The sequence below is a fragment of the Coturnix japonica genome, chromosome 17 (genome assembly GCF_054131305.1).
Source record: "Coturnix japonica strain WE chromosome 17, WE-NBRP24, whole genome shotgun sequence".
In the NCBI taxonomy this organism is placed as follows: Eukaryota; Metazoa; Chordata; class Aves; order Galliformes; family Phasianidae; genus Coturnix; species Coturnix japonica.
Window position 1 is genome coordinate 3,998,498 of NC_140679.1, and position 72,089 is coordinate 4,070,586.

A 72,089-nucleotide genomic window follows, 5' to 3' on the forward strand; every position below is an offset into this window, starting at 1 on the left:
ATTACTCATTTGATAGTCACATTACAGTGCAAAGCACATGGAAAAGTCCATCAGCTAATTCAATTAATTCTGGGGGCAGACTTGCCATTATGAAATATTATGCTAACATGACTGAGAGAAGAAAAGCAAAATTAAGACTAGCTGACAAGCCTTGGCAGGAAGTTTTGCTCTCCATCAATTTAGTCCCATTATTCAATTCTGTTGGGAGCTGTCTCCATGTCTCTCTGGAGTTTGTTCTTTGAGAAGAGGCAATTAAGTAAGCTCTCCAATGCCGAAGTGCATACACTACTCTAGGGCTTTGTTGTTTCTCCATGGACCAACAAGGGTGACAAGACAGCAGAAGATGATGAAGAGCCTCATGCATACTCAGTGTAAAAAAAAAAAGGCAAGGCAATTGTTGCTGGGAAGAAGGTGCATTTGCATTTGTGTCATCTGCAGAGGGTACTGCAGAAATGGAAAGTCTTCCACTGGAGCAAACAAAGGGCTCTCATTTATTGCAATCAAGGCCCAGCGTGTGGATCTCAGAGATCAGACCTACACCCTGCAGCAAAACAGAGACCTGCGTGGGAAAGTTCAGTTTCTCTCTACATCAGTGTCAGAAAAAGCCCACCATGGAATGACAGCTAAGTAAACATCCCTGTGACTCTTCACAGGTCTCTTCTACATTTGGGATCACTGCTACAAAAAGAGCTGTTGACATCATCTCTCGTGGCCACCCTGAGAGAAGAGCAGGAAGGCTGGGATGCTCTTTTTCCTATCTTTCCCTTGACTTCCTCTATATCTTAGGGACGAATCACAGGACAGAACACAGAAATCAAATGGCTCTACAAAGCAGATTGGCCAGTTCAAGTCAAAACAGCCACTGAAAACACCCCAGATGCTGTCTGACAACAGCTGGACTGTCGGGGAGTCAGGTGAATGCAGTCTGCTGGCCCTGGGCCGGAAGAGCACAGCCCAGACTGTCACATACCTTTCACTGAAAGCTGATAGAGCATTTTATCCCCCTCACAGATGCACTGATAACTTGCAGCATCATCCATAGAGACGCTGTGAATTTTCAGGGTGTGTTTCTTCCCCACAATGTGCAGTTCATATTTTTCATTGGCCTTGAGCTCCTTCTCATCCTTCATCCACTCCACAGTAGCACCTGTGTCTGAAAGCTCAGCCTGAAGTTTGGCTTCCTCACGCAGCCGAGCGCAGATCTTTTCTACATCTTTGCTCTTCTTGGTAAATTTCACTGCAGCACCTGTCAGGAGCAAAGGCCTCGTTATTTCAATTTATATCAGGCTAACGTGGTCAATGTTTGCTGCAAGATCTCTGAAAAAGTATCACCTTCTGTTCCTGCACTCATCATTGTGTCACTGCTGAGCAATTCAAGATATTTCATTTGGTATTCTTGCCAGATTTACTAAGTAAAAATCAACCAAACATCTCCTTCTACTGATTAAGAATGCTCTAAACATGCTTCTGCAGAGGTTTCCACCCAATGACAAACAAGTCCTCCCATAATGAATGTTTATTTGTAATATTTTGTCATGCAAAGCTGATTGATAAAGATATTATTGGAATGATTGCTCCCCTACTTCTAAACTATTCCAGTGCAATCAGAAAGGCTGTCTGAACGTGGAGCTGAAAGTACTGCTCTATGGTGATGCAGTGGTAAACCTGGTGACTGAATGCACTGGCCAATAGCTGTGAACTGCAGACATTCATCAGCTGGCATGAAGCAATCTGGTTCAGATACCAAGCAGCTGGGTAGATTGGCTTACCCTACACTCAGTGCTATCATGTTTAGGTCACTTACCCTGGACTAAATATCTCTGTGCATTCCAACCCCACCACAATGGCAAGTCAACAGACATGATGAACAGGGTGAAGGAAGGGCAGGAGCCACATTTCAGCCACATTTCAGCATGCAAAGGACAGCTGCATTTTACAACATTTTTTTTTTTCCAACAGCAGCGCCAGGGCTCAGTCTGATAATTTCATTTAAACTTCTGCATAGAAAAACATCATTTATATACATGAACTTACCACTAATGTAACAACTGCTGTTTTCACCATAAAACACCCATTAAATGAAGTAAGATTTTAATCTCCAAAGCAAACACAGGAGGCCACCCTAACACTGAAAAAAAGGACTTCGCAGGGCCCATTACCCAACTGTTAGTCCTACCCTATGTCCAGAGTAAAGGGATAATGAAGACCAGGAAAGGAGATATGAGAGAAAGGGGGAACAACCCACAAGCAGCTGGGACTGCTACACTTTCACAGCTTTATCAGACTGCTACCTGACACAAAGCTGCTTCTCTGACTGCTTCAAAGTCCTCATTGGGAACATAGAACATAATCAGACTTCAGATACAAGGAGCTCCTTCAATATCAGCCTAAAAGGAGAATGCAAAACTCTCTTGGATTGACTAAGAAGGTAAAAACTGCAGTGAAATCTATGATGTTTCCATACGAGAACGACAATTGTTCCCCTTAAACTTAAAGAAATCTTAACAAAAGGGTTTTTTTTTCTTGCAAACTTCCAAGAAAAGCTCTATTCCAAGTGAAGCTGCCAGAATGCAGAATTACTGGCGTGAAGATTTGTGGGAGGAGGGGAAGAAGCAATCTTCAAACAAAGGAAAATAACTTACAGACACAAAGACAGCCCAAATACACAGCCATTAACTCAAGCTGTTGGGTAAGAATTACTGCTGTAGGTGCATATTTCAGTCACAGTGTATCCCAAATTCCATGCCATTTTCTAAAGGTCAAACATCCAAGTTCGGAAAAAAAGAGTGAATCTAAACGCTTCTAGAAGCCTAATGGAGCTGTCTTTGCTTCAGAGAAAACAACAGTCCCAACAAATTTTACCTAGCAGATCTGCTCCTTCATCAACATCTCCGATCACCTCGGATCCTGCTGTGGAAAGTTCATGATAGAGGGAGTCTGTGTTGATGCCAAACGCTTTGTTCACAATCCCCTGGGTTGGGCTGTGGTTGGAAGAAAGAAAGGCAAGGATTCTTCTTACTTGGTGATGTTTAAGCCAGAACATAACTCTGAAATACTGAGCATCACAGACCAGTACAGTCAAAACTCTGAGAGTGGATTCTGCCACGGGTTGACTGAGGGAATTCAGAAAGTAAAGGAAAAAGAATGTTTTATTCCCCATACCATGTACCAATACCTACCTTGCATGACCTCAGCCTTGCCTCGCTGATGCCTTTTCAAATAGCTGATAACTACTCAAAAATTCATAGAAAACCTTCCACTGGCAGTCCTAAGGATGTGCAGTGATGCCTACACTCCCACCAACTTCAACAGCAACCCTCACAGCAGTAAGATCAGATAAGGACTCAAATGCTGTGAACAGCCCTGGATTTCTTTTTTCCTGTCTCAGAGCAGCCTGGGCCACTCACACAGATCCTTCCATATTACTGATATGTGCCTTCCCTGGAGATCTCAAAGGCTGCCAGCACCTCATTTTTGCATTAGGCAGAATTTATGCATTTTCTGAAACAGCTGCATCTTGAGCTCTGGACCACAATATCCACCCTTCACAAAAACAAGACAGAGGGCCAAGAGCAGAAAATCACAACCAATACCTGTTACCAGGGCGCTCCAGGCGGGGATCCTGACACATATCCAGCTCAGGAGTAGAGTCTATGATGTCCTGAACATCGGACCACTCGTCACTGCTTCCCATACCTACGTAAGACAACACATGATCTATGGCAACAGTGCTCCTTAAAGGCATTTCTGCAGCTGCAAATAGCACAGCTTGACAATGTCATGGTGCTGCATATAGTTAAAATTTCACTTTGAAACTGCACAGTTCAGTGCATGAAATCTAACCTGGTTTCTGTATAATCTGTAGCCTAAGACCAATATTTGAGGAAGAAAATAAGGGACTCCCCCTTTTGCCAACTTACATAGAAACCAACATACTTAGAAACCAAAACATTTGAAAGCTGAGGCAAGCAACATAAACACAATGTCTGTTTGCATAGAGAATTACCGAAGGATTAAGGATGTCACCTGTGTACTACATTAGCCCCTTTAATGTGTTAGAGGTGACATTTTTGTCCTTTCCAAGCTGCCCCAGAAGTAAAATCTACAAAGCCCATGAGAACAAGAGCGTTCATTGCTTGGTTGAGGCTGGCACTGTGGGCAAGCAATAATAAAATACAGAACTGGACTCAGCTGTGAGTCTTTTTATTCAAATGCTACACTAGAGGATGTTGCACGTTGTTTTATAGTCTCAACCTGTTAGGAAACAGCTGGTGAACGTTAGCACAGGAATTTCCTCTGTATTACACAGAAAAGGTTCTGGTTCTGATGCTAACCTCAGAAACCTGTATTCATAAACATGCTCCAGCTCCCATACCTATGCTGACATTCCTCATCTCCTGCGTGACCTGGACTTCCATGTTCCGGCTGTTCCGCTTTTCTTGTGTCCTCTTGTTGCTCTTGGTTGTGCCATTGTATTCGCTGATGGGTTGGATGCTCTCATTCAGGGGTGTGACAGCAGCAGAGGGCATAGATGATGTGGGAGTGTTGGACTTGGTTCCAGTGGTACTCGGCGTGGCAGCTGCTGAGGACTGCCCAGATTCAGACATTTCATCTTGGGGACATTATGGCAATTCCAGGGTAGGGAAAGAATAAAAAGGGAAAAGCAGAGCTATATATTTCAGTTAATCTCCGGTTTGTTGGTATATGGCTGCCTTAAAGCATTAAGCAAAATGAGCCTTGCTCACTGCACTGACTAAATGCCCAGCGTTCACTGGAGACACGTGGCACTGCAACCAGAATGCAGCAGTGAGTTCCCATGCTGAACTCAGCAAGCAAATCCTACCTGTGAAAGGATTGACATCCTTCTTCTCTTACTATGAAGAGTTATCTTCACAAGCCACATCATTATGCGACCTCTTCATCATGCACCTCAAGGAAGAAGGTCTTTTCATAAGTGAAAAGCACCTCCAATTGCCACTGACTACAGCAGAAGCTGAAGGGCTTTGGCACTCGCAGTAAGCCAGGACAGCATTTCCCAAGACTGGAAGGTAACACGGACATTGCTTGGGAAAGATGCGAGCTCTTAGAGGATCCAGAAGCTGCCATTACAGTAAGCCACTGACATAACAAGAATGAGAATCCCCTGCGTTGAGAGAACAGCAGCGTATTTCTTACACCAAGCTGCAGAAGCAAAGCAGATAACAAACTGATGGTCCGATTTTGCTAGTGGGGGAAGCCCTATGTCCCCGCATGATGTTACACAGAAGCTTGCCAAGCATGGGTCTGGCTTGACAGCACAGAAGAAACAGGTGTGGTCTCCCCAAATTGATAAGGCAAGACCCAGAAACTCAAAAATAAGAAGCTGACAAATTAACGAAGGCAACAGACTTCCATTGTGAAATGTGCATGAGTGAGTCTCAGCTTTACAGACATTACAGCCCCATTTCTTGTATTAACACCTCTTGAAAAACATGGGAGACTTGTAAGGCTTTGTGAGGATTTTACACTGCAGCCCTTGTTTGTCAATTAAAGCAGCGCTGCTTCAAAGTCAGCCAATTAATGTCTTGACCGATGCAGTAATCATCCCCAGTACCAAATGAGATCTCTCCTTTCTTCACGGCAGCCCACTCTAATTGCTGCCAGCAGGGAGATGGCAAAATGAATTTGGAGAGTTCTATGTGCTGATGACTTGCAATTGGGTGAAGTGACGCTCAGCAGCCGCACACCCAGACTCAGCTATAATTGTTACTGCTTGCCTCTCCCCTCCTGTGCAACTGCTGCAGAGGCTCAGACTGCTCAGCAGCTGCTTCAGGCCTCCCATCCTCGGAGCTGTGATGCTGGTTCACTAATTTCTAAGTCTTGCTCTACTGTTCTAACATTAACTGCACAACATAACAAAGCAATTCAAAATGCGATGAGAGAAATACTGAAATATATTAACCCTTTGCAGCCTTTTTTTTTTTTTTTTTAATCTGGAATCTTATTAACACCTTCCCTTAATTAGACCGGCCACTATGCTTATCTTAAAACACCCTGCAGTGCATTGCATGGCACAAGTCAAAAGGTTCTATATTACATCTGTGCATTTATATAGAAAGGTTTATTTTTAATATTTGACCATTCAGAAAAATTGATGTCTTGTTTGGTTTCTGCACATTCAGTCCAAGCAGCCCCCACGCTCCCACATGGAAGTTCCAATGGCTTCCCTGCACATTTGCTGATTTTACAAGCAAAACTGAGATGGAAACACTTCACTGTGGCTACATGTGGAAACCACACTTCTCACCTCCACTCCAGATTCCTGTTTTGTGAGTTACTTTTCTAATAGTTTAGTTCATTTTTTGGGAACGTGATCCAATAAACCTTGTAACACTTCAGCTGCAATTTACCTGCTGTGCTTTCTGTCATACAGAGGGACAACAAAGAGTTCCAAGCATAAAGTGCAATCATAAAACCTCTTCCCCCACCCAAAAAAACACTTCTGTTGGATGAACAGATTCAGAGCTCCTTCTTGTACCCACAACCTTTAAGCATAACTGAAGTCTGTGAGAATTTCAGCCCTGCAAAAGGGATGTGCAGATGTCAATTCTTGGACTTGGGATCTAGATGTCATTTAGAAGTTCTACAGCATCTATAGAGTGATACTTGTATTGAGAATACAAGCTTCCTGCTTGTTGACATTATCCTTCTCTCACCCAGAACACATCAGGGAGTTATTACAAATGTAATTACACTCTATGATTATACACTTGTAGTTTGTAGTCATCTAGAGAGTGTCCTTTATTAAGACTACCAACCTGCCCTGGAGAAATTCCTCTCAAATGTTAACACTACCAAGGCACTTTTCTTCGCAGTCCAGAACATCTATTAAACTTCGCTGGTATCTTCCTTCTACTGTCCTTCTGATTGTTCCACTATTACTGTTCCAGATATTTTACCGACTGTACAGCTCTCCTCTGCAGTCCAGGAGGCACACTGCATTGCCCAGAGCTCACCCAAAGAAAACTCCACAGCCACCACTTACCTACAGCCATACCTGTCAACCTCCTAAACATCAAATGTGCAGTAGTGACCTCCAAAATGCATTGCAAAGGCTCAACATTCATAGCAGTCATATGTCACCATGAGTAGTCACACTTGTATGGTTATAACACTGAAAGCATAGTACATAAAAACAAAAACGTTAAGGACTTTCATCTCCAAATCATTATGTAAAATAAACGTGCAACTGAATATAAAAAGAAAATAACAAAGGACAGCAACTTAAACAGAAAATAGTCATAATAAGTACACAAGTACAATTAAAACACAACTGATGTATGGCCCCGTAAGAAGGAAAACTAGCCAGAAAAGTCAAGATACACATATTGGGAAAATAAAGTCAGTTACGTGTCTGCAGTCGATGTCAGTGAAATATCAGAGCAGATGAAGAAAAAGCAAGAAGTGCACGAGCACCACTGCTGAGATTTCAGCCATGCAGAAGAGCGGAAAAACAGCATTTTTAGTCAGAGTGCACACAAGTAGCTCGCAGGAGGAAAATTTTCCATTCCAAACTGCAAATCCAGAGTCAGATAATCAGTCCTTTTAATTATTCATATGTTTCTTCAACAGCCTTAGGAAATCCTCCCTAACACCCCAGCTATCCAAGTCTTCCATAGCCCGAGCTCTATCTGCACACTATCAGCTGACCTCCTTATTGTGTTTCCCACTTCTGAATTTTCCTAGCAAGCATCAACACAAGCCCCAGACCCACCCATCAAATACATGTAGAGCAGCACGGTACTATTTCTGCATGTTTTCTTTTTACCAGAAATGGACTTTTTGCCTGACATCACCAATAATAAATGACAAAGTCATCAAGTCAGTAACTCTCCATTACTTGAGCTTGGAAACCAAAGCTTACAATCTATGTGGATTCCCGCTGTATTCTCCTGCAATGCAGATCCTGAATTACTGCTGAGTTCCCCTCAGCTCTCACTGAAAACCTCTCAGAAGCCCCGCAATGATATCTCTGAAAGAATGATGCCTTCAGTAGTCTGGAAGGTGGATCTCACCTCAACTTTGTTCCAGCTCCTCTAAAGGCTTACACCTGCCACACATGCCTGACCAACAGAGAGCTCAAGAGCACACCCATACCACAGTGTGCAGTGCTGTTCAGAGATCCAAAGGAATAAATTTTTTCCAGAAGTACAAATACGCTCTCTGTACATTTTGGCTGCCGTGTGATTGTGTGCAGCAATGTGCTGGCACACGTCAGACTATCTGAAGCTACACCTTCACATCCACATCCCACTGCACTGTGGTTCTGCTATTCCCTAACTGCAGTAAAGCTCTCCAGAAATTAGTGTAGGATCTGATTAGTGCCTTTTAAGACACCTTTAAAGCAGACCAGAAGCTCTGCAGGGAGGACACACTGCAAGCCATGCTGGGTGGATGCATCACTGGCTGTCAGGGCTGACACCAGGCACCTGGGAAACATCGTTTAAGAATCTGGTAGGATTCTGAGCAAAGACTGAGAAGTTTGCAGGCACAGAATGTGGGAAAGATGGCTCATCATGAGCGGCCTCAGCTGTTAATAAATGCACAGATCTGTCAACTAAGAGCACAATCTCTGGGTCTTTGAACTCAGACCAGTCTCCAAATGGCACAGCACCTGAAGCAAAAGGCACAACGATCCAGCTGCTCTGGTGTGGCTGCCATGCTGTGAGGCTTTTGGCAAGCCCCAGTGCAGAAGGCAGCGCACTGAATGTGACAGGCGTACTGGATATAGACAGCACAAGACTAGAGCTGCAGACCAGATGTGTGAGGAAGTGAAGAGCTTTAAAAGCACAGTGCAGGACTTGGGCAGTCAGATGTTTAGTACCCCTTTTAGCTGAAAATAGGAAGGCCAGAAGAGTGGTAAGACAAAAAGAACAACTGCTGAAGAGCAAGAGTAACTCTACTTCTAGCCCCATCTGAGGAGCAAAAGCTTTGCTCTTAGAGAGGGAAAGAGAGGAGGCAGGTTCCATCATTTCCTCTCACAAATAAGCTAAAAAAGGTAAGGATTTTATCTTCACTATATTTCTAACTGTCCTCCCATATACTCTTTTCAACTTAGGGCCAGCCAAGAGATTAACACTGAGACAAGGGGGTAACAAGCATGAGGAGCCTTATAAATCCATCCCACACTGTACACCAGATCTGCGATGGGACATCCTCCCACCTCATCACAGCCACCACAAGAGTAAACTCACAGCAGGAAGAGGCTGCAAAGAGTTATGGACACAGGTTAACCTCCACCTTAATGAAAACATGGATGCTATTGACAGTGGCAGAGTGGGAAACCCTTGCTCTGTGATGGTCTGTAAATCCTTGTAGCTGGAGTTGGACTGCAGCTGCCCTAAGGCCACTCAGGTGCCAGTGGTCCAGTGTTGGGACGATCTTGGCCCCTATCTGCCCACGTACCATGCCATCCGCGAGGGGGAAGACATTCAGAGAGTTAGGACGCTCCTTCCTGCTAAACAGAGAAACAGAGAGAGAGGGAAAGCCAATCTGTTAGCTGTTTACGAGCTTCATACACAAAAGAAACAGCACACTAGCTCATGCAAAATGTTAGTCATTAGAAACTGAACCGCACTCCTTGCCCCAGCTTAGCAGTTGTGTGGATTCCCAAACCCACAGCTCCATGGTGCTGTTTGTTCAGACCCAGAGTGTCTACAGGTAGAGCCAACCATCTGCCTAGAAAGTCAAAGGGGGTCAAGTGACCAGGACAGGCACAACTGACATCAGCACCCCCATGCAGTGTTTGAAGGAAAAGCAAAAGTGCAAAGAAACCGAGCAAATTCAAACCAATGTGTCCTTTGAGAAATGGGTGCACCGTGGGAAAACGCCACAGCAGACAGTCCCACAACAAAATGGGCATCATTGAACGAAGAAAGAGGCTGAAGTGAGTCACCTACACGCCACTTCTGCACATTCCACCCCAAACCTGGTTTGCACCAACTGCAGAAATCAGTGGGTTTTGGATCACTTCTAATACTAAGCAAGAGAAGTAATACTTGCATTCTGTGATTCCTCCTCCATATCCAACTACAGTCTTCTCAAAATTCAGAATTTATACAAACTTATAAATAAATGCATCACTCATAAAGCCAGATGTCTGTGTTACTTTTTCTTTATCACTCTCCTTTCTGGCAAGTGCAGGTGACCAGCAAGCTGTGGATTTGATTCTCAATATGGAAGCTGGCACAGATTTGGGGACCAAGTTCCAGTGGGAGAAAATGTAGAGCAAGCAGTGGAGGTGGAAACTCAAAAAAGAAAGTAGCTTGTCAGCATGAACACTCCAGAAACAGGGCAGCAGTCAACACCTCCTTGCAAGACACCGATCTGCTTCCCTGCTCCATCAGGCTCCATGCCAGCCCAGTACAGCACTGCTCCTGGACACAGCAATCATTTCACCAAGACTCAGCTCAGCTACCACCATCACACAGTGGGACCGGCAGCCTCCAGCAGTCCCTTCAACCCAACCTGTTCTGTGATCCTGTGATCTGTGACCACGGGTGAAAAACAACTGCAGCTGCATCTGAGGCTGCCCCAGGACTGACTCAAACACACTGACATGGCAGGGGCAGAAAAGAGTTCATTTACAAAGTGAAAGCAAAATGTCTAACGGAAGAGACCAATGCTCAGCCTTTCCATTCTGAGCACTGTCCAGCTGACACGGCGCACTGCACCGCTGTGCCAGCATGGCTCCTGCTTGGAATGGCTGCTTACTGTGCCCCATCAAGGAAAAACTGCAGGAAAGATAACTTCAGTTTCACAGTCCTGATGTTGGTGTTACCAGTCCCCAGAGTAGTTCAGAATATCCTCAGGGTTGCTATAAATTTTCAGTGCTGACTACAGCCCTTTGGAGTGACTTTCATACACCCACGTCCTTCTGGTCCAGGGGGACTCTGAGCACTTGGTTAGTTCCACCTCATGTTGTGAGGAAAACAGCAAAAGCCTCTATAAGGGCTTGCAGTAGCCAAAACCTGGATCAGAATGCTCCTCCTGTAAGACCTTAAAGCTTAGAAAATGTAACAGAACTACTAGGTTTGCCATCATTGCAAGGTGGCAACAGCCCTCTTTGTAGGCTGAGGGTGCAGAACTCACTGCCTCAGCCAAAGTCAGATGTGCATTCTGACAGTTACTGGTGACACGCATTTCCTGCCCTGCTTAGAAAAGAGGTGTATTTTGTGCTCATATAGGAAGTGCTCAAGAAACGTGTAGATGCAGTAGGCAGGGCATGGTTTAGAAGGGAAATATTGGTGGTAGGTGGACACTTGGATCATTGGGGATCTTTTCCAACCTTGGTGATTTGATGATTCTAATTTAAAGGAGAAAAGACAACTTTTTAAAGTAATCTGGAAGGTGAAGTGCAAATGTCCAATCACACAGGGATGATCCCGGTTTGGAATCCAGCCTCTGCCCCTTCTGCTTTGGGTGCATGAGCTCCTTCCTGATGTAGCAGCTTGCTGGCTCCCTCTGCACCAGCCAAGGGAAGTGTGCCATGTGAGTGAATCTAATGCAGATGTCAGTACACAAAGAGGGCAAATAGGCCAGCACAGAACCTTTCAGCATCACACCACGACCACCCAACAGCAACCTCCAGAACTATGATTAACAAATAGCAGTAGGATTTACCTTTTCCTCCATGACTGGCGATGACTGCAGCGACAAACGTAACAGCCAAAACAGAGCAGCAATTGCACAAAAAGCAAGACAAAAAAAAAAAAACAACAAAAAAACACAACAACAACTATTAGAGAATGAAGGTCATGCAAACATGCAGCCCTATCAGAGACAGCGAATGCATGCACTTTTATTCATACTACTTGGAGGTGTGCACTGTACCCATTCCCCTCCTCAGATGGCAGCAGACACACACACCCCCCAGCAGTTCTTGCACCATCTTCTCTCAAGTGACAAGGAAGCACCCTTGGTGCATTTACAGCCTTATGCAAATATGTATTTACACAGTCTACCATATAAAACACACCCAAGCACATCCACAGGTGAAGGTAACCAAATGCACTCACAAACATGTAGGAAGACATTGAGAGATTACACCCATATCCCCCCCAAAACACATCAGTGTACCAACTCACAAGTGCTGGTGTTCACCCACACGCAGCTGTGCAGACACAGGACCACACAACCCTCAAAGGCACAAACATACACAAATACAGCACACATGAACAGCCCAAAGCTTGAAATGAAGGAAAACGACCCACTTCCCAGCTGCTGTTCCTACAGATTCAGATGGAGGCCTGGCAAGGGCTGTGACAGACACAGAGAGCTGCTCTTTCTTCCCATTCTTCCAGGAACTAGCAACACGTTACATGGAATAGCATCCCTCCAACACAGAGACAATCCTCAGTGCAAGGTTTGTCCTTCATACCAGAGAACGGGGTGTGGGGGGGCAACCAGCCTAACACACTCCAACCATTACAGCTGTGATCAGGATTGGTTTGGGGCAGAGGAAAACAGAAACAACCTATTGAGGGAGCTGTCAGGAACACACACTCTCACAATCCTAACAACCTACTGGTTCTTCTCACCCCATATCTTCTCTTTCCATACCCATCATGCCTGCCTCCATTCACCTACAGAGGCCACCATCCAGCTTCTGCTCTTCTTTCCTTGTATAGATTTCTATATTTTTCCACTGGTCTGCTAGAAAAGCATTACCTTCAGATGGGAAAGGGTTACACTGTATTCTGTAATCAGTTTTATTTTTCTAAGCCACTCTCTGACATGACACCAATTTACTGCTCTGCAGAAAACACAGCACTGAGAACTTACTATATGGAAAGAACTCAGCCAGATCAGAATGTTCCTATTCCAGTTCCTTTTAGATCCGCTACAGATTTGTGCTGTCCTTCAGAGTTTGTGCAGGAGAAAGCCTAGATAAGTCTCTCTGCCTCTGGAGTTTAGGGTATAACTGCTTCAAACTGCTATATTGCTGCCCCTGAAACACTGCTGGATATTCTCCATGGCAGGAGAGCTGAGCTGCTCTCTGCAGAACAAAAGAAACAGGACCACACACTGACACTTGGCTTCCTGCAATGCTGCACCCTGCCAGCTCAGCAATTCCCAGCTCCCCCTGTTCCCAGCTGAGACATGGAGATGGCAACAAGACAGAAACGCACACATCAGCACAGCTGTTCTTCCTACAAACATTCATACCTTTCAGGTAGGTGGGAGAGGTGAGTTGGACTGAACAAAGACCTAATCCACCCTGTTTCTCCTTCACCATGGGTGTGCCTAAGAGCTTGTACAGAGACATCTGACAGCAGAGGCACACAGCCCAGCAGAAGTCTCAAACATGGATGTTCTGCAGTTACAGAGCCCATTTTCCTTCAGCATCCTCCCTTCCTTCTAACACAATGTTACGTTACCAACAGCTGTGAACAAAACTCCCGTTCCCCCCAGCAGCCCTGTGTGCACACCAGTAAGGCACCAGCACAGAACCAGAGGCTGACCCCCAGACCTTCCCCTCACAGCACGATGCTCGGGCAGGAGGCCAAGCACTGGCTGGGGAAGGAACATCACGTCTGCAAGGAATCAGGGAGCAGTTTGTGTCACTCTTGCTCTCTCCTCTGCTGTTTTACAATACACAACCAAAACCTTGATGATCTGAATTCCTTCCCAGGCACTCCAACCCAGCAAAAGGAAGCCACAGCTTCCAGAGAGCTTATATTGTTTATTTCAAGACCTGACACTTCCTTCCACTTTCTTTATCCCAAACCTAATGGACACACTAGTATTTAAATGTTACGGATCTAAACAGAAGGTACTAAAATAACCTTATGTTTAGAAAATAGGAAGAATATTTCTTCTTTTCTTCATTTGAAATTATCTTTTTATATGTGGTTTTAATAGAGTGGTTTTATATACTGCACTTCATTTCCTGCTACTGCCATTCCTTTAAACAGAGGCTGGCTCTGATCACTTTGGTGCTATGAAAACAGAGGGGAAAAAAACAAAGCACTTTCATGGGCATAAGTAGATCTATTGAGTGACTGACTCAGATAAATCTTCCCTTAAGAAACTGGGGAAGAAGTTACATAAAGGCTAATGCGTTTAACTACTCCAGTTTCGCTGTCTATCACACATGCACACAGACACACACAAATGAACACTCTCTTCCATCCCCATCCATTTTATGGATCAGTCTTTTACATGATACCTGAGAACACAAACGTTGCTTTCCAGAAGACGTCCATCTGCAGCAGCACAATGAAGTCTAAGCTTTGTAACAGAACACAAAAAACTCTTCTCTGTCAAACCTTAGAGAACTTATCCACAACTCACCCTCAACCCATTACAAAAAGCTTCAGGTACAATCCATGCCCACAGGGAAAGATCCTTTGGTTTCTTTCTCTTGCAAATATGCACTCATTTGATAAGTTCCTGGATGGCAAACATTATATGGAGAGGTTATGGCCCTACCTTCTCCCAGGTACACTGCCCTCAGTTTGATTATTTCCCACAACCTGCTGCATCTTGGATCGTTCGATGTGTTCCACATAGGTCTGGATCATCTGAGAAGAGGAAAAAATACGTGAGGCAAACAGAATAAAACAAAAGACTCCATTGGACTCCATGATCATTATGGGTCCCTTCCAACTTGGGATATTCTGTGATTTCTGTTTTTTGAATATTGTTTTCCAGCATTTACTTCCAATTCCTTAAAATTTCTTTTAAAAAGTGCTATCTGATGTTCAGACAGAACCTCCCGTGTTCCGGTTTGCACCCTCTGATTCTTGTTCTGGCACTGGGCACCACTGAAAAGAGCATGGCTTCATCCTCCTTGCACCCTCCCTTCAGATAATGTTGATGCTCTCAAGTTTCTGAAGCTCTAGTCACTGTCAGGATGAAAAACCCAATTCTCTGATGTGGTTTTATGGGTAAGCTAAGAGTTTGTTTATTTGGAAGGAATCAGGCAACAGCTTACCTCTGTGTGACGCTGATGTAAAGCATTATACTCTTTCTTCATTTCTGATTCATGCTCCTCCAGCCGTGAAACTGCCAAGAAAAGATTCCACCCATCAGCTAACATACAGATCTAGACATGCTCCATGCAAGAGAAGCAATGAAACCTGCACTACGCTAGTGTGGATATGTCGCACCCTGTAGATTGCTCTGATTTTTATACCAAAGAAAGGGACAGCCACAGATTTCAGGCTTTCCACAAACTACATTAAAACAAAGAAAAAACAGCACATGAAGAATATCTGCAAGTATATGCTCATGGAAAGCAAACTACATAATCGTATCTGGTGCACAGCTTTGCTTACTCTGATCTGCATAGTTTTTGGTCTTCAGCTCCAACTGTCGAGTCTGAAATTCAAGGTGTTCCACTTGGATTTGTAGCTCTTTCTTCTGCTGTTCCAGTGCATCTTCAAACTCTATGAACTTCTGTACAGGGAAAAACCAGAGAAGGAAAAAAGGATGAGGAACAGACCTAAACGTATTTGACTTTTCCTCTTCTCTCCTCCTATACTATGTGTGCGTATATATACATATATATATGTACACACACAAAAAAAGCAAGAGATAAGAATTTCTATGTGCTTTAAGTTAAAACAGCATTTACTCAAGCTAGAAATACTTATCTTCTAAAATAAAGTAAAAGATGTACTTTGTGTATCATTAAGATATAATCTGCTGGCCAATGCAAGTTATGTAAACCAACATGGTTCCATCATCTTCAACAACACCTTTATCATGCTAGGCTGAATTTGGATTCCTGTTAGTTTTATGTCAGAAAAGCCAAATTCTGTGTCTACGGTCACGCATTTAGAAGTGCCTACGTCAGAAATCTCCTTCAGACATCAGAAAGTTCCCACTATTAATGATGTTGCATCTAAATTTTGCAGGAAACATACAAGCCTTGTGGAAAACCAACCCACAACCGTCACACCTCACAGTCTCCTTTGCAATCCACTTCCCAGATCTCAGACCAGAGGTTTTTTCAGGCACACATCAGAGAAGGGGTAGAGAGTTACATGGTAAAAACCAGAGCAACTTTGACAGGTGATTCTATAAGGATGGCACATTCAGCTCCAGAGCTGCTAAGAAAAACTTGAGTCTTACTTTTTCAGTTCTGTAAGTTGAGTTATGCCTCAATTGGTGCAGAATGGAAGCAGTGAGTGATGAGACCTCACAGCAAGAAAATCCCGGCCAGTCTTCTCTGGGCATCAGTAAAAAAGAAAAAGTTCTAACCAAGACAGCCACACTGAGCAACAGGCCTAAAGAAGCCATTTCACTTGGTTTGGACTGGTTGAAGCTATGCTAAGAAAAGCAGTATTTCCCTCTGCCCCCTCTCAGGGTTTGCTGGAAGCACTCCATGCTAATGCTCTGTTGACAAACTTCCAATTACAGCCCAGCGCTAAATCCCTCTCCCTTCTCACTTGCTTGGCTTTCACTCTTGTGCAGCTCTCCTGGCACAAGGTGCCCATCTCTTCCCAGCTCCCCACCCAGGCGTGTGCCACCCAGCCAGGCAGGAATTGTGCTTGGGGTAGCAATAAACTTTAACTGACTCTAAGGAAAACATTCACAGAACTCTCAACAGTAAAACAGGAAGCAAAAGAAAGCAGGAGACCAATTTTATTCCCACTATGTAGGTCAACTTTAATAGGATTCCTGGATTTGCTACCGTTGCTTTGGTTTAGTTTAGTGAAACCGATTGGAAGATTAAACATTCCACACTAAGGCTCTTCTTAGTCCTGTCTGTCTTGCAGCCTCAAAGTACTCAAACAAACTGCAAACTAGCAATGAGCCGACCACGTGGAGAAGAAACAGAGACAGCAGCAATAAAAATTAATGCCACTCTAAGTGTTCTCAGGGAAGAAGAGCATCTCAGGTGAGTGCACTGCAGCAATATCCTGCTCCATCTCCTACGGAGATCGAACACCAGCTCTGGGCACAGGGACCCAACGGCTCCTCACTCTGTCTGGCTCCAAAACGCTTCTTGGCTGTTCCTCCATCAGAATCTCCCAGCCAGTGTCTCCCCCTGCATCAGAAAGTCAAGACAAGCAAATAAAGTGGGTGCCGTGGGAGTGGCCACCCAGCAAGCATGGGGACATGGAGGCACTGTTCTCTAAGGAACTGAGAGAGACCTGAAATCCAGCTGCCCTGGTCCTTATGAGTGACTTCAACATTGCAGATGTTAACTGACAGTAACACACAGCTATCTATTTTCCACACATATGTTTACAAACTGCACCAGAACAGAAGGAAGGGATGCCATGGAGCCTGGACAGGCTCAAGAAGTGAGGCCTCAGGAACAGGTAATTCAAATGATGTTGAAGGGAAAATCTTCCTTTCTTTTCTACCCCACTACAATGAAATCAATGGGAGAACTGGAAGAACAAAGAGCCCACTCCCACTTGTCCTGGGAGAGCAAAGCCGAGCACAGCATTACTATTTTTTCCAATCCCTTCATACTTGCTTTCAAAGGATAATTTTCCAGCAGTTATAGGAGCCAGATATATTTTAAACAGTTAGTAATGATGGAACATGACGCTGCTGTACACATACAAATTAGTCTTGCTGGAGCCTCTCCCTGGATTTCAAGCAGGATCGCTGGTCTCTAACATCTCAGGATAAGGTTACAACCAGCACCATGGTTCACACGCTCATCGTTAAATGGAAAACAATGAGCACAAAATCATCTTAAGTGAAAGAACGAGTATTCCTCTGCAAAGCAGCGGTACACTGGAGATGGCTGAGCTTCCTGCATTACTGGCTTTCAGAGGAAGAAAATGACTAAAAATAGTAGCATGCGGTCAGAAACCATCATATCATATTAACAATAAATCAGGCAGAGTGAGCTAGATGTGCATATATGCAGAAATCTTATTATAAGGTCTTAATCTGGGCTGGCTGGCAGCACGTATTACATGCTGACGGGAACAGCAGCAGCTCAGCCGTCACCTTACCCTGCGGCTGGGCAGAGAGCAGCGCTGGGATGCACTGCCCGGGAGAACAGGGAGGATGCACAGCTGGATGCACAGCTGGATACACAGCTGGACGCACAGCTGGACGCACAGCTGGATGCACAGCTGGATACACAGCTGGATGCACAGCTGGATGCACAGCTGGATGCACAGCTGGACGCACAGCTGCCTGTGAGGAGGGGGCTGTCTGCAGGGCAGGAAGGACTCACACCGCATTCCACTCCCCACCTGCAGGAAGGCTGTCAGCCAGGGAGCCAATGCAGGCTGTGCAGCCTCCAACTCACAATTTGGGGCAGTAATTAACTGGCAATTCGGGAAGTTACGTTGACAGTATTCTGTCTTAGGAGGCCAAGACAAAGAAATAGGGCAGAACCCACTGGTGGCAGGACGCAGTACTGCCTGGTGGGCAGATGCTTTGAGCTACACCTCATGCTCAAATCTTTGCTATCCTCCCCAAAGAGAAACACTCCTCTGAAGGAACACCTCCACCTGCACAGGAGCACACAGCCTCAGTGAAATAACATCCCCTTGACAACTGCAGCCCTTAAGGGCTTTTGCTTCTCTTGCTAATTTCAAGGATTCACAAGCACATCTTTTATGTGTTAGCTACTTTATAGTTGTAGATTGGTCTTCAAATGCTTCTGTGAAATCAAATGCTGTTATTTTGTCATATATCAATAAAGGCATCTCCTGGATTCCTATTCCAAGGGATCTGAGCCTTTTTTTGAAGAATGAGATGCTCTGCCCTTTAAATGCTCTCCATGAAGCAGGCCTGGTGCTATGGCAGAGCCAGGGCAGGCAGATGGGCTCTTCCCAGCCCTGACACAGCTCTGCCCCCGCACACCATGGATCACTGTAGAGGAGCACAAAGGGAGCACGGGCAGCTAACAGAGCTCTTCAAGGCAGCCTTGTGGTAAGTGGGGCTGACAGGGCAGGAGGTGCTACTCAAGTGCAGCAGATGAGACCGGATTGGGAGATGCCACTCATGAAGAGAATCAAAACATCACACAGGAGGAACGAAGCGATGCTGATGGTCAGAGAGGAGCTGGGACTGGGCAAGGGCATGCAAACATCGTGACTGCAATGAGAAGACTTGAGAGAAGGGAGCTGAGCACAAAGCAAAGATGAGCCCCAGGTCAGCTGCAACACAGTGTGAGGAGACAGACAGACGTGCTGCCATCTCCAGCCAACAGGATGTCACACAGGTGAACACGCAGGGTGATCACACCAGATAAATCCTACCATTGTCATTTTGAACAGTGCAACACTCCAATTCATGCTGAAGCCTTCCAGGAAAGCCACCTGCTATTGCAGCCCCACACGCCCAGGGATCAAACCAGGCACAGCCAAGTGTCACCCAAACCAGCTGCACACAGATCCCTCTATGGGGCACTCCAACCTGACCCTCCTCCAGCAGGCAGCGAGCAGAGCTCGGCTCGTGCCACCAACACAATGGAGACCAAAGGCAGGACTGGTTTATATTAATACTTCAAAGGCACAGATATCTCATGGAGGCAGAAGATACTTGGAGTAAAAGTCAATGCTGGCACAAGAACAAACCAGTAAAAACAGGCTGCAAGTTAAAAAAAAAAAAGAAAGTGGAATTCAGGAGGAGGTCACTTTTAGAAGAGCAGACACAAGAGGTTTAAGTAATGGCTTTAAGACAAAGCCTGATACATTTATGAAGCAGCTTCTGTAATGCAACTGCCTGCAGTGCTGAGGAATGGGCTGCTGAGTCAGCAGGTCCCTCCCAGTTCTGTGCTCCTACAAGTGGGTGCCATCCTAACACCCGCTACAGAGCAGGAAGAAAATTCCTATGCAAGGTCCTATGCATAAGCTGCAGATGTCACTAAATAGTGGGAGCTGCTGGCTCCCTGGAGTGTAGGGAGGCCTTGCAGTGAGAGCTTGACGAGTTAGTGGGATGTGCATTAGGCTCCACATGAGGATTAACAAGGGAAGTGCTGTACTCTGCACTGGGACAGGGCAGCCCCAGCTCTGTGCAATGACAGGAGCGGCACAACAGAGGTGCTATAAAGGAAGGGAAGAAGATCGCTCACCTGGAGCAGAAGATCTCGGATTCACATGGGAAAGCTGCACCAAGGGGGGATCTCCAGAAAGAGACCCTTGCCAGCAGCAGTCAGCCCCTAAATGGGCTCTAGGAGAGGTGCAGCCATTACCCTGCGCTCACACAATGCAAAGCAGGTGGAAGAACACGGCAATACTGAAAAGCTGACGCTGTTCCACAGCTTCAGTGGTTTGGAGGTCAAGGAAAAGAAATGTGACATTCTAAGCCCTGCAATCACAGACTGACGCACTGCTTCATTTCAAGGGACTTCTGACTTCAGTGCTCTTGTCCGGGTGCTTCTGCTGCCCTATTTTAGAGCAAGTGGAAAATATTGAGTCACTCTGCAGTCAAAGTGTCCAGAAAAGCTTCGCTTTTGGCTGAGAGTATTTTGAAAGATACTGAATGCAACCATCCTGGGGAAATGAGTGGCAGAACATGGAGACAGAAACCTCTGCTTCAGAGGAAGGGAAATGAAGGCTGTGCAAGCTGCCCCAATGGAGCAGGACATGGCTGGGTGCACGCTTATGTAAAACAAGATCTGGTGGTTCTGCAGTAGCGGGAACAGGAGGATACGACACAACTTTTATGCCAGAGAATAACATCCACTGCTGGTTTCAGTTCACTTAACATCAATAAACTAACGATGTAATCAGACGCCCATGACATGATATTGCAATACAGGAACAAATTACTTTGTGATCACCGACTCCCAGCTCCCCAGCATTGCTGCAGCTGTTGAAATGATCATTGATACACGCAAAGAACTCAACAGCAAGGGATTGAACATCGCTCCTGGAGGTGGAACCCCCACTGAAGGTGGGGCTGGAAGCTGCAGACCCAGGACAGGCAAAGCACACAGCGCCGAGTGCTGCTCAGGGACGGAGATGGGCTTCCCCTGCTACAGAAGTGCAAGGCGTGCTCTGGTGGGGGGTGCATTTCTCTGCTTACAATGAGCTGATGAACAGCAGAATTCTCTGTAGCATAAGAGATTTTCACTTCCATAACACGTAATCCACTGCACAGGAAGAGGCACACAGGAAACTGCTGCAGGTAATGGTGTGCTTTGGTCACACACAAAGGGAATGACAGCTGTATCTCACACACACGAGCTGATAGCAGAGGCTACACAGGGGGCAAAACCCATTGTTCTCATAGAAGCACATTATCTATTCCTTTCTGCTAACAAGGCCCTATGCAGATACTTTTTTGCCCATTCAGCTCAGATGCGCCTGAGGATGACAGAGTGCTGAGGATGACCGTGCTGTGGGTCCGAGCGTCCCTGCAGGACGTAAATGTTGTCACCACATCTGCTTCTAGGAGCAGGCACAGCAGGAAGCAGCACCCCCTATACCTGGTAAACTGAGAGCAGAAAGATACGAGTCCAAAGATGCAGGATCCATCCATGGGGCTGTTCCACCCCACGCCCCGAGCCCCACTCCTCCCCAGCAGCAGCACATTTCCAAGTATTTAATTCTCAGAAGCTACAAAATACCGGCTTGTGGAATGAAGTCCCACACTTGGAATTGCTTTTCAATCCCTCCCTGCCTTCATATGAATTTGAAAAGATCAGCTGTAAGTTTTATTAACACATACTTAAAACTTAAGGCTACAACCCAAATTGCCCAGCATTAGTACAGGGCGATAAATGTCCTGGGCTCACGTCCTCGCCATCCAGCACCCAGAGCACCTCCATTGAAATACTGCACGGCGCTTTACTCTGGAGTCATGAAGGAATTTCATTTACCACATCTAAGCAAATCAAAACCCGACTCTGAGCAAGACTCCTGGGACGGAAAAAACCCTCTACTCTCCCAGTGTTAAAACACAGCCAATACAGACGCATACATTCCTTTCCCAGCAGCTTTGCAAAGACACGCTGATGACATGGCAGCATTACACTTCTAGCGGTACCAATGTGTCCGGCACGTCGCAGACCGGCCCTGCTGGAGGCCGGAGCCGCCCGGCTGCGCCTATGGCCAGAAAGATGCCGGTGGTGTCGGCGGACTCGAGCGCTCAGTGCGGAGCAGCGCGCTCAGCTCGGCTCCTTTGTCCCTGCCTGAGGCGCTGTGCCCCGATGCAGCCCCAAGGATCCGGGACCCGCAGCACCCGGGGAAAGACCGCTGAGATCAGACAGGGAACCATCTCCAGGGCAGGGGAAGTACAGGGAAGACATCAACCATCTGAGGGCCGTGTTCAAACCCGAAACCGGCAGGAATCCTCCAGTCATCCCCGTGCAGCCGGTGTTCGAGCTCGGGGCAGCGCAGCAACGCGGAGCCATTCCCAGCTATTCCCAGTCATTCCCACCCATTCCCCTTCCTCTCCGCACGGGCTGCGCGGAGCGGATGGAGCAGGGCCGGGAGCGCGGCCTGCGATGCGGGTACCGCCACAGCACATCACATCACATCGTATCACATGGTATCATATCACATCATCACATCATCACATCGCATCGCATCATATCATCGCATCACATCGCATCGCATCCCCGGCCCTTGGCGCCGCGCACAAGATGGATGCCGGGCCCCGTTGGCGCTGGGCCGCTCTCACTCACCTCCTCGGCCTGTTTGCGCAGCACCTTCTCCCACTCGTACTGTGTGAGCAGCTGCTCGTTGTCCTCCTGCAGCAGCTCCAGCTCCACCTCGTGCTCCTGGTTATCGGTCAGCACCGAGTCCAGGTTCTCCAGCACCGTCACCACCAGCGGCATCAGCTCCTTTACCACCTCCTCGTTGTAGCAGTGGATGAGCCGCTTGAACTTGCGGTAGATGCTGTTGGCCAGGCCCGACACCCGCTCCGACATCACCAACCCCGAGCAATAGTCGTTGCCCGGGTACCCCCCCACGCCGCCATCATCCAGCTGGATCTCCAGCATCGTGCCGGCCCCACAGCGCTGCGCTGCGCCCCGCGTCGATCCACTCCGTTCCGTTCCGATCCGCTCCGTTCCAATCCGCCGCTGCCGAGACCCACCGCGCTCCGCCCGCCAACGGGACCCAATGAGCCGCGCGGTGCCGCCCCGACACCGAGACGCGGCGCTGAGCGGATGGAGCTGCGGCCGGGCGGGGCAGGGCGGAGCTGCGGCATCCCCGTGTGTGCCGCGCGGGCCGCGCTGCCGTCGTGTGCGTGTATGGACCCGCCAAGGGGCCGGGGGGGGGAGTCACAGAACGATGCGGGGCCGGAACGAGCCGAGCTGGAGAGCGGCAGGGGAACACCGGGAACACACAACATAACACAACACAACAACACAACACAACAACACAACACAGCCCGACCCCCGGCCCCGCACGCACCACCCGATCCCGGTGGCGGGGAGCCGAGTCCCGTGAGCTCCGGCAGCGCGGGCCGATATAGGAGCGATATTTCTGGATGGGAGGAGTCAGGAGCTATAAGCTCATTTTGCAGCTCAATTAGTGATGCCCCAAACGCCTCCAGACCTGAACGTCTCTGCCCAGAGCCTGTGAAAACCAGGGCACTCCTGTGCGCCTGCATGTAACAGTAGTTTCAATGTAGGTAATGATCCTTCAAGGTGAAGTGCCTGCAGGTTCTGCAGCAAAAGGGTTTGATGGCCCCATTGAGGCGGGGATGGATCCAGAGAGAAAAACAGGGAAAACTGGCTGCCTGCCGTCCCCTTGGTCACCCCCATAGGACCCCACTGAGCTCCAGGCCCTTCTCAGCTCCATTGCTCCTCTCTGGACACACTCCAGGGTCTCAGAGTCCCTAATGCTCCGAAAAAACAATAAAGGAAGTTGTCCAAGGAGAGGTGAAAAGAACCTCATCGCTTATTCACTGCAGGGAAACATCTTCAGTTTGGGGGGTAAACGGAAGAGAAACGGCTGCATAAAATGACAGCTTACAGACAGGAGGAGGCTGTCAGGTGTCACGGTGTTATTAAAGGCCACAAGAGCACGAAGGGAAGGAGTGCAAGAGTGGGATTAGGGCAGGGGAGCTCCTGAGGGCTGCCAGCAGATCTGCAGCCTGCGTTCGATCTGTGTGAAACCCACATGGCACAGTTTGACTTCAGCACATTGGCACATCCTGAGCACAGTGGAGTTATTGGTGCGAGGGCAGTGCCTGTGGGGTCCCAGCTATTCCGTGCTGTGTAACAGCAGCAGAAAACAGCTGCAGAGAAACCTCAGAGTGCTCTGTGAGATCTCAGCTGCAGCTTATCTTGGGCTGTGGAGTCTGAGCACAGGGACAGCAGAAATCCATCTCCTGTCCTGCACTGAGCTGGGCCCAGCAGGGCAGGCAAACCAGGCCCTGATCTTTGGGAAGGCTCCTGACGTGGATGTGAGTTAGAGCTCAAAGATGAGTGTGATTCCACAATCATTATTGTCATCCTACAGACTCCACGTTACACAAAGCGGAAGGCACTTAAACCTGCCCTAAAAGCATCATTGCAGTGGGAATATCACATCTCACCTGTGATTCACGGCCTTAAGCCCTGCAAACACTCCATTGTATGTGATGTCATTATACCTAGCTATATTGCTAGCATGCTGTAGATTCGGTGCACGACGACTTTAAAAAGACACATTTAAGGCTTGTCTCACAGAAAGGAAGAAGTGACCATGAAATATTATTATTTCATCTGAGATGTACTTAGTTATGGAATGGAGCACTGATGAATCACGAGGCAGCTCTGCTCCGAGCATCGTGCAGAGGAGCTCATGGGCTTCTCTGGGACTGCAAACCTCCCTCTGAGGAATCTTAACTGCAAGAAACCTGGCCTGAAGGTTTGGTCCCCATTCCCAGTGTTGTGACAAGAGTCACCTCAGTTCTCTGTTACTTTACTTCAGATAACCCCACTGGGTGACCCTTGTGTTGGTCTCTTACAATTGGATCTAGGAGGTGCTGGCTGCCTGTGTTTATGATGAAAGAGCAGCAGTGATGTGGGTCTGTGTGAGGTCACAGTCATTGCTGGGTTGGGAGGGTTTGGCCCCCAGCTGTCGAGCAGAGCTGGTGCTCTGGTGAGCGTGCTGCACACAGACACTGAGCTGTGAGCATTCCTTGTTGGAGATCATCCTTTGGGAGCCCATTGCAGGCACCGCTGCGGCGTGTGTGTGAGCTGGGCACAGCCTGGACTGACCAGGCCAATAAGGTGAGCTGGGTTTGGTGCTGGGCGGCTGCTGGAAGGAGTCTGAGCAGAACAGCTGGGCTGGGGAGGAGCTCCCAGCTCAATGGAGGCCCTTCCGAGTGGCTGTTTGCAGGGGAAATTGATTCCTTGTGAGATTCTGTCACACGTTTTGGTGAGGATGATGAACTGCCATTACTGCCCTGTGTGATGCTGCAGTGCAATGGAAAGCACAGCAGTGATAACGGGGTATCAAAGTCCTGGGCTGCAGCAGGTGAGGATAAGCCCGAGTGCAGCAGCTGTGGGCACAGAAAGGAAGGAAAAAACTGCTGACCATTGGAAGGGCTCAGGCAGGCAGTGATCTCCAGTCAGACACCCTCACCTGCACTGCCAACCCTTCAGTGATGTCTGGGAGGGGTTTGCATGTGCCTGAGATGCCCTGGGTTGGCCCTGCCACCCCACCAGGTGCTCAATCTCTGCTTCAAGCCGTGACTGAGCATCGCTGCTACAGCCCTGCAGAACTGCTGCTGGTCCCCAGCCTTTGTTTTAGACATTAGAAGGGAAGGAGAGCACAGACTTCATGGAGTGCAACTTGTGCTTTATTGACCCCCGGATCCAGCACATTTTTAACAGAACCCCCTGAAGTCCTGGTGAGATCCAGGTGCTGAGCTGGGCCGTGGGCTGTGCAGTGACATCACAAGCACAGTGAGCTCACAAGCGCTGCCTGGGGCCGCGGCTGCCACCAGTGAGTGCCAGAGCCGTGAGTGCTGCGCAGAGTGTGGACACGCTGTGTCAGCCCTCGTCCCGGCTGGCAGTGACGGTGGTGGTGGCTGCTGGTGCTACCTGCTCTCACTGACGGTGTTGCCCAGCCATTGCACTGGTGTGTTAGCTGGAAGGGAGGAGAACTGCAGCTGTGCCCGGGTAAGCCAGAACTGGAGGTTTCTCAAACGTGTGAGTGGTAGCACTGCATCCACTGCAGCTGCAGCAAGGGTAGATGATGGAGTCCTTCTCATGGCAGGAAGACAAAATGTGTGCTGCAAGGTATATAACTGCTGGTGGGATGGAGAACAGCACTTGCTGGGGAAGTCATGGCACTTAGACACACATTGGATCCAGAGCTGGCACAGTTCTTGCAACCAGCTGCTTCCAAGGCATTGCCCTCCTCGAGAGCCCAAACTGCATCAAAAGAAAGCTGGGAAAATGCTTATTCCTCATGATTCTTCCCTTGTAGGCACTTCCTGTAGGGTTCCAGTCCGAGAGGACTCTTTGGGGATCCAAGCAGTCCGAGCACAACCGTCTCTTTGCAAGAGCAGGGAATTCCTCTGGAGATAACCCAGACGGGCTCTAAGAATTTTACCATGTCTCAGCAAAGAGGCGACTGCTACTTCTACTTCTACTCCACCTGCACTAAGGTACGGTTGACTTTCTTCTGCCTGGGTTTTCTTCCATTTCCTCATGTTGAAGAGAAAGGGGTGGAGCAGGGGAGACCTGCTGGTGATGTTAGGCTCATAGTGCTGCTAACAGCCTGGGCTAACGGCATGGACACATTTCAGGCCGTGCTCTTATTTTCCTGTGGTTTCCTTGTGCTTGCAGGGAGACAGCTGTCCCTTCCGCCACTGTGAAGCGGCTCTGGGGAGTGAACGAGTCTGCAGACTGTGGATGGAGGGCGGCTGCTCGAGGAGTAACTGCAAGTTCCGTCACATGAGGATTGATGTGAGTGTTTGCCTAAAGATGTGCTCTCCAGCTTAGTCTACAACACCACTTTTCATGGCTGTGGTTGGGCTGAATGCACTTCTGCAGGCTGGATATGTTTGCTGTGAAAATCTTACTGGTTTCTGTTTCTAGAGGGGACTGGGAGGAGGTAAAGAAGGCAGAGAATTCAGTGCCTTAGGTATATCACAGCGGGAGATGTTTGCATTAGGAGCCAAAAGCATTTTCTCCCCAGATGCAAAAAGCTCGCATTGCTCAGCCTCCTAAAGCTGCTGGAGTTGGGTGGTAGGAGAGAGTGGCACTCCCCTCCTGCCAGCAGGGCTCGGTTGTGCCCTATCAGGCCTTCTCCATCCTGGATTTCTCCAGAGCAGTTCGTTCTGGCTGCTTGGAGTAGTGAAAGGAGGGGCAGGAAATGAGGGTACAGAGCTAAGGCTCCACACAATGGTTTCTGATGGCTGTTGGAGCGCGGCATCTCCCTGCAGACCTGATGTGCCTGTTTCCATGGCCCTTCCTTTCCTTCTCTCTGCAGAAGCAGTGCAGTTTGATTCCCTGCTTCTGGGAGAACCAGCCCGGAGGCTGCCAGAAACCACACTGCGCCTTTCGCCACCTGAAGGAACGTGGTGGGAACAGACCGACTGCGCTGCTGAGCCACAGTGAGTGTCCGATGGCGTGAAGCATGAAAGGCTCAATTCTGAATGTCAGTTCTGAGCGGGTGCGGGATGCATGTCACCATTCATTGGGGAGGCAGGGGAGAGTCGTGATAGTGAAATATCCGTCTGTGCTTTGGCTGTCAGAGCAGCGCTGGGCTTTTTCTGGAGTGAGGAAGATGCACTGCAGGTCTGTGCTGACTGCACAGCATTTGGGCAGCGGAAGGCAAATGTAACAAACAGTGCTTGAAAATGTGAAGCTTGTGGTTGACTGTGCTCAAACCTGCCTCCAAAGAGATGCTCATCAATCATTCCTTGTTTCCTTTCTGCCAGAAGTTGACAGCAGTGGCCTTCCTCCAAAGAGCGGCCTTGCAGCAAGTCTGGGGAACCAGACAGAGGTTGACAAGGCAACAGAGAGAGGTACAGATACTCAACAGGCTCCTGGGTTTGATGCACTGTTTTTCTACTGAGATCTGACTGTTCTTTCCTGGGACTCTTCTCTGCAGTTGACATCCCAGCTTCCTCCCATGGCCTGGCTGGACGGAAACGCAAACAGTTGGAGGAGGAGAAGGGAAAAGCGGGGGAATTGCCCTGCAAGAAAAGAGTTAAAGGTGAGCACGAGGAACTCGTTACGGTGCCTCAGAAAAGCAGTGCTGTCATTTTGCATTGCTCTCTGTCAGACTTTTCCTTGCCCTGGATTATTACTGAGTGCAGCTATTGGGTTTCTTTGTTCCTTTGTATGCGTTGTTGGTACACAGAGATGACTGTTCAAAACATGGCTGAGAATCCCGGACAGGGCAATGTAATTCCACTGGCCAAATGTATTTAACTTTGTGGAAGGGTGGTGGGACTGATAAGAGAACTTGATCTCTCTTGAGGCACAGCAAGACAGTACCAGCTCTCTCTTCCTTTTACTTTAGGTGGCCGCAGGGTCTCTGTGAGGCCCATTGATTGGAAAAACACCTTCCCCCCAATGCGGAGACAGAAAGGAAAAGCAGCAGAAATTCATCCATCTGCTGCTGAGGATGCAGATGAGCCCCCAGCTGAAAAACTACCAATGGTAAGAGCAGTGGCAAAAGCAGAAGTGGATATGGAATGTTTACATTAACCTTGAAGAAAAGACAGAAATTCCAAGTGTTCTACAGCTCTTCCGTTTCCCTGGAAGGCAGCAGATGTCTCACAAGGTACTTGTGGAAACTCTGACCCGTGCTTCATACTCTGTCTTGTTTCTTCCTAGGAGACTCTTGCTTCAGTCCCGCCCGAATACACCATGCTCAGCGTCGAAGCCATAAAGCTTCCAAGCAGGTGATGACCACAACTTGTTCTTCCTTAATGCCCTTTTTCCATCAGACTTAAGTTCTTTCATACTGGGGGGAAATGGGGTGTTTGAGATGTGTCATGGCGTAATGCAACAAAGGAAGAGGTCATCTGAGATCATTGAAACTGCTTTGTCAAAACCTCTGCTGAGTTCATGGGGAAAAGTACCTCAGCCAGCAAGCAGGATTTTGCAGAGGATGATTTCTTGACATGTTTACAGCCAAAGCAGTGAGGGTGTCAATGCGTTTCTGCTACAAAGCTCGGCCCCTGATTGCCAGACTCAAACTGCTCTACTTGAACAGATGAAAAAGGCACCTGCTGCTTTCCTTAACTCCAAAGGCAGCCGCAGGTTAATTGAATCACCATCCCTATGTGGGTGTGAGGGGTGGGAGGGTCAACTACAGACCTCAGAGCTGAAAGCACATCTCAGAAATGTCACATAGATTGTTCTCTTCCTTCCCACAAGTCTGGAGCTGCTCCCAGGAAGCCACGCAGACCCCATGGCACAGCCAGAGGAATCCAACACTACATCATGTTCCTCACAAGCGGCAGAAAAGTAGCAGCTGAGCTGCACAGGGGCGGGGGAAGCAGCCATCACTGAAGACAACAACCTTGAGGAGCTTATGATGGAGCTCATGGAAGAACTGGAAGGAGAAACTGATGTGATGATGAGGATGTGGATGAGCTCCTTCTGGACCTGTCCGACATGACGGCGTAACAGCATCGCCTGATTGGATAGTTTAAAACAACAACAATTAAAACCAACCTGTTCCTTTCCAGCCTGTGGGTATTTCTGTGGGTATTTCTGAGACTCTGCACAGAGTCTTAAAGCCGAGTCAAAGCAGTGACAATCAGCACTGACTGCATCCTGTTCTGATTTCCTTGTGGCTCTGAGTTCAGGTCCTGCACCCGCCGCCAGCTCTGGGTGCTGCTTCAGCATCGAGGGCACAAAGCTCCTCTGTGGGCACAGAACGGCGTCCATCCAGGGCTGAAACTTCCTCCTTCCTTCACCCTCAGCAAAACTCAGCCTTGGGCTCAATGGGAGCTCTGCTGTTCTGATTCCTTGGGCAACCCTTTGAGAAGGCAGTAACAGTGGGCTCAATAACTGAGGCTGAAGCACAGCACTCAGGGCAGGGGCTCATGGGGGAACACAACGACGGGGGATTCAGGAGCTGGGGGCAAAGCCGCTGTGCAGGGAGCGGCCCCAGCAGCCGCCGTGGCTTCGTGGTACCCCGGTGGTCAGGGCCTTGGCGGCCTCTGGCACAGCCCTTACGTTCCTTTCCATTCCCTCCCGTTCCCCATCCCACCCCATCCCATCCCCATCCCATCTCCATCCCATCCCATCCCATCCCCATCCCCATCCCATCCCACCCCATCCATCTCATCCCACCCCATCCATCCCATCCCATCCCATCCCATCCCATCCCATCCCATCCCATCCCATCCCATCCCATCCCATCCCATCCCATCCCATCCCATCCCATCTCATCCCCATCCCGTCCCTTTTCGTTCCTCCCCGCCCACCCAGCGGGGAGGAAGCGGGATCATCTATGAAGGTGCGGGGCCGGGCAGGGCTGCGGGGTGTCCGTGCTGCAGGTGCCATTGCCATTGCTTTGCCCCATGTTTGGCTTTAGCATCCTTCTACTCCATCGGATCGGATCGGACCGCGCTCCGCCCGCAGTGCAGCGCACTGAACTCACCACACCAGGTCTCCGAGCCTCAGACTCACGGCCGCCATCTTACCGACACCGCGCAATGCACCACGGGACAGCACGGCACCACGAGGGGCGGGGGCGGCGGAGAGAGTGATTGGACGGTAGCGGTCACGGCGGAGACAGTGATTGGACGGTAGCGGTCACGTGGGCGGGAGGGCTGTCCCTCTTGCTGCATAATCAAGTTTCTGCCAGCCTGTTAGACTTCCCCACGCAGATACCACCTGGGAGGTTTCACAGATGGAATGGATATCTCGCATTCAAATTTGGCTTCTTCAGGCTCAGTCACATCCTCATCACACAGCTCCTTCACTAGATTAACAGATTGCTCTTTAAGAAGGATGGAACAAGAGAAAGCAGATATTTAGAAAGAATGTAAAAAACTCTTACATTATCACCCTGCTTACTCACGTCAGCATTACTGCACATGAACACTACACCTATCACCTCAAAATGCCTTAAAACATCATTAAAAAATAATAGAAAGAAAGGAATGTTGTTAAGAAGTCAGACAATAAGACTGACAACCTGAAGAGAGCCCAGATCTTCTGATTCCCAGTCCAACATCCAAATCAAACCATGACCTTCCCATCCCAATATCAAACTCCTCGCATTACAAAATGGAAAAGAGGTTCAATGAAACACGAACATTGATAAATACTTTGGTTAAGTACAGCAACTTAGCTCTGAACAACAAGTTTCCTCCTAGTAAAGGTCTCTGTAGCTCAAATGTAATGACTCAACTTAGGAGAAATTAATTTTCCAGGATGTTCTTGCCCTTATCATTCCAACAGTGGCAAAGCTGGGGACTGAACTCTTGAGTAGTGTGCTAACTCAAATGTCTCCCTTTTCTTTATCACACTTAACATCATATATATACCCTAACATTGTATATATTAAAAAAAACCCCAAACCTGTGCTCTTCTGAAACAGACAGAGAAAATGAAGAAAAAGTCAAGCTATGTTTTTTATCCCTCAACGTTCAAACACAAATCTGAAGACTAAAGGTAGAAAATCAACCTCCTAAGAAAATAATCTGTTTTACTTAGCAAAAGTAAATCCCAAAAGACAAGCTGGATATTTTGTGGGCACAAAGGTAGGTAGGTAGGAGTTTTTATTTCTGTCAAAGGTCCTGGTGGTGTTTAACTTCTCTGACATTAAAGCAAAGGATGTTAGCTGGTTTATAACATAATTTAAGCAAAATCATCATCAGAAGCATAGTTACCTTTAACTGTAAGATGGGCACGAGATTCTGCCCTTTATGCTACAAATTCGATTTCTGCTGCATCATTGACTTGGACATGTGTGTAAGTCAGCAAGTAGCTCTTTCCTGAAGCAGAGAATCACAGAGTCACTAAGGCTGGAAAAGACCACTAAGGTCATCTAGTCCAACCGCCAGCTCATCCCTACCAAACTGTGCTCTTGAGAGCAAACCCACAACTACACTTTGCTTCCTTGAGCAAAGAGCTCTGAGGCACATGGCCAGGCTGAGCATCATCCATCTGGTTTCACAGCATCACTGCCTGTTCTCTCATGTCAATGAAACCACTCATTCCCCCACGTCCACATCCCCACCAAAGTGTAATCTACACATGGCTTCTACAAGGACTGACCGAATGCGGCCGCTGTCACCTTCAAAGTACCTGATACAGAAGGATCACACTCATTGTCAGACAAAACCTCTTTGGAGAGGTGAACTGACTGCGCTGGTCACCCCCACTTTGGAAAGAACTGCACTCATTTCCTACCTGCTCCTGGCAGTGTGGGATGGTGGGATAGCATCACACTTCCCACACTAAGCTTCCCACCTGTCACTTGTTCCACCCTAACCTCAGTCCCAAAACAAAAGGGGAACTCACTTCTGAACTTTCTTCACTTCATTTCAGATGTCCTTTCTGCTTCATCTCCAACCCACAACCCACTCAGGAGAAAGATCTCCCTCTTACACCCTACCATCTTGCCGCATTCTGACGTTGTCATCAGCCTTCAGCTTGTCGTCATCTTTGTACCACTGGGTCTGAACCTCATCGTGTAAAATCTCACAGACAAAAGATGCACTCCCATATTCATTCACTTCCACATCTTCCAGTGGTTTAACAATCTTGATATCTCCAGCTGTGAAACAGTAGAGATATATTTGTCAGGGTATTTCCAGAACTGAGTGCAGCATCTTTTCGTTACACATATTTGCATAGAAAATAAGTAGGATTATGTTTTATTCTAAACCATCATCCATTCCTGAGTCATTTCTCTCTTCAACACAGTCAATGCATTATTGCCCTTGAACTTAAAGTTAGACTTACTAGCTACAATGGAGCTCCCTGCAAACAGTTTTCACGGAAACCAGAATCTCATTTATTCTAAAACCTTTCAAGCAAAATTAAGTATAGAAAAACAATAGAACTGACTGAATCTTTAAGGTCATTTAGTTCCAATGCCCCTGCTATAGGCAGGGACACCTCCCTCCAGACCAACTCTTCTTAACAAGATCAAGGCTTCTCTCAAATCATTCTCCTCTAAGCCTGTGCCTGTGCTTGGGATTGCCCTGACCCAGGTGCAGGGCCTTGTACTTGGCCACACTCAAGTTCATGAGGCTGCCAAGGGCCCACCTCTCCAGCCTGTCCAGGTCCCTCTGGGTAGCATCCCTTCCCTCTAGCACATCAAAAGCACCGCTCAGCTTGGTGTCATCTGCAAACTTGCTGAGGCTGCATTTGATTCCACTGGCCATGTTGCCTACAAAAATGTTAAAGAACACTGGTCCCAACACCACCCTCCACCTGGACACTGAGCTATTGACTGCAACTCTCTGAGTGTGACCATCCAGACAGTTCCCTATCCTGCAACTGGTCCATCCATCAAAACCATTTTTCTCCAGTTTGGTGACCAGGATGTCATGCAGGATGGGATCAAATGCTCTGCACAAGTCCCAGTAGATGATGTCAGTTGCTCTCCCATTATCCACTGATGCTGTTACTCCATCATGAAAGGCCACCAAGTTTGTCAGGCATGGCTTGACCTCGATGAAGCCATATTGCTTACCACCAATCACCTCATCTTTATTTTCCGAACAACAAACCTGTCTGAACCATTGGCTTCTCTGCATGCTCATCATTAGTCTCTCCTTAGCTTGTGTGCCCACAATGTATGGGGAATGTCAGCCACAAATCTTACCTAGGGGACGTCTTTGCTTCAAAATCCCTTGAACATCACACAATCCCTTTTAAATCTGCAGGTCTGCACTTATTTATGTCAGAATCAGACCATATTTCTGTGCTGCTATTTCCCTTTTATTCTGAAGGGTTCGGATACAACTTGGATAAACCTCAGGAGCAGAGTTCCTGCATAAAACAGCCAGTACTGAAACAGCAACCCAACCTGGTTGCAGACTGAGAGAGAAAATGGGAGTTCACCACTTGTGAATAATGAGACTTCTCTTATTTCCCTGGGAAGTAATGCCCCCTTTTTTACTTTGATGGAGCTCTTTCCTATCCTAGAAAGGAAAATATCAAGTCAGATCTCCATGAGTCCTTCCATCTCTGCACTGAGCAAAGGCAGCCTTCAGATCTATGCTTAATTCACCCACTCCCCTAGAATTAATGGAACTGTGCTTACTGGAACATATGCTGAAGCTTAAGCACAGTGCAGTGTTTTCAACATGTAGGAATGGCTATAGAAAATTCAGAAATTCAGAAATTAAAATTTACCGTCACGTCAAGAAAGTTGAAATGTCACTCACATGTTCTTGGTGTGGTGTTTCTGCTATAATTATTTGGACTAATTAAGCTTTTCCCTGACGAAAGCCTAGAAGTATATCACAAGAAGGACCAACTTACCCATGACCTTTTATTTGTCTTACTCAAGCATCTCCTCCTGACCAAAACTGACAATAAAATATTCAGCCAGACTACAGGTTTGAGCAGCTGGGTTGTTTCTAGGATCTCCTGCAATCTCAAGCTTGGAACACACACTTGTCTTTTGAATAAGTGTGTTTTACAGTGCAGTAAAACAACAGGTTTTCACATGGCTATTCCTCGTTTACCTTGCTCTGAAATCATTCTCAAACCATGCGGGATCAGTCCAGGGAGAAGGGGAGGAGAGGGGAAGGGAAAGGGGAAGTCCACTGTCCTCTAAAATCAGGCTTCTTAGCCTAAAACTCAATAGCAAATAGCAGTCCACTTCCCCACACTGCTAGACTCCGAGCATTTAAAGAACATCAGCTTACCTCATTATGAGCTCTAACATAGCCAAAGGAATTCATATTTTCAAATATTCTCTTGAGTGATGAGAAATAGTACATGATATGTGGAAGAAGGGTCTGACCACTTGGGAACAATACAAGAATGTTGTCAGGGACTGCAGAGATGCAACCAGGAAGGCCAAAGCCCACCTGGAGTTGAATCTAGCTAAGAAGATAAAGAATAATAAAAAAGGCTTTTTTAAATACGTTAACAGCAAAAGGAAGGCTAGGGAGAATGTGGGCCCCATACTAGGTGAGGGGGGCGCTCTGGTAACAGGGGATGCTGAGAAGGTGGAAATACTGAATGCCTTCTTTGCTTCTGTCTTTAGTGAAAGGGCTCTCCCTCAGGAATCCCGGACCCTGGAGGTTGATGAGAGAGTCCGGGGAATGGGAGATTTCCCTTTAGTCAGGGAAGAGGTGGTCTGTGAGTGCCTAGGAAACATTAAGGTCCATAAATCCATGGGACCTGATGGGGTGCATCCGCAGGTGCTGAGAGAGCTGGCGGAAGTCGTTGCTGAGCTGCTCTCTGTAATCTTTCAGAGGTACTGGAGAACTGGGGAGGTGCCTGAAGACTGGAGGACAGCCAATGTCAGTCCAGTCTTCAAAAAGGGCAAGAAGGAAGACCCGGGTAACTATAGGCCAGTCAGCCTCACCTCTGTCCCAGGGAAGGTGATGGAACAGCTTGTGCTGGATGCCATCTCCAGATAACTGGGTGATAAGGAGGTTATCATGAGTACTCAGCATGGGTTCACCAAGGGTAGGTTGTGCTCGACCAACCTGGTGGCCTTTTATGAAGATGTCACTAGCTGGGTGGACAGGGGGAGGGCGGTAGATGTAGTCTACCTTGATTTCAGTAAGGCTTTTGATACTGTCCCCCATGACATCCTTATAACAAAGCTGAGGAAGTATGGGATAGATGAGTGGATGGTGAAGTGGGTCGAGAATTGGCTGACTGGCAGAGTGCAGAGGGCTGTCGTTGGCGGTGCGGTGTCTGGCTGGAGGCCTATAACTAGCGGTGTCCCCCAGGGGTCTGTGCTGGGTCCGGTCTGTTCAACATCTTCATCAGTGATCACCCTCAGCAAGTTTGCTGATGACACGAAGTTGGGAGGATTGGCTGATACACCTGAAGGCTGTGCTGCCATTCAGTGAGACCTGGACAGGCTGGAGAGCTGGGCAGTAAGAAACCGGATGAGGTTTAACAAAAGCAAGTGTAGAGTCTTGCACCTGGGTAGAAATAATTGCATGCACCAGTACAGGCTGGGGGAAGAGCTGCTGGAGAGGAGCTCTGCTGAGAGGGACCTGGGCGTCCTGGTGGACGACAGATTGACCATGAGCCAGCAGTGTGCCCTTGTAGCCAAAAAAGCCAATGGCATACTGGGGTGTATTAAAAAGAGCATGTCCAGCAGGTCGAAGGAGGTGATCCTCCCCCTCTACTCTGCCCTGGTGAGGCCTCATCTGGAATATTGTGTCCAGTTCTGGGCTCCCCAGTACAAAAAAGACAGGGATCTCTTGGAAAAAGTCCAGCGGAGGGCCACTAAGATGGTGAAGGGCCTGGAGCATCTCCCCTATGAGGAGAGACTTAGGGAACTGGGTCTGTTTAGCCTTGAAAAAAGAAGGCTGAGAGGGGACTTGATCCAGGTTTATAAATACCTGAGGTGTGGGAGCCATAGTGGTGAGTCTGGTCTCTTTTCAGTAGTGCGTGGGGATAGGACTAGGGGTAATGGGATGAAAGTACAGCATAGGAAGTTCCGCACAAATGTGTGGAAGAACTTCTTTACAGTGAGGGTGACGGAGCACTGGAACAGGCTGCCCAGGGAGGTGGTGGAGTCTCCTTCTCTGGAGATATTTAAGACCTGCCTGGACGCCTTTCTGTGTGACATGGTGTAGGGAACCTGCTTTGGCAGGGGGGTTGGACTCAATGATCTCTAGAGGTCCCTTCCAACCCCTACAATTCTGTGATTCTGTGATTCTGTGAAATATGGAGCATAACTTCAGACTTCTGCTGTTAAACTCTCACTTCTATCTAAACCAGGGTAACAGTTCAATGCCGTTTTAGATGGAGGACTCATATTTTAAACAACTCATCTCATTAAGGCTTGGATTCCCTACTACAATTAGCTAAATTCCAGTTTGGATCATGCTTCACCTTGGATCACTTAGGGCTTCAGCCACGTAATGGAACTAACTCAATTTGTCTACAGAGAAGCTGTTTTCTATAGCAACAATAAGCTGTGATTGCAACTAGATGTCGGGAGAGCACAAATCCTGCAGTTATCCTGCACCAACATCCTCTCCTTCCATCAGAACAGCAAGTTTTTAAACCAGACTCATGCAAGCTTGCATGACACACCTTGTGCAAAACTGTTGGCAGCCATCAGGACAGCCAGTTGCTTCCTGTATAGACACTGTTCCATCAGTTTTGGTTTTTTGCCTCGCTAGAACAACAGCCAGTGTCTGAAAACTCCCACAACTGAAGCAACCACGCTGGTATACCACAGTCACTGGAGGTGCTCAAGAGCCACGGGTATGTGGCACTGGGGACGTGGTTAGTAAGTCCAGTGAGGGTGGGCTGGGGTTGGACTCAGCTATCTCAGTGGTCTTTTCCAGCCTTGGGTGCAACTTGTAAGAGGGAATGAAGCAGCAAACTGCCCAGCACTGAGCTGCATTTTTCCGACACTTGGTATCAATGAACTGCTGTATTTCCCTATCTTCTCTGGAACTATTATTCATCTAACCTAACTGAAACAGTAAGCCTGAACCTAGATATAAATCAGGATCATAGTCACCCGTGGTTCCTTCTATATTCAGAAAGACACTCTAGAGGGTAATTCAGTGCATCTAGATATTAAAGTAGTCTCTGAAGGTCTATGTATTTTCCAATCTCTGTTGGCCGCAGAAGGATGTGAAGTGCTGCACATGGCCCAACGATCAGCACTGACAATCAGCTGCAAGTTAATATCTGCGGGTTGTTTGGTTTGTTTGCTTGTCTGTTTTATTTCCTACAACCATTCAGTTTGGAGAAAAGATGAGCAACTGCCAATACAAGTGATAAGTGCACATTTTGGGACACAGAAGCAGAATTTTGTGACAACAGTCAGCCCGGAATATGTTGATGATGAAGTTGTCCTAACAGTGCATGCCAGTGATTTGACAAACCCTGCTCGGTATGACACAGTTTGTCTTCAATTTTTGGTATCTTTGATTCCCAGTTGGCTCTTAGGCAAAAAAAAAAAAAGCCACCCAAACAACCTTGTCCTCATCTCATCCTTCCCATCCAGCTGCTGCCTCACAGAAGGGGTAAAATAAAAACTCTCTTGGACTAGCAGAGAGATTTACAATGGAGTAACTTAAGTAAGGATGGGAGACTGAAGGTGTTGGGGAAGACATCCAGGCTTTAGCTACAGGGCATGCATGCAGAATCACAAAACAAAGGCCAGTCAGAGAAATCAGAGCTTCGTCAGAATTAATGGGGTTGTTTCTACATGCCCACCCTATCTGCCAGTGTAAAACCTTCCAGTGAAAAAAAAGAAAGCTACAGATGGGTGGGGAGAATTGTTGGTGAAATTATTTGTGATATTTTTTGCTAATAATATGCTTAAAATCCTGGAGCAAGACTTAAAGTTAAGCAACTCATTCTGTGTAAGTAGACTTACAGAAGGGAACCATAAAGCTTATGGAAGGGAACTGTCAAACTAATCCACAGCTAAAACAGAGTAGAGACGAATTGCAGGAGCTTGTTTACTTTGCAGAAGTGTGAGCTTTAACCACTGCTGAGCTCCTAGTACAAAAGTCTGAACCAATGCAACAAACCAACCCGTCCATGTTGTACGAAGGAATGTACTGACACCACCAGAACACAAAATCCTATGGCTGAAAATACCCGCAAAAATCATCCAGCCCTTCTCCATTGCTCCAGGACATGCTCAGGTCTTTGTGCCCCAGATATTTCACTAACCTTTTCTGAAACCCACCGTGAAGGCTTCAAAGCCCCTCCAAATGACTTATCCAGTCATCCAACCATTAAAAAGCTTTTCTGTTGTAGAACTTGCATCTTTGTCATTGCAATTGAAGTCCCTTATTTCTGCACAGAGAACAGATTGTTTGCTTCCACTTTCTAAGAGCCTTTTATATACTCAAAGCCTGCTATCATATTATATATGAGCACCTTCAAAGAGCCAACAGAGTCAATGATTTTATTGGAAGCATCAGATTTTATGACTCGCAGGAAGTGATCACCATAACTCACACTCACATCTCCTGCCTGTAGAGGAGATCCTCCTTGCATCTACAAAGATGCAAGAAGAAAAGAGGCAAAGAAGGGGTAAAATAAATCCCATCTTACATTTGGGATGCTTAATTCCAGCCTTGAAGGCTGATTTGCCCACTTAACAGCTGTGCTCTTCAGAAGCAGTTGTTCCACAGTTATTTAGAGAGAAAGACAAGTTTTGTACTTGGTTGTTAACACAAAGAACAGCATAAACATACAAATGAACTCAGCTTTGCAGTGTTGTAATGGCTGATGAGGGAAGCCAAGGATCCTTCCACACTGTCAGCCTTCATTTCCAGAGACATACCTTTGGGGGTGATGGTAATGCTGCTCTTGTCATCTCTGGACTCACAGAAGTACTCTCCCTCATCCTCAGCCCGGATCCCTCTTATTGTCAGGGTTTTTCTGACCCCTTCCTCATCAATCTGGAAACGTTTGCTGGGTTTGATCTCAACTGCATTCCTGCGCCACACCACCTTCCCTTTGGCATGGCTCACTTCACAGCTTAAAGTGACACTGCCTCCAATCTCAGCATTAACAGCTTCGAGCTTCTTGGTGAACTTCACTGGGATTTCTAAGATGCAGAGGAAAGAAAAGAACTATGAGAATGCACAAGATAACAAACGTGTTCTACAAAACCAAATGAAAAACCCCATGAACAGACACACTCGGGGATCATGGCAGGCTGAAAGAAATCCAAAAGATAGAAATCTGGAGATATTATCAGCATGGAATTATATTATCATTCTAATTCTGCAATGTAAGAACAGCGCCTTAAAGAGACTTAAAGACTACCTTCCAGTATCTCTAATCTTCTACCTAATGAGATGTGTGGTGGTTTTTTGCTGCTATTGTCGGTTGGTTGGGATTGTCTCTTGTTGCTGCTTTTATTGTTCTGTTTTTTAGCATCAGAGTCTAATTTGCCTGACTACCATTAAAAATCTGTACAGATGGAAGAACCCCAGCAGCCACCGCTGTATTTCATGTCACTGGAGACACAGCCAATGGAATCAGAGATCTGGGAATGTGACACATTCAACCTGATGACATGACCTGCTAGCAACCACTCCCATGCAGTCACAGCCAAAGGGAGCTGGTGGGGTGCATGCCAGCTGCAGATTTCTCCAGTGTGGGTGTCTGAAGGGACACAAACCCCATTCTACATCGTCCTCATCAGCTCTGACATGCTTAGCAGAGTCAGGAAGAGCTGAGGGTCTGAACACACCCTACCAACTGCTTTAGGAAGAGATAGAAACTGGGTGATGACAGTGAAGAGCAAACACCAGAAAAGAACCCATCATAGTCCCTGAGCTCTCAAGTGGCCAGCAGAGGACAAACTTGGATCTCTGGAGGCAAGAAGGTCTTTTCTGGTCTATGCTGGGGATGCTACAGCAGCTGCAACAGCAAATCAAGAGTAAAGGTTGGAACAGCTTGTAGAATAGACCAATCTTCTTCACTTCATCCTCCCATAAGAAAAGAGCAGCTGTAAAAAAGGACACAATTTGCAGGCTTCTACCTCCTTACCTTTCACTTCTAGAATTCTAAAACTAACTGAGAAGTATTAATACACTGAGTATGGCCTAAGTAAGGCATATTTTCTATTCATTCTACTCCCAATCTCTTGGCCTCTTCATCTTGTACAACACTTTGCCACAGAACTGGGCAGTTCTGGGACACACAGCAGCAGAGGGGATTGCCTTAATCACCTTCCTCCCTATCTCTTTCTCCGCTCTTCAGAACATCCCATGCCTGCTTTCAGCTTCTGCTCACTGACACAGATCAGGTGATGAGGCATGCAAAGATGAACAAAATCTATATAGAAGTTCCTTAGTCAAAATATTCCACAGCCACATTTTCACCTCACTACCACTACATTAAAAAGGAGAATCCAATTAGTGGTGTGGGTCACTGATGTTGTTCCAGGGGGAATTGTGGCTGTTCCATGCCCACAGGGTAGAAGACAGACAGTCTTCCTCTAAGCCACATAAACAGCTGCTTAGTGCTCCCAAAGCGAATATCAGCTCTTCTGTTGAAACAAAGTGTCAAATCTAGGCATGAAAGAACCCAGGAACTGAAGGAACCAAAAGGGTCCTTGAACACCAGTCCCATGGTTGCAAGTCACTATGCAAACATATTGAACCCAAAAGAACATCTGTCCTGCAGGCAACCAAAACCTGAGTTCCTTTTACTTAAGACCCACTGTGAAACATCAAAACACATAAACATGTGATAGTCAAACCACTGGCTGCCTTTTCATGGCACAGAACAGTACTCCTGGCTTCCTGATGGAAGGTTGGGAACATGCAGCCAAAGGGACAGGATCAAAGGCCTCCCTGAAATCTAGAAAGATTACATCCTTTTCCTTCATACACTGAGTCGGTGGCCTTATCATAGAACAAGATTTGATGACCAAGACTGGTTGCACACATGCTCCCTCACCGATGTTTAGGCCACCAGACTGTTTACCCGGGCAGAGCTTCAGCACACAGAGGCATTTTGACCAGAACCTTGTGCTGAACTCTAAAACTTACCCCCAGGCTTCCTGACTCTGTGGTACTGGCATGTCCTGTTTGGGATGGAATTCTCAAGGGAATGTGCTTGCCACGAGCCTTCTTAGACTGAAGCAAGAGATAGGTTGCCACAACTGGTCGTAATTCTGCTAGAAAACAAGAGGATGTAGATCTCTTCAGAAACATTGTCAGTACAAAGAAAATTTCTGCATGTCTGCCATATTTTCCCCTTGATGTGCAACCTTCACGTCTGATCACATTAGGGTAGTTTCAGGCCTCAGCTGATTCACACAATATGTCTGAGATAAAGAAGCAGACTATTCTCGTTTTTGCTTGAAAGTTAGTGTATTGTACAATTGCTGGAAGTGAAATCTAAAGCTGGTGCCAGAATCTCTCTACTGAAGTGAATGGCAAAGCTCCTACTAATTCAGTTTGCACAGCATTTCAGCTGGACTCCCATTTCTGGGGGCAAGTTTCAGCCCAGCTCCAAGGAGCATCGACATTCAGCTGGACTTTCAGCAGCTTTTTGACTACTATGAGAACCGTGGGTACAATGCTTGACAGACTCAGTGTAGTATAATAAGCTTGAATTACTTATCAGGCATTAGAAGTCCTTTGAATTAAGACTGTGATAATATCACAGACTTGAACGGAAGAACTTTTTCCCCTTGTAGGTCGATCGTTCTCTTTATTCCCTGTACCTAAAAAAGAAGTAACAGTGACTCCACAATTGATCTTGCCTAGATAAAACTTACATTTTACATCTAGTCTTACTAAGGTTATATGGAAATCTTAACAATCCTTCAAATTCTACCACTTTCTATTTAACAGAAAGACAACTCAATTTCAAGAGACAACTTTCAGATTCAGGTTAAAGCCAGAGTACCCATCATGTTTTAAATCTCTTCTACAGCTTGGAATGTCATTATTGACATTTATACAGCATCTCTAGAAGCACTCAGTTCAGCTTTTCTCATTTATTTTCTAAAGTTACTGGAATTAATTTATTTCCTGAAGTATTTGTGAACTGTAATTCCCCAAATTTGCTTGGTTGTCCTACCTGATGTGTTGATATTTTCCACCTATCAGTGAATCATTTCAAAGCAGGGAGTTAAGCCAGCATGTGACATCTGCAGTTCATCCATCAGTTTCTGTTTTGAGTCTGCCTGGACTTCCAGAGATTCATAAGGATTTCAGCATGGTAAAAAAATAACAAAAAGGCTGAGAAAACACAATTAAAGGAGAAAAAAGGAATAAATGTGAACTTCAGAAATGCAGTTATTAGGTAGACTATGAAGTTCTGCAGTGGTAACTTACCTCTGAAAGGTATGAAATATTTCATGTTTGAGAATAAGTGAGTGTTAGAGTCTGTTAATACAGTAAGGTTATTTACTGTAGGAGTGGGCTTAAATACAGAGAATTACTGACATACGTTTATTACCTCTGATGTTAATGCTGATCTACTCTCTCTTCTCTTGTTGTGAAACACAGAAACCTGTTACACAGTCTTCATCAAGTTGTCCCAGCTGCAAGAATAAGACCTATACTGAGGAAACAGCTTTCAAGTCATCTCACAGCCCAATCTCACCGTGGTAGTGTTCTGCTGTGCAGCAGTCAATAATTAGCCATGATTTCAGATTCTTTTTTAAATAGTGTTATGGCTACATATTACAAGGAGTAAACAGAAAGAGTCGTCCAACTTCAGCAACTAGTCTGTCTGCGTCAACAGGTCCTGAGTTCTGAATTCAAGTACAAAAGCCTGTCAGCAGATGAGACCTTTTACTAGAGCAGAAGTGATGCTTCTATCTCTTCTTGATTCCTAGTTCCATGGCGTGCACAGCATGCTGTGCTGCATGCACAGCACAGCTGTTCTTCAGAGCAACAGTGGCACCCAGTGACCAACAGCAGCCATTGTCTGCAAATACACAGCAACTTCCCAGGATCTGCAGCAACAATCTCCCCACACACTCCACTTCACACAGACACTATGACCCTGATTAGACTCAAGCAGCAGACTTAAAACAAGTCAGAGTTTTAGATTACAGAATATTTCAGGATCTATAATGTGTGAAATTCAGTTACACAACAGTGCCTAGGTGACGGCATTTCAAGCAACATTTAGATCACAGCCATGTAAAATAAAAACAAATTCAGTGCAGAAATAGCAAGCCTGTACCTTAATACCCATGAGATTATCCATTTTTTACTGCATTCTGACTAAGTTCTAAAACTTGCACATCCCAGTTCACTTCAACAAGTTCCACCAGTTCAAGCAACGCAGTTCTGAGATCCTGTGTATGTCAGGCAGATAGAATTGAGCAGTGCAGAAATAATCTCTGACAGCTTTAAGAGCTCCGTTCTGCTTACAAACTCTCAGTCCAAAACTATTCACAGTTTTAAGGATATGAACACCTGAAGCCGTTGGATCATCTGCCATTTGCCGCATTCTGCTTCTTGGCATCACAATTAGCACAACGGGTTTTCTGCTGTCCTGCAGAGATGGACAAAGTCCTGCTTACAAATGGACCAAGTTTCAGTGTACAGCAGAGTTTGTACCAGACTAAAAAGCCACATCATTCAATTCATGTGCTCAGGTTGTTATGCACTCCGAAAGGAAACAGAACTAACTGTTGGATTCTGAAGGCAATCTGTGGGGTCCTACATTACCTCCTGATTCTGGAAGAGGAAATTCTAATAGCAAATGCAGAACTTTGATCTTTGTAGACATGAGATGAGCTGGCATTTAGGAACATTCATTTCAGGGAAATCAAATGATGTGTCTATATTTTTACTACAGATAGTATAGGGAGCAGCCAGTTGAAGAACCAGATACAAAAAATCCAGCCCATTGGCAAGAAAATACTTCTCCTTAAATTCTGTATGCTATCATGGTACAGAATTAGGCTACAGTGCCACATAGGCCAACCAAGCGTAGAACCAAATCCACAAAATACTGGCAGACAAAGCAGCAAAAACAGGGACAATATTCAGCAGACAGGCCTTTCTACCCACAGCTCAGCATGTTCTGCCATCCGAAAAGCAAGGCCTCTTGTCAAGCTCAGCTATTTCCCTTCTCAGTGTATTCTAGCACCACTGATACCCACTGGTATCCTCCTGTAGAGTGCCATCATATTGTCATCATCCAAAGGAAAAACCCACACAGCAGAGCATACAGCAGTACACCCATGCTCCAAATATCCGCCTGAAAAACAAAAAGACAAGCTTACAAACCTGAAGCACCTCAAATGGCTTCCTGACAGACTGGATTGTCTGCCCTTGCCAAAGCCCACATATAGCCCATGAAAAGCTGGCTCTTTCCCTCAGGAAAAAAAACCTTATCGTCCTAGAGAAAGCATATAACCCTCATTCAATTGCCCTTCCACTCAGCTTAGAGCACTACTAAAACCAGCATCTTCACCTTAGCTCATCACACTGCTGCAGTTCCTTTTACAAGGATTTCACTGGCAAAAATGAAATCAAAGCCGTCACAAGGGATTTAGCACAGTTACGTGTTACTGGCTCCGAGAGCTGTCAGCACAGTCACCTGTCAGGCTTTGCTGCTGTTCTATTTATGTATAGGCACAACAAGTTTCAGACACCTCACAGTGCAGTTCTCACTTTGACTGTAAAGAAAAAGGAGGCTTGAAAAGCAGTGTGTGGAAAACAAAGAAACAAGAATTAGAACAACAGTGGGGCCATGGCACTTGTAGGAATTGCTCCGCCTTTAACAGCGATTCAAGAAGGATGAGGGCATTCCAAACCAGACCAGTTTGGACAGATTAACAACTGCAAGTAGTGGGTTCCAAAATTCCAGACATGAAATCAAAGCTGGAAAAACTCTTCACATTTTCATCTCTCAATTTTTAGTACATTGTGCATTACAACAGAAACAATTCTTCACATACAACTTGGAAGCTAAAGACAAGTCTGACTAAACATACTGCACAGAAATGATGGATAATTAACAGAGCAAATTGCTCTTTCAAACACTTAGTAATAGAAAGAGATCTCTGAAGTTGCTGTTCTGTAGAGCACCAAAGCAGTCGCTTGAGGCAGTTCAGGATTAGCCTGAGACAAACCAGCCAGCTGTGAACTGAGACCAATTGCACTTCTTCTATTTTACTTTCATTCTATGTGACCTCACTAAGCAAATATTGTCTAAGACCATGAGTATCACATAAATGTGCAGATCTCATGCTGCTCACTTATCTAGTACCCTTGGCATGATGCTTTATTTTCCTCAGCTATTCATCTAGATTGTGTCTGTTGATTGTGCAACAACAGCCTGTTGGTCTCGATTACCTGTGAGAGGCTCTAAATTTGGCCAGGAAAAATCATTTGAGGATAAGTAATTATCTGGGACTCAGTAAGGCAATCTTCCCATGCTTTCATAACAGCAGAGATACACACACACACAAACTCATGGAACCCCACTGCTTTGCACAATCCTGTGCACACTCACATGTGTCATGCACTGATTTCCCAGCCAGTCCTCATGGGGTCTATTACTTAGGACAGGAGTGCAGGGGAGCAGCCAGAAGCTGTTTGCATTCCCTGCTGTCTGCTGGGCAGCTTTGCTGGAGATGCTTGGGTTGCTTTGCTTTTCCTTGGGAGGTGGGAAGGAGCTTTGGGTTGGAGGCACATCCCGTGCCAGAGCATCTCGATGGCACGTGTGTGGCACTGATCTGCAGCAGATGAAGGGGAGGAGGTCCCAGCACAGACCAGCACCATGCTCTGCCACACTGGGCAGCTTGTTCCTGGCTCAGCAGCGCCATCAGACAAGGAGCAGGGAAGGAAATCAAGGATGGGGGGTACCATCAAACGCAGTTAGTGCATGCCTGTGCAAGACAAACAGACCCAGAGCTTGCGGGTTATTCCTGCTTTTGTAGCATTTGTGTGCTGTAGCTGAGCAAAAGGTTCTGCTGCTTGAATCTTCTTCTGCAAGAGCCACCTACCGGTAAATGTCTGCAGGGATGGAGGATGTGACAGAAAGCATTTGTCTCCATGACAGCGTAGTTACACTTGGTCTAGAGAGTGAGAGAGGCAGGCAGCACTGCCTGATGTTGGTCAGGGCGAGTTCCTCCTGCCGCAGCACGATGATGGCAGGGCTGGAGATGATCTGCAGGGACAGCTCACAGGTGAGAGCCAGGAATGGACACGGCGGGAGGACAGAGGTGTTAGGGAGCAGCCACGGCATCAAAGAGCATCAAAAGGCCCTGAAAAGCATCACAGCCACAGCCAGGAAGCTTGGGGTTTTCATGAGCAGCATCCAGGATGCTAGAGACTATTTGCTGCCATACACAACGGCAGCAGAGCTCTCGCTGCAGGCATCCCAAAGTCAGGCAAAATGGGAACACACCCAGAGCTCGGCCGCACAAACCCCACAGCCAGAGTGTTGTAAGCTGAGCTGCCTTGCAGTTTCTTGCACTCATCCCAATCTCTGCGAATGAAAACTCGGAATTCAGTCAAGGCGTTGATTGAGCACGAGCGTGCCTTTATTCAATAGGAGAAAGGAGGGGGTGTGAGGTCTGGAGGAAAGATGGGACTCATCCTCTCTTGTAATCATGAGAGCTGCTCAGAGACCGTGCTGTTGCCCGGAGCCTGGGACTCATGTCCTGATTTTGTGCCCCCCTGCGAGATGCTCAGCTTCTCCTCGGTGATGCTGACCTGAGCCTGCATGGTGGTGCTGCTGTCGGGGCACTCGGGCTGTGCTTGGGCTGGGCTGCACTGCAGAGACATTGAGTCCAGGCTGGTGCCTGAGGTGTCTGGTGGGCTCAGGTCAGCAGCTTCAGTAGGGATGGGATGAATGAAGGCTTCAACGATGATGACCTTCTTCTCTTGATAGCTGATGTTATACGGAAGGCTTTCATCTGAACTGCAGCATTCTGTGCTTAGTAACAACTCTTCATTGATGGAAGATGCGTCATCGTAACATGCCCTGCGTCTTGGGGATATACAAGGGCTCGGGTCACCTAGGAAGGAACAGATGTACAGCAGTTAGTGTCGAATGTTCACAAGATGAACCATGGAAATTCTTGACATTTGGCTATGTAGTGGTGGTGGGCAGAAGCAAATAGGCTTCTAGCAACAGTGTCACTGTCTTGAAAGTGATCCACGTGCAGGTCCAGCTCTTGTGTTGACAAGAGACTCATTTGGGAAAGACAGGGATCAAGACGGGCTTGAACGCCAGAAGGAGGTACAAGCCCACTGAAAGCATGAATTCTACCTGTGTTGCTGACAAGCAGTGTTTTGTAAGCTGGACTTGCACCCTTACCTGCCAGGACCAAGACTTCTGCTTCAGAGGGCTCCCTGGCACTGCTCTGCAGTTGGCGTTTGGCCACAGGGGATGGTTTGCCCAGGCAGAAGCAGGAACACCAACTGCCAGCTGCTGACTCTGCCCTCTTACTGGGAGAACTCATTCTGCAGAGAAAACAGAGCATGCTGTCAGACGTGGTGCAGGGTGAGGGAAGAGCTGCACCGAGCCCTGGCCAAAAGTTGCCTGTTCTGGGCACTGCCTGCTTTCTGCTGAAACACAGCTTAGAAACGCCCTCTGTTTCAAACAGCAGAGGATGCTTCCATTCCTACAGCTCAGCCCTCAAGTCCTGAAGGCTAAATCACAGAATCACAGAATCACAGAATTACCCGGGTTGGAAGGGACCTCAAGGATCATGTAGTTCCAACCCCCCTGCCTAGCAGGGCCACCAAACATACACATTTACTAGATCAGGTTGCCCAGGGCCCTGTCCAACCTGGTCTTGAACACCTCCAAGGACGGGGCATCCACAACCTCACTGGGCAGCCTGTTCCAGGACCTAACCACCCTTCTAGTAAAGAACTTTCCCCTAACATCCAACCTAAATCTTCCCTCCTTCAACTTAAAACCATTTCCCCTAGTCCTGCTATTATCAGCCCTTTCGAAGAGTTTACTCCCCTCCTGGGAGTAAGTACCCTTCAGGTACTGAAAGGCTGCAATGAGGTCACCCCGCAACCTTCTCTTCTCCAGGCTGAACAAACCCAACTCCCTCAGCCTGTCCTCATAGGGGAGGTGCTCCAGCCCCCTGATCATCTTCCTGTCCCTCCTCTGGACCCTTTCCAAAATCTCCATATCTTTTTTGTACTGAGGGCTCCGCACCTGGACACAGTACTCCAGATGGGGCCTCACAAGAGCAGAGTAGAGAGGGACGATCACCTCCCTATCCCTGCTGACCACCCCTCTCCTGATGGAGCCCAGGATCCCATTTGCTTTCCGGGCTGCCAGAGCGCACTGCTGGCTCATGTTAAGTTTCTCATCTATCAGGACCCCTAGGTCTTTTTCAGCCGAGCTGCTCTCAAGGACAACTCCTCCCAGCCTGTACAGGTGCCTGGGGTTCTTCCGGCCCAAGTGCAAAACCTTGCACTTTGCCGTGTTGAACCTCATTAGGTTCACCTAAATACCTCTCAACAATGTCAAGCAAGGACATGGATCTGGAGAATGTTGGAGGCTCAGGCTGCTTTGCTCTCCTGGGGCTGGCCTTCACCAGGGAACAAAGGCCGTTGATGAGCTTGCCCCATTTCTTTGGCTCTGCGCAACAAAACAAAGAAACCAGTTCATTTCAGGCCTGGCTCGGTTGGACAAAGCTGAGCGCAATGCATTCGACAGAGCATGTAACAACGGGAAGAACATTCCCAACAAGGACACGCAAGAATGGATTTTCCCCATCCCTGGAGGTGCCCAAGGAGATTACTGTAGTTCTCTTTCTAAGCTTGCTGAACTTGGGCATAAACAAACCCCCTGAAAGTAACGTTCTGACCCTATTTGACTAACTCGCGTTGTCAAATGTAAATTACGCACCTGGCTTTGGCAATGAATTGAGGAGGGAATCGGGAACTTTTCCGCTGATGAGTTCCATGCACTCACCAGGGAAAAGCCCAACCTGTAATTAGAACAAAAAGACAGGTGAGCATTAGCCCGAGCCCAGAGCCAAAGGGAAGGTGCACTGACAGTGACACAGGGCAACTGTTTGCATCCAGCAGCCATCCGTTGCAGGCAGAGCAGCTCCAAGCTGAGATTCCCAACTCTACTGAAGTTGTGCTCTCTAGTCAAAAACGTGTGCCTACCTCAAAGCCACGCTTGCCTCTCCACCAGGGGCTCAGCCTGTTGATATGTCCTCATATCAACAATGCTCACCAGATCTCTGACCTGAAAGAGATTGAAACATCAACCCCAGATTCAGCAAATCTGGTAGGAAAACAAAGCAGAAAGGACTGCCCTCTTCTATTCACGACAACACGGAATGCCTGGAACTGCTTACCTCCAGAGAGAGCTCATCTGGCCCCTGGGTGACGTGGCTCTTAATAACATGGGCTGCCGCAATCGCTGGTACGTTTAAAGATGACATAGCACGCACCAGCTGCGACTTCTGCATGTTATCAGCCTGCAAAACAGAGAACAGGCCGTGGTCAGGAGCTGAGGACAAACCAGGAGGATTTCAAGGTGAGGAGCACATCTGCAGAGAAAGCTGCAGCAAATGCGCTCCGTCCTTATCAGGAGCACTTCAGAAGGAGCTGCACGTCTCATAGCTCTGGAGCAGCACTTCTTCCCCACCCTTCACTACTCCAAGCAGCTCCAACAAACTTCTCAGAAGAAATCCAGGCCAGCACAGACCTGGCAGACCAGAACCAAGTGCAGCTTGTGTGACGGCAGTGCCCACTCCTTGCTTCCACCCTGCTCCAGCAGGTTAAGGAGTCTGAGCCTCACTGGCCTTTGACAACTCAAGACTTTCAGCACCTCATGCCAACATTTCTCACTAAGATACACCTAAGGCATTGAATTCTCTTCTCACTACCTCCTCTCAGTCCTCCCCTAGGAACAGAAACCATTCAGATTCTACAGCAAACTACAGCATCTACCCTGCAAGAGCACACTGAACCACCTGCAACAATGAAACATGGTTTTGGAGAGTGGGTCTGAAAACACACCTTTAGACAGCTGTCTCCCTGTAGCCAAAAGGAAACCAAGTAGCAAAAGAAGAGTCCAGCCTGAAACATGCCCATGCTACTAGCCCAAGTTTCTCACAGTGAATGCAGAATCCATCCTGTTCTTGAGGTAACAAATGAACAGTGGGTCTCCTCTTGCTCCACCCCTTCTCCTTCAAAGCCAGAAAAAGAAAAAACAAGCAGAAGAAAACCCAGACGTACCTTTCCACACAAAGAGCAGAAAGTGGAACAGCAGTTGTCTCCTTCCTGAGACATGGTGGGGAGCATCCCAGAGGAAGCCCAAGTTCTTTGCTTCTCTCCACAGGGACTTCAAGCACTCTTGGCAAGAGCTGCTTTTGTTCTTTCTTCAATTGCTTCCATCACCAGAATCTCCTTTGGAAAAGGAACCCGAATGAAAGAATCAGCAAATGAAAAAGAATGAGCAATAGCCACTTTACCAGCTTTCTCCTAACATGCAATTTAGACCCCCAATTCGGGCAAGGTCTTAAAATCAGCTGATTACAAGAACTGTCCCAAAATATATCCAGCTTCTGTACAGCTGCTGTTATTTCTGACAGCGAGTGTAATCACAGAATCATAGAATGGCTCGGGTTGGAAGGGACCTCAAGGATCATGAAGATCAATCACCTCCCTGTCCCTGCTGGCCATCCCCTCTTCTGATGGAGCCCAGGGGACCATTTGCTCTCTGAGCTGCAAGAGCACGCTGATGGCTCACGTTCTGTTTTTCATCCACCAGGACCCCCAGGTCCTTCTCTGCGGGGCTTCTCTTAAGGACTGCTCCTCCCAGTCTGTAGAAATGCCTGGGATTCCTCCAGCCCAAGTGTAAAACCTTGCACTTTGCTGTGTTCAACCTCATTAGATTCACGTAGGCCAACCTCTCGGTTGAGCTCCCTCTGAATGGCATCCCTTCCTTCCACTGCGTCAGCCGCACCACTCAGCAAACAGCAGAGGGTGCACTCCATTGCATCATTGGTGTCTCTGATAACCATGTAAAAAAGCACTGGTCCCAAGACAGACTCCTGGATGACACCACTTGTTATCGGCCTCCACCTGGACATCAAACCATGAATCACCACCCTCTGTCCTCTACAAAACCTCTTTGTCTTCTACTCCTGCTGCAGCTGCAATGGCTGCACCAGCATGACTCACGTGTTTGACAATCCTCCAGCTCTGGCCTAGCCATGCACAGCAGCAGTCTGTCTCCCTCCCAGTTCACTCACCAGTGTGCTGCTGTGCCCCAAATTCAGTGCAGCAGCATTGAGAGACCCTCCTCTAACTCTCTCTGCCAGCTGCGATGAGGACTGACATAGCACGCCCACCCCAGCCCAGCTTTTCTGCTGAGACACCTCCCAGCAACCACCCAGCACCAATCCCAGTTGCTGCAAGCTGTCTGAGAGCCTGCTGGAGTGCACTGACAATAACTTTGTGGGTCAAGTATTAAGCACACCAAGCAGAAGGGAAGCATTACTGGACATGGTGCACAGCAGGGGTTAAGACTGGAGGTGGTCAGGGCTGTAGTGACCATGCCCTCCTAGAGTTCCTCATCTCAAGGAATGTGTGCCTGGCAAAAAGCAAAGTCAGGACCCTGAGCTTCAGGAGAGTCAGCTGCAGGCTGTTCAAAGAATTCTTGCATGAGAGACACTGGAAAACTGTTTTTAGGGGTAAAGGAATGGAAAAGAGATGGTAACTTTCTCAGAAAACCTTACTCAGAGCTGGAGCTCTGAGCTCCATCCCGACCACACGAAACACAGTAGAGGAGGCAGGAAAGCAGCATGGCTGAACCTGCTGGTTACAGGGAGCAACAAGAAGGAAATGGAGAAACAGCAGAAACGGAGACATGCAGCCTGGTCGCTTTGGTGGCCTTCTACAGTGGAGTGACAGCATCAGTAGGGAAAGGAAAAGCAACTGACATCACTCAGCCAGACTTTTGCAAGGCCTTCGATGTTGAGCAAGTTTCCTGTTAGAACTCAGTGTGAACAAATCTACCACTGAGCAACACCCTGAGCCCCCACTCACCTCAGCAGAGGTCAGCCTGCACCCCAGCCTTCCGCCTATTCTGCTCCATTGATGGAAGCACACCGGGCATCATTGCTACTCACCCGACCAATGATGATAGGGGCAGAAAAGGGAATTCCTCTTTACCTTTCAGATGAAAAATTGATGACTGTGTGGAATCTTCCCAGTACAGCTGCGGGGCCTTCCTTTACTTGTATCCTGCTGCTCCGTGTCACAGTGGGAGAGCTGCTCTGGCCTCTCCTCTCAGCCTGTGCCTCCTGCAGTGTGAGCAGCTTTGTGGATAGAGGAGACACCCACACAGACTTGGGCCTGGATAGAGAACTGTGCCCTACAACATAGGTACATTTACATCACGCTCTTTTCCTTGTGTGTGAGCAATCCTTGCTCTTTTCACATGGTACTATGAGCGTGTGACACCCCAAACACATATTTAGCATCTGTCCATATCATTAAGGCTCTCGTCAAGGCAGTTATTTCAGCCTTCTGAGGGGTAGTCCCCACGGCTGATGGTTGTGCTTCCATTCCCTGCTCAGTAGCAGTTACTGCATGTCCTGCCTTAAAGCCTCCTTGTCTCACAAAACTGCAGCTGCTGGTAAATCAGGCGTCTTCTGCATCTTCTAAGGGTTCGTCCTTCAGCTCCAACTGACTGGATGTAATGTGCAGCATCAGTTGTTTCAAAGCAGTGATGTCATCCTGGTTCTCCACCAGGGGAGTTCCGCTAAGGAAAGATACTGGGTTGGCAATAGTAGTTACAATTATTTCTATATCACCCTGCTCTACCAGGATGGCCTGGTATTTCGGGAATCTTTGGGGTGAACAGATGCCATTCAGAGGGACCTTGACAGGCTGGAAAGCTGGGCTCGGGTGAACCTAATGAGGTTCAACACAGCAAAGTGCAAGGTTTTGCACTTGGGCCGGAAGAACCCCAGGCACCTGTACAGGCTGGGAGGAGTTGTCCTTGAGAGCAGCTTGGCTGTAAAAGACCTAGGGGTCCTGATAGATGAGAAACTTAACATGAGCCAGCAGTGCGCTCTGGCAGCCCGGAAAGCAAATGGGATCCTGGGCTCCATCAGGAGAGGGGTGGTCAGCAGGGATAGGGAGGTGATCGTCCCTCTCTACTCTGCTCTTGTGAGGCCCCATCTGGAGTACTGTGTCCAGGTGCGGAGCCCTCAGTACAAAAAAGATATGGAGATTTTGGAAAGGGTCCAGAGGAGGGACAGGAAGATGATCAGGGGGCTGGAGCACCTCCCCTATGAGGACAGGCTGAGGGAGTTGGGTTTGTTCAGCCTGGAGAAGAGAAGGTTGCGGGGTGACCTCATTGCAGCCTTTCAGTACCTGAAGGGAACTTACTCCCAGGAGGGGAGTAAACTCTTCGAAAGGGCTGATAATAGCAGGACTAGGGGAAATGGTTTTAAGTTGAAGGAGGGAAGATTTAGGTTGGATGTTAGGGGAAAGTTCTTTACTAGAAGGGTGGTTAGGTCCTGGAACAGGCTGCCCAGTGAGGTTGTGGATGCCCCGTCCTTGGAGGTGTTCAAGACCAGGTTGGACGGGGCCCTGGGCAACCTGATCTAGTAAAGGCGTATGTTTGGTGGCCCTGCTAGGCAGGGGGGTTGGAACTACATGATCCTTGAGGTCCCTTCCAACCCGGGTAATTCTGTGATTCTGTGATTCTGTGGGGTGAAAGCCAATGTCCCCCTTTTGCCTCCAATACAGTAAACACTGCATGAGATATTAAAACTGGTATCCTTTGGCCCAGTGTAGATTGATGGGCTTCTTGAATATTGAGCACCAGTGCACCCTGGATATCCCTTACTCACTTCAAGCTGTTTCAAGTTTACCATCAGTCCGTAGCTGTGTATCCATGGTTGGCACCCTCCTGTCATTCCTGGCAACGTATGGAGTTCCTTGGCAGTTTGCAGCTCAGGGGTTGAGCAGATGGCTTCTTTCTTGGCAGTCCTTAAGGTTCAAAGTCCAGCTGTCATCTCCTATCCCAAATACGTCACTTACTGCTGAGTTATTTGTGCTTTCTGTAAACCAAGAAACTCAGCAAACTCTCAGTCTATTGTACACAGTCCTTTTGTTGCTGTGGCACCCATGTGCTCCAGTAAAGTTCCACCCTAGGATGGAGGATCCCAGGTCTCAGGCTCACGAGTTGACCAGTTCTCAACAATCATTTAGCTGTTCTCACAACCCTGGGTAACACTGTCCAGGTTCACTGAGTCTCTTCTCCCTCTATTAGGGAGAACAGATACACGCAAGTACTCGTATGCTATCATGAGGAATTCAGTAGGTTACATTTAATTTAGAAGCATGATGCAATCAAAAGCTCGCTTAAATAAAAGCATACCCTTTTCTTTCACTCAAAATAATAGCCCAGAAAAAAATAAAAACAAAACAAAACTCTCATCATAATTGTTAAAGAAATTATCTACTAAATCTCGATGGAGAGTGGAGACACATGCTAGTTTTAGGAACACAGCACTTATCTCATTATCTGAATGCATCTCAAGGCATGCTCCTTGTGAAACTGTGAGAACTTCTATCATTAACAGACGTGTACCATGCCCTGATATATGGTTAAACCGCTTGCAGTGCACTGTCAGATGTACAGGATGGCAGCTGTATGTGCTGTGACCAAATAAACCCCACACTGAAACCTTTCAGAATTTTAGGACCTACAAGTATTGCATTCATATTAAAAGTAAAAAATTCCTAAGCTACACATGTTCTAGGTTTCCATTTGTTAGATACAACATACCTTTGGAAGTAGGCGCCTGAAAAGATATGCCTTCTACTTGCTTCTCTGTCTGGCTCTTCGAAAAGAAGGCCTTTGGAGCAGGAAATGCAAAGGGCAGCTCATTTCCTAACACTGACTCTGCATCAACATTCTCTGTGTTTGCACGCTTCTTAGATGCCACTTTTCTTGTCACTGGAGTTGACAGTGTGAATTCCATATCACCCAGTTGAGTATCATGCCTCGAATGGTGCCAGAGACGGAACAAAAGGTTTTCTGATCACAGCCGGAGAAGTTACTGTCAAAGAAATTCTAACAGCTGAGAAGGTCAGACACAATGCTTATAAAAATATCATACATTATTTGGCTATTGAACAAAACAGTTGAAAACTCTGATTCTCTCCTAGAATAAGTTCGTTTCTTATAGACTGTCAAACACCATTTTTTAATTTGTTCATCTCAATTCTCCATTGAGGATTAACCCTCACCAGCTTATCTAAACATAAATATGAATTATCACTTGGTTTAGTTAAAAATTTGAATAATATCACAGTGGATTTTGTTGTCCAACACAGTAAGATTGAATTTCTTTCGGTACCTTTCAACCTCTGCCTACCTCCAGCCTAACTCCAGAATCTTATTAACTGTGCCTTATCGCTTCCCATTGTGTTTTAAAATCCTCACTGACTCCTTTACTTGTTCCCTTGCTTGCTGTTTCTGTGCAAACCAAACACTGGAGTTAGGGATCACGTCAAACCAACCATGGCCTACAGGTAGAAGGCAACAAAATTTATGCTTAACATACTTCTTTGCTCTATCTTTATCTTCCTTTGGTCAAGGTCCACTAGATACTTAAATATGGAGTAAGCACTAGATACAATGAGAAGCAGATTTCTAGATTAAGAGCTGTATTTTTTCTGTAAGAAACTAGCTGTACATCTTCACACACCTGCTTTGTTTTCTGAGTATTTAGATCGAGTGGAGATTCTTCAAACACTGAAGCTACATCAGAAAATTCCATGGATCCAAACGCATCTGGCACATGGCTGCAGTCTGGCACATCTTCATATGCCAGAGCCTTTTCAGACAGAAATGTTCCACCGAGATTCTTTTGCAGAATTAGAAGGAAGATTTCATCAGAAGATTTCACCACTAAAGTCTAAATAAGATTGGTTTGCAAGTTCCAAACTATGGCTAACAGCTAATGGAAGTCCACAGGCCAGCAGCAACAACTTTTATATTATGTTCTTAATATTCTAATTGTTGATATGATGTTCATATCAAGAGCAGAAGGGAAATTACTCTTAGAGCTCAAGTCATCTTTCACAGCCTGCGTCAACAAGAGCAGCACCTCATAGCCTTTGGTTTGAAGACCTGGACCACAAGCTAGCTAATGATTTTACACAGAATTCCAGAGTTCAAGTCACTGTTTACATTAGGGCTGAAATTGTACTGAAAGCCTTCAAGTTCATCACACTTAATTATCACTGGCACCACACATAACTCCACGTTACATATGTGATCACACGCAACCTGGCAACTTCAGACAATTCCCAAAGCACTCCACTTGCACTTGGCTACTAAAGTACAGAAAAAGGAATTAACATCAGAAATAGCTGCAGTCAAAACCATCTAAGAATCCAAGTCTCCAGGAAACAAGGAAAGCAAATCCTCTCCAGGACTGTGTTCTAAAAGGAAACAGATCAGAAAGGTGAGTTCTTCCCCCCTTTGACCACCCACTCATGTAACGTCCATGTCATTTCTAAGTATGCTGCCCAGACCAAGACTGAGGATGCTTCAGAAGAAGACCTTCCCTGCTAAGCCAAACAGAACAAGTAAGGTACCAAAATATGTAGAGCCAAACGAGGAAAGGTGCTCTAAGAAGGTAAGCATCACAAGAGACCAACAGGAATACTTACACAATCCAAACAATGCACAGTTTCTGTTCCACAAGCTGCCAAGAGGAATGTGTGCAGTACTCACAGCGCACCATGTACACTGCTTACTGCAGTCATACTGCTTCGTAGGACCAGCCCAACTTACTAAAACACTTTAATGAGCAATCCGAACTGTCTGGATCAGCACGGTTCACTTGGAAGGGACCTTCACAGATAAACCTGAAGAGGTGAGGCGACTGCACTATCTAAACCTTAAAGCATATAGGACCTTAAAGCATAAGCTTAAAGCACAGAAGCATGACCAGCAGGTCGAGGGAGGTGGTGCTGCCCCTCCACACTCCTCTCATTGAAACCCCATCTGGAGCACTGCACGCAGTTCTGGAGCCCTCAACACAAGAAGGACTTGGAGATGTTCAGGCAGGTCCAGAGGAGGGCCATGAAGGTGATCAGAGAGGGCTGAAAGCACCTCTACTATGTGCACAGGCTGAGAGAGATGGGGCTCTTCAGCCTGGAGAAGACTCCAAGGAGACCTTAGAGTGGCCTTCCAGTATCTGAAGAGGGCCTACAGGGAAGGCTGGGGAGGGACTTTTCATAAGGGCAGGTAGCAACAGAATGAGGGGAAATGGCTTTACATGGGAAGAAGGTAGATTAGGATTGGATATTAGGAAGAAATGCTTTACTGTGGGTGTGGTGAGACACTGGAGCAGGTTGCCCAGCAAGGCTCCAATATGATTGCTTTGCAAGTTCCAAACTATGGCTAACAGCTAATGGAAGTCCTCAGTCCAGCAGCACAAAATTTTATATTATCTTCTTAATATTCTAATTGTGGATTTGACGTTCATATAAAGAGCAGAAGGGAAATTACTCTTAGAGCTCAAGTCATCTTTCACAGCCTGCGTCAACAAGAGCAGCACCTCACAGCCTTTGGTTTGAAGACCCGGACCACAAGCTAGCTAATGATTTTACACAGAATTCCAGAGTTCAAGTCATTGTTTATGTTAGGGCTGCAATTCTACTGAAAGCCTTCAAGTTCATCACACTTCATTATCAATGGCACCACAGATACCTCACAAAGAAGCATTATGACACCACAAAGGGGCATTATGACGTCAGAAAGGGCATTATGACATCACAAAGGGCATTATGAATCACAAAGGAGCATTATGACATCACAAAGGAGCATTATGACGTCTCAAAGGGCATTATGACGTCACAAAGGGCGTTATGACACCACAAAGAAGCATTATGACATCGCAAAGAAGCATTATGACACCACAAAGAAGCATTATGACATCACAAAGGGGAATTATGACGTCAAAAAGGGTCATTATGACGTCTGAAAGGGGCATTATGATGTCACAAAGGGGTGTTATGACATCACAAAGGGGTATTGTGACATCACAAAAGAGCATTAAGACATCACAAAGGGGAATTAAGACGTCACAAAGGGCATTATGACGTCACAAAGAGGCATTATCACGTCACAAAGAGGCATTATGAAAACAAAGGAGCCTTATGACGTCTCAAATGGCATTATGACATCACAAAGGGCATTATGACGTCACAAAGGGGCATTAAGACATCACAATGGGTCATTATGACGTCAGAAAGGGGCATTATGACATCAGAAAGGTGCATTATGATGTCATAAAGGGTGTTATGATGTCACAAAGGGGCATTATGATGTCACAAAGGGGCGCTGGGAAAAGATCTCTGTGTGGAGATTGCTTCTACTAGAGGTAGTTCTATAAGACTGTTATATAGAGCTGTGCAGGGGCTGTAAATCTGTCTGCAGAGGGTGATGATCAGTTCCAAGTGTCTGCAGTCAATGCTCATGGACAGAGCCCATCCAACCTGGCCTTGAATGCCTGCAGGCCTTGAATGGGGCATCCACAGCCTCCTTGGGCAACCTGTTCCAGTGCGTCACCACCCTCTGAGCAAAAAACATCTTCCTAAGATCCAACCTATACCTCCCCAGTCTCAGTTTTAAACCATTCCCCCTTGTCCTATCATTATCCACCCTCATAAACAGCCATTCCCCCTCCTGTTTATACGCTCCCTTCAAGTACTCAAAGGCCACAATGAGGTCTCCCCACAGCCTTCCATTCTCCAGGCTAAACAAGCCCAGATCCCTCCACCTTTCCTCATAGGAGAGCTGCTCCAGCCCTCTGATCATCACAGTGGCCCTCCTCTGGACCCCCCCCCAACAGCTCCACATCCTTCCCAGGCCTGGACACAGTGCTGCAAATATGGCCTCACAAGAGCTGAGCAGGAGTGGACAATCACCTCCCTCTCCTGCTGGCCACCCCTTTTTCAGTGCAGCCCAGAACACACATGGATCTATCTTTTCCATACGGATATTCCCATCTGTGTACATATATATACCACACCTACACCCCCACAATCTGCTACAACTCCATAGAATTATCAAGGTTGGAAAAGACCTGGATGATCTTATGATCTTATGATCTCAGATCTTATGATCTGGATGATCTTATGATCATCCAGTCCAACCATCACCAATACTTCCCAGTTAAATCACATCCCTCAACACAACACCCAAACTTTTTGTGAACTTCCCAGGGTCGGTGACTCTCCATGAGAGAAAAGGGCACTCAGATAAGGGATTCTGCATTTGCTATTAGCAGAGGTGGGATGAGACCGAGCACTGCCCCAGCTCCTGGGATAACGCAGAAGGGCTGAGACCTTCCAGCTGCTTCCACCCAGGGTCACACAGCAAAGCCGACCCTGCAGGAGTCTGCATCATTCTTTGCATGGCATTGCTAAGAGGAAGATCCCCCCCCTACCCTTGGCTCTACACTCCAGCTGCTGTCTGCCATCTGTAAAGCCACCACAGCTCTCCTACTGGAGTTCCCATCTGCACAGTGACAGCTTGGTTTCTTCTTACTGTCAAAGCAGCCACAGCCTCAGTGCTTCTCAAATCTCCCCTTTTCAGCTGATTTCCTCTTTCTTGTGGCTGGGCAATTCCTCCCTCTCACAGTCATCCCTCTGCCCCACTCTGTGCCCACAGACCCAGAGAGGGCACACAGAGCCAGCCCTGTCCCAGCTGCTGCTGCTTCACATCTGACAGTCTCAGGAGCTGAGATCCAGGCCGAGACAGCAATGCCCAGACATGGTTTGTAGGACGTTTGTGATAGGAAATAGGGAGGTTTGTGATTAAACCTGCCCCCTAAGGAGGAAGGCAATGCTGCCTGCAGCCCCAGCAGGCATTAAAAAACATCCCCATTTACAGGAGGGTTTTAAATAACACAATTCAGGAACTACAACTGCACAAATTCCCGCATGCCCTGCAATAACTTTGGGAATGGACAAGGTTCTACCACCTGTGCAATGCCATCGAAATAACAACCATCCACCTGTAAACCTCCATCCTCTCCCCTGCTGCACAAAGGGAAGCTCAACAGCAGTGCACAAATGTCCCAGCAATGTCTGAGCACTGCTCTGTGCATCCCAACCTGCTCATCCCATCCACTCCTGGCTGGGCAGCAGGATTGGGGTGGCACATTGCAATGGGCACAGAGGAACATGGAAGCCCCACACATGTGAGGAAGGGGCTGGCTGTGCTCCACACTCACGTTATCAGACGTGATTTGCCCTTCTGTGGGGAGCCTCTGCTCTTTCCCAGCTCATCCTCCAGCGTCTGGGACTCCAGGATCTCATTCAGGCTGTTGTTGGCTGTGGGGCAGCTCCATGAAGAGCCGCCCCTCCACCAACCGGCACACAACAGCCGCTCCTGCGCACTGCGGCTCAGCCAATCGGAGCCGGCGGAGCTGCCGCTGCCTGATGGGACCCCCCCCTCCACATATTGACCCCCCAGACGAGGAAGAGGAGGAGGAGAGCGACGAGGAGCTGCCGCAGGAGCTGACGTTGGGGCGGGGGGGCAACGCGGGGGGGGGGTCGGCAGTGGGGGGTGGGAGAGGGGGTGGGGCAGCATTACCCCCGGACCCCGTGGACCCCCCCCAGCCAAAGTGCTGCTCTCCGACCCCCGCGGGCTCTTTGTGCAGCCGCTGCCCTCCAGTTATAGGACCCCCCCCCCCCATATTGCGCTTTGCTCACCCCAACCTCCGGAACCCCCCCCCCCACTCACCACATCGCCCCCTCCCCCCCCGGGTGGGGTTATGGGGGGTGGGGTGGGGTCGACGATGTGCCGTAAGCCGTGCCGGGGTCGTGTGACAAACCCCCCCCCCCCATCAAGATGAATGGGGCACTGTCAGGGGGGGGCTCAGCCGTAAGGATAAAGCGGGGGGGTTAATGACGGGGGGGGGCAGTGCTATAGGGAACGCAACTAATCTAAGCCCCCCCCCCCCACATTAACACCCCATTGTGTGTGGGGGTGGTGGGGGTGGGGCACACAATAACCCCCCCAAAGGCCAAACAGCCCCAACACCCCCCCTCAAAGCCGCTGACTTACGCTGTGCCCCCCCTGCATGAAGGGGCCCCCCCCATCGATTGAGCCCCCCCCCAATCCCATCTATAGTTGAGAGCTATGCTTTTTGTAACCCCCCCCTTTTAAAGCCCCCCCCCCCCACAATGTTGTGCACGATGTGCTGCCCCCCATGAGCCCCTGACCCCCCCCCTTAAAAGATGGGGTGGGGGGGGTGGTCTCGGACCCCCCCTCCTTTAAACGATGGGGTGGGGGGGCGGATTGTCACTGCCCCCCAACACCAAAATGGACACCCCCCTTTTAAAGGATGGGGTGGGGATGGGGGTGTCACGGGTTACTTAGATTTACCTATGCCCGTGACAGGGGAAGCCACCCCACGCCCCCCCCCCGGGGCCCGGAAAGGAGGGGGAAAAGGGGAGTGGGATAAAACAGCGACAATCTAAGGAGGAAAAACTTATTTTACTAAATATGATATCGAAATACAAGATAACACAATATAATATAATTAAGGCTAACAAAATCGAACGAAACAGAGAGAGAGAGTCTCCGAAAACCGAGAGGCCTACTGTGAACTCTAGGCGACACGGCTGGAACGCTTCCCACTCTCCGAGAAGTTCGAGAGAAGAAGGAGGGCACTCCAGCCTGGGAACGAGATTATATAGAGTCCTGGTCCCGTGACTTATTGTTACTCCTGTTGTTCTCTGGGATATGTAGTCTTCTTCTGTGGACTGCACATTCAACAGAAGTATCCATACTTGACATGATGTTATGATGTGGAATACTGATAGCAAAATTACAAAATTACAAAACCATGACATTCCACCCCTTATTCTACATTATTACATCATGGTTAATATATACATATATATACATATATATACACGTATGTAAAATTGTGATAGCTAAATAGTAGAATTGCATGTAACATAACTAAATGTACAACTATAATAACTAAAATACACTACACATGCAAACATATATATATATATATAGATACATAAAATTATTGACTGCACTCCCCCAGCATCAAATTCCCTTGTGGCACACATTGAACATCCCCATCCTTCTGCATTACCCACCAAGTGCACCCAGGTCCCTGGGCAAAGACAGTTCCACGGATAGGTTTGCCCTTTTCAGAAGCTGGAAGGACCCAAACAGCTTTTCCCAACATGTTCTTTACATGTATAACAGGGACCTTATCTCCTTCTACAGTGTGTAGGGGGCTAGATTGACTAGGACCATCACGATTGACAGATCCTCTAGTATTGACCAACCAAGTGGCTTCTGCCAGATTCTTCTCCCAGTGCTTAAATGTTCCACCACCCATTGCTTTCAACATAGTTTTCAACAACCCATTATATCGTTCAATTTTACCAGAAGCTGGTGCATGGTAGGGAATATGATAAATCCACTCAATGCCATGATCTTTGGCCCAAGTATTTATAAGAGAATTTTTGAAATGTGTCCCATTATCAGATTCAATTCTTTCTGGGGTGCCATGTCGCCACAAGACTTGTTTCTCAAGACCTAATATGGTGTTTCGAGCAGTTGCATGGGGTACTGCGTATGTTTCAAGCCACCCAGTGGTTGCCTCTACCATAGTGAGTACATAACACTTACCACTGCGAGATCGTGGCAAGGTGATATAATCAACCTGCCACGCCTCCCCATATTTATACTTTTGCCATCGCCCTTCCTCCCAGAGAGGTTTCATCCTTCTGGCTTGTTTAATTATGGCACATGTTTCACAATCATGAATAATCTGCGCAATAGCGTTCATGGTTAAGTCCACCCCTCGGTCTCTGGCCCACTTATATGTTGCGTCTCTTCCTTGATGGCCTGAGGTCTCATGAGCCCATCGAGCTAGAAATAATTCACCCTTATTCTGCCAGTCCAAGTCAATTTGAGCCACCTCAATTTTGGCAGCTTTATCTACCTGATGGTTGTTTTGTTGTTCTTCAGTAGCTCGACTTTTGGGCACATGTGCATCCACATGACGCACCTTTACAACCATATTCTTTGTTCGGGAAGCAATGTCCTTCCATAGTTCAGCGGCCCAAACAGATTTTCCCCTCCGTTGCCAGTTATTTTGTTCCCACCGCTGTAACCACCCCCATAAGGCATTTGCCACCATCCATGAGTCAGTATAAAGATACAGCATTGGCCACCTCTCCCGTTCAGCAACATCTAAGGCCAGCTGGACAGCTTTTACCTCTGCAAACTGACTTGATTCTCCCTTACCTTCAGTGGCCTCTGCAACCTGTCGTGTGGGGCTCCACACAGCAGCTTTCCATTTGCGATGCTTCCCTACAATGCGACATGATCCGTCAGTGAATAGGGCATATTTCTTTTCATTTTCTGGTAATTCGTTGTATGGTGGGGCCTCTTTAGCACGTGATACCTCTTCTGCTGGTGATGTTCCAAACTTTTTATCTTCAGGCCAGTCCATGATTACCTCTAGGATTCCTGGACGATTGAGGTTTCCCATTCGCGCTCGCTGTGTAATCAGCGTAATCCACTTGCTCCAGGTGACATCGGTAGCATGATGGGTGGAGGGAACCTGTCCTTTGAACATCCAGTTCAGCACTGGCAGTCGAGGTGCCAAAAGGAGCTGTGTTTCAGTCCCGACTACTTCGGAAGCAGCCCGAACCCCCTCATACGCGGCTAAGATCTCCTTCTCAGTTGGAGTGTAGCACTCTTCAGACCCCTTATATGATCGACTCCAGAATCCCAGGGGTCGGCCTCGGGTCTCTCCTGAGGCTCTTTGCCACAAACTCCAAGTGGGGCCTTTCTCTCCAGCAGCAGTATAGAGGATGTTCTTTACATCCTGTCCAGTCCGTACTGGCCCCAGGGCTACAGCACGGGCTATCTCTTGTTTAATCTGTTCAAAAGCCTGCTGCTGCTCAGGGCCCCATGCAAAATCATTCTTCTTCCGCGTTACCTGATAAAGGGGGCTTACAATGAGGCTGTAGTTTGGAATGTGCATCCTCCAAAAGCCCACTGCACCCAGGAAAGATTGTGTCTCTTTCTTGCTAGTTGGTGGAGACATGGCAGTGATTTTGTCGATCACATCTGCTGGGATGTGACGACGTCCATCCTGCCACTTTATACCTAAGAACTGAATTTCCTGGGCAGGTCCTTTTACTTTGCTTCGCTTAATAGCAAAGCCAGCTTGTAGAAGAATCCGGATTATCTGCTCTCCTTTTGTGAAAACTTCTTCTGCTGTATCACCCCACACAACAATGTCATCAATGTACTGCAGGTGTTCAGGAGCACCACCCTGTTCCAGTACAGTTTGAACCAACCCATGGCAAATGGTTGGGCTGTGTTTCCACCCCTGGGGCAAACGGTTCCAAGTATACTGAATGCCCCTCCAGGTGAAGGCAAACTGTGGCTTGCATTCTGCGGCCAAAGGAATAGAAAAGAAGGCATTGGCAATGTCAATGGTGGCATACCATTTGGCTGCTTTTGACTCCAGCTCGTACTGGAGTTCCAACATGTCCGGCACAGCAGCGCTCAATGGGGGTGTGACCTCATTCAGGCCACGGTAGTCTACTGTCAGCCTCCATTCTCCACTGGCTTTACGCACTGGCCATATGGGGCTGTTAAAAGGTGAGTGAGTTTTACTGATCACTCCCTGATTCTCCAACTGGCGAATCAAATCATGAATGGGGAGCAAGGAATCCCTGTTGGTGCGATACTGCCGTCTGTGCACTGTCTTTGTAGCAATCGGTACCTGCTGCTCTTTTACTCGTAGCAGCCCCACAACAGACGGGTCCTCTGACAGGCCAGGCAAAACAGACAGCTGCTTAATGTTGTCCATATCTACAGCAGCTATCCCAAAGGCCCATCGATACCCCTTAGGATCCTTGAAATGCCCCCTTCTGAGGTAATCAATACCCAGTATACATGGAGCCCCTGGGCCAGTCACAATAGGATGTTTTTGCCAGTCTTTGCCAGTGAGGCTTATTTCAGCCTCCAGCACAGTCAATTCTTGAGAGCCCCCAGTCACTCCAGAAATATGGATTGATTCTGTCCCTTCATGACTGGAGGGCATTAGGGTGCACTGTGCACCGGTATCCACCAGCGCCTTATATTCCTGTGGTTCTGATGTGCCAGGCCATCGAATCCACACAGTCCAATAAACTCTATTATCCCTTTCCCTCCCCTGACTGAGGGCAGGGCCCCTCTATTGGTTACCTGTGATGACTGGAGCAACTCCACTGGTGGTTGGTATGTCTAGTAGTTCTTTCACCCGTGCTCGTAGTGCAGACGTGGGCTGATCATGCCACTTCCTCATGTCTTCTCCACGGTCACGTAGGTAGCGCCACATGGAAACACGCGGTGCAATCGTACTGTTGTTCTTTGCTCGAGCTGGGAAGCGTGTGCGTTTAACAGCTGAGACTTTTGATGATGCAGGTGGGGAGTAGGACTGGACTAGTTTGATCAGATCCTTCATTAGACCTGGTGGCCCGTACGAGGATTGACCTTCATCAGTTGTTTCTGATACTATTACGGGATCATTACAATTAGTTGATGGAAACAATTTCTTGCACATTTCATCTACTCGGTTTTCTAGCCGTGAGATGGCAGAAACTGCGGCATGCAGTTGGGGGAGCTGCTGATCGATGGTTTGAAGCATTATAATCAGCTCAACAACTCGGGGCCATCTGTCCACGAATCCTTTAGATCCTGATACCAATGACTGTGCAATTCTCTCTGGTGCTGTACTTGTGATTTTCTGCCACATGTCAGGATCGGCCCTCACTCTCTCAGGGTCAAGTTCGCTTGGATCAGGGCTGTACAACATTTTCGCCATGGCCAATTCCCTCAGGCGCTGAATACCTTTTTGGACGGTATTCCAACTATCAAATTTAGGCTTCAAAGCATCCTTATAGGGGTACCTTTCTCTCACGGCTTCTAACAGCCGCAACCAGAGAGTAGCAGCTCCATCCGAACATCTGCTAATCCCTCTGTCGATACCTGCATCTTGGGCAATGCTTCCTAGTTGGCGAGCTTCATTACCATCTAGAGACAAGCTGTTGGCCCCGTTGTCCCAGCAGCGAAGCAACCAAGCAAGGATACCTTCATCTTGACGCCGTGTAAACTCCTTTCTTGAGCCTTGGATTTCAGTCAGCTTCAGAGGTCGACAATAGGTGATTTCCTCCTCATCATCAGTCTCTTCTTCATGCCTCTTGGTTTTTGCCTTTGCTTTTTTCGGTACTGCTCCATGCCCGGCACCTGGGTCTTCTGCTGCCCCCCCCTGTGCTTCTCCTTCTTTTCGTTCTAGACGCGTGGACACCCGTTTCCATTTCTTGCCTTCCACAGGGGCAACTGATATTGCTACTGATGCCTCCTGTGACTGATCAGAATTAACTTGGGCTTGAATCTCAGATCGGAAACTCTCTCTCTCCAGAATAGTATGATACAAAGCACGGTATGCATAAGCCAAACCCCACATAAGGTTTACCTCCTTAGATCTCTGACCCAAATACTCACTTAATTTCTTAGGGTCCCTTAGGTGTTCAAGAGTGAAATCCCATGACACTGCGGGTCCCCATGCTTCTAAGACTTTTCCTAAACCTTTCCATATTCCCTGCCAGTCATCATTCTCTGGTTCTGGAGGAGACTTCCGCATAGAACGAATGCATAGGAACATATATGCATGCATTGATAGTGATAACATGAATGCAAGTATGAACCCTATCTCAGTTATTGAAAAGCGTGTGGAAATCTGAGAGTACAACCTAAATAAAAAGGGTTTTTTTTAGCCTGTACAATGAATTAAACATGGTGGTGTTTGTAAAATTGCCTGTTCCATCTGGGATGCAAGTATTTGTAAAATTGCCTGTTCCATCTGGGATGCAAGTGTTAGTAAGATTCACAATTGCATCTGAGGTGTAGATGCCAAAATTCTGACCATACCACATCTCGTAAAAGTACCAGGCAGGTGTCTCCATCAGTATCCACCTTATTAGGCTATATATCTGCACAATTCCACAACACCAAATTATGGTGTTAATAGTTGACCAATACTTTAAGAAGATCATAATTGCTTTCAATCCCTTAAACAGAGCAACTGGGATGAAGAGTGGATTCATAGCTGGCAGGCTCTGTAAAAGTCAGAGCTAGCTAGCTTTGCTCTAAGGGAGAAAGAAATCCCTTTGTTTTCTACACAAAAGTTAGATAGCAATGCTGAGAATGTGCAGCAGCCCTTAATGTTGACAATTTGTCTGGTATTTCAAGGTCACGTTCTCCGTGAGCAGCTACAGAAAGATAACACTCCGAACACTCCCGTAACGAAGCTCTTTAAGAGCAAAGAGAGAGTTGTTCTAAAAGCTAAAAAGCTCTATGCCCGCATTCTCCACCAAAAAATCTGTCACGGGTTACTTAGATTTACCTATGCCCGTGACAGGGGAAGCCACCCCACGCCCCCCCCCCGGGGCCCGGAAAGGAGGGGGAAAAGGGGAGTGGGATAAAACAGCGACAATCTAAGGAGGAAAAACTTATTTTACTAAATATGATATCGAAATACAAGATAACACAATATAATATAATTAAGGCTAACAAAATCGAACGAAACAGAGAGAGAGAGTCTCCGAAAACCGAGAGGCCTACTGTGAACTCTAGGCGACACGGCTGGAACGCTTCCCACTCTCCGAGAAGTTCGAGAGAAGAAGGAGGGCACTCCAGCCTGGGAACGAGATTATATAGAGTCCTGGTCCCGTGACTTATTGTTACTCCTGTTGTTCTCTGGGATATGTAGTCTTCTTCTGTGGACTGCACATTCAACAGAAGTATCCATACTTGACATGATGTTATGATGTGGAATACTGATAGCAAAATTACAAAATTACAAAACCATGACAGGGGGGGTGGGGGGTGAAGGTGATCTCGGCCCCCCCCCATTAAAACGGACCCCCCACCCCTTTAAAGGATGGGTGGGGGTCGGTTACGGGCCCCCCCCGGCGCTGTGTGTGTATGTGCCCCCCCCCGTTTTGCTCCCCCTGTGGCGCAGTGTGCTGGGAAAGGATCTCTGTGTGGAGATTGCTTCTACTAGAGGTAGTTCTATAAGACTGTTATATAGAGCTGTGCAGGGCCTGTAAAGAGAGTTGAGGGGGACTCTAGTGGGCATATGGGGCTGTGGTGGGCAATAGGAGGACTAGGGGCTCTAGGGGGCTCTGAGGGTGTGTAGGGGTTGTGGATCAGGTTGGATCTTAGGAAGATGTTTTTCACTCAGAGGGTGGTGACGCACTGGAACAGGTTGCCCAAGGAGGCTGTGGATGCCCCATCCCTGCAGGCATTCAAGGCCAGGCTGGATGTGGCTCTGGGCAGCCTGGTCTGGTGGTTGGCATCCCTGCACATAGCAGGGGGTTGGAACTGGATGATCTTTGGGATCCTTTTCAACCCAGGCCATTCTATGACTGTACAGTTCCATAGTGGAACAAATATAATATGCTAACTATGTAAAACATGGAGTCAGACCTGTGTGATTTGTCCACACCAGGAGGTGATTAGAAAACAATTTGTAAGCTACAAAGCTGCTTGCTGGAAAGGAAAAGAAAATAAAACTACAAGAAAAAGGGAAATCATTTCTTCCTGAAAATAGGAAGAATTATAGATCTGACATGAAATTTGAGTGAAGCTCCTGATTTTATGAAGCTATTCCCATTATTTTCTTGGTGCTGTGTTTCCCAAATGAGTGGTTTCTGGCTCTGCTGCAGCACTAGTCTGCATGTGAACATCAACTCTGTTCACCATCTGGGAAGATTAGGACTTCCCTTCTCCTACCAGCACCACTGAATTACAGTTACTCAGTGGTTAAACAAAGGAATCCTTAAAGAAGGGTTTACAGCTGTCCTGTTGTCTGAAGTGCTTGGGGCATTCTGATGCTATTAAGCTCTATGTATTAACAAGTTAAAAAAGAAAAGGTAGGCATCTGATTGTTGTGACAGTTTCTAAGCGATTTGGAAAGCTGTACCACCCAACCACTCCTTCTATTTGATGGAGGTGACAAAGCTCAGTTTAATTTCTGACTGCTGTTTAAATTCTGAAGCTCGAGCTGGTTCCTGGAGCAGAAAAAGCTCGGAAGCTGTCCCTCCTACAAGCAGGCACCTCTGAGCAAAATATGACATCTCAGTTTCTGATGGTAAGGTCAGGAGATCTGATTCCAGCATCTAGCTTTTGGCTTAATACTGTGTTAGTGGGACCTTTGGCATCTAGCACTTAATGATCTTGAAGGTTTCTTCCAACCCAAGCCCTCCCATGATCCTATGATTCTGTGATTTCATTCAGGTTTATTGAGATGAGTTCTCCTGAATGTGCTGTTCTCCATATGATTATAATTGGAGTCCAGATGGGTGACTGAAACCAGACACCAAACTTTCTGATGGCCAAAATTAAATGAAATCAATCCTTTACTGTGTCAGTAGTCTGTAACTAGAGCCCATCAGGTAATTCCCAGCCTCCTGCCTGTATCAGTGGCTGCACACAGTGAAAAAGTCTGATGGGATTTTAACCTCTAAAATGTTCCAAAGCAACCAGAGGGTGAATATATTCACTATGTAAATACCTGCAGGAATAAGCTTGTCATGTATGTCCTCAGGTACCACAGTAGTTAATGGTGGGACTCAGTAGGTCATGCTGAAAGTTGAGTCTGCTGATCTTGAAGGTCTTTTGAAGGTCTTTTCCAGCCTACATGACCTTATGCTAATATTTCTGAAATTTATTTCTGTTCAGCTCCCAGAAAACCTCCCACCCAGCCCCCAACTGACCCCGTGGTGAAAAATAAAACAGAAACCTCAGTGACGCTGGCATGGTCCCCTCCGAAGATGCACCGCCCCATTCCAGTCGATGGCTACATTGTGGAATGCAAGAAACTAACTGGCTTCACCTGGGTGAGGTGCCACTAGTCTCATGTCCCCGTCCCAGAGTTCACGGTGAGTAATCTGTCTGAAGAGGCTGATGATCAGTTCCGAGTGTCTGCAGTCAATGCGCATGGACAGAGCCCATCTCTGGAATTCCCAGGGAGCGTGCACCTTGGTAAGCACAAAAACCCCAATGGAAATGGGTCAGTGTGTGCTGAGCAGCTGTGTTGGTTCCCTAAAGATGCTTCCTTTGACTTTAAGGATAGCAGTGCATTAACACACCAAAGGCTTTCCTTTATTCCTAGTTCTCCTATCTCCTATCAACCTCCAGCTACCACTAAAGTGATACGAGTTGTTTCTGTGACAGAGACATGAATATCCTTATCTTTTGATATCTCACATGTGCAAGAGGCAGAACTTTCTGTAACAGATCTTAAGCACAGAAGTGCTTCTTCTAGCACTCATGCAAAGGGAGAAGTAGAAATGTCCCTATGATTTAATCTTCCATCTCTAAATGAGATACCAGACTTGCATCTAAAGAGCATTAAGACATACATGTTCTTCCTCAGACCCAGTCCTGGCTGTGAAATCCCCCCTAACAACTGGTGAAGCTGTACCTGGAGGGGATGCCATGTTTACTATTGACCTTACAACAACGTGCAAGCATGCCAGCTGATGAATGTCTGCAGTTCACAGCTATTGGCCAGTGCATTCAGTCACCAGGTTTACCACTGCATGACCATAGAGCAGTACTTTCAGCTGCAGGTTCAGACAGCCTTTCTGATTGCACTGGAATAGTTTAGAAGTAGGGGAGCAATCATTCCAATAATATCTCTATCAATCAGCTTTGCATGACAAAGTAGAACAAATAAACATTCATGATGGGAGGACCTGTTTGTCATTGGGTGGAAACCTCTGCAGAAGCATGTTTAGAGCATTATTAATCAGTAGAAGGAGATGTTTGGTTGATTTTTACTTAGTAAATCCAGCAAGAAGACCAAATGAAATATCGTGAATTGCTCAGCAGTGACACAATGATGAGTGCAGGAACAGAAGGTGATACTTTTTCAGAGATGTTGCAGCAAACATTGACCACGTTAGCCTGATCTAAATTGAAATAACGAGGCCTTTGCTCCTGACAGGTGCTGCAGTGAGATTTACCAAGAAGAGCAAAGATGTAGAAAAGATCTGCGCTCGGCTGCGTGAGGAAGCCAAACTGCAGGCTGAGCTTTCAGACACAGGTGCTACTGTGGAGTGGATGAAGGATGGGAAGGAGCTCAAGGCCAGTGAAAATTATGAACTGCAAATTGTGGGGAAGAAACACACCCTGAAAATTCACAACGACTCAATGGATGATGCTGCAAGTTATCAGTGCATCTGTGAGGGGGATAAAATGCTCTATCAGCTTTCAGTGAAAGGTATGTGACAGTCTGGGCTGTCCTCTTCCTGCCCAGGGCCAGCAGACTGCATTCACCTGACACCCCGACAGTCCAGCTGTTGTCAGACAGCATCTGGGGTATTTTCAGTGGCTGTTTTGACTTGAACTGGCCAATCTGCTTTGTAGAGCCATTTGATTTCCGTGTTCTGTCCTGTGATTCGTCCCTAAGATATAGAGGAAATCAAGGGAAAGACAGGAAAAAGAGCATCCCAGCCTTCCTGCTCTTCTGTCAGGGTGGCCA

The 72,089-nt window shown here is 47.3% G+C and overlaps 1 protein-coding gene, 1 long non-coding RNA gene and 1 pseudogene across 3 annotated transcripts; all 3 read right to left on the reverse strand.

The window, feature by feature from the left end:
• Positions 1-2,576: 2,576 nt before the first annotated feature.
• Positions 2,577-7,215, reverse strand: LOC146758083 (C-Jun-amino-terminal kinase-interacting protein 3-like). Its single transcript, XM_085518666.1, has 4 exons — positions 4,376-7,215; positions 3,594-3,696; positions 2,863-2,981; positions 2,577-2,617 (listed from the first exon to the last, which is right to left on the reverse strand). The coding sequence occupies exons 1-4, from the start codon at positions 4,605-4,607 to the stop codon at positions 2,577-2,579; spliced, it is 495 nt and encodes a 164-aa protein (XP_085374792.1). The 5' UTR covers positions 4,608-7,215.
• Positions 7,216-8,438: 1,223 nt separating this feature from the next.
• On the reverse strand, positions 8,439-22,976 carry LOC146758084 (C-Jun-amino-terminal kinase-interacting protein 3-like; annotated as a pseudogene).
• An 18,309-nt stretch (positions 22,977-41,285) lies between these two features.
• On the reverse strand, positions 41,286-42,812 carry LOC146758085 (uncharacterized). 2 transcript variants are annotated; one of them, XR_014935385.1, is made up of 3 exons: positions 42,575-42,812; positions 42,109-42,215; positions 41,286-41,660 (listed from the first exon to the last, which is right to left on the reverse strand). It is a non-coding gene; the product is annotated as an uncharacterized LOC146758085 (long non-coding RNA). The 2 variants fall into 2 exon arrangements; XR_014935386.1 differs by having other exon boundaries at positions 41,286-41,663.
• Between the last annotated feature and the right edge of the window lie 29,277 nt (positions 42,813-72,089).

What these genes read in the sequence shown, in the direction of transcription:
- LOC146758083 (XM_085518666.1), bottom strand. Translation starts at nt 4,607, where the DNA reads ATGTCTGAATCTGGGCAGTCCTCAGCAGCTGCCACGCCGAGTACCACT. An exon ending in GATGAGGAATGTCAGCATAG is followed by an intron (nt 3,697 to 4,375) that starts GTATGGGAGCTG and finishes TGTCTTACGTAG; the next exon opens with GTATGGGAAGCAGTGACGAG. An exon ending in CTGGAGCGCCCTGGTAACAG is followed by an intron (nt 2,982 to 3,593) that starts GTATTGGTTGTG and finishes TTCCAACCACAG; the next exon opens with CCCAACCCAGGGGATTGTGA.